At 42.8% G+C, this 72089-nt stretch overlaps 1 protein-coding gene across 1 annotated transcript; it reads right to left on the bottom strand.

The window, feature by feature from the left end:
• Nucleotides 1-20654: 20654 nt before the first annotated feature.
• EFNB2 (ephrin B2) lies at nucleotides 20655-65027 on the bottom strand. The gene is made up of 5 exons (XM_053563820.1): nucleotides 64207-65027; nucleotides 40378-40661; nucleotides 24945-25037; nucleotides 24093-24206; nucleotides 20655-22604 (listed from the first exon to the last, which is right to left on the bottom strand). Exons 1-5 carry the CDS (start codon nucleotides 64326-64328, stop codon nucleotides 22216-22218), a joined length of 1002 nt encoding a protein of 333 aa, XP_053419795.1. The 5' UTR covers nucleotides 64329-65027; the 3' UTR covers nucleotides 20655-22215.
• Between the last annotated feature and the right edge of the window lie 7062 nt (nucleotides 65028-72089).

The raw sequence follows: 72089 nt of genomic DNA, 5'->3' as shown, positions 1-72089 counted from the left end.
ACCACTCTGTCTCTTAAAGAAAGTCAAACATAAAATGTTACCTGGACCCCAACAGAAAATGCAGGTGTTTTACCAACACCTTGTAGTTTTGGCAACACCTTCAAACGCCTTGCCACTCAATACTATTGTCCATACTTCCAAATTACAAGGAGATCTTGTTACTTAATGAGTTAATAAAGAGGCAGACACATCACCGTATCACCATTACTTTAATACTTAGATATTTGCTTTCCTTTGGTTACTATTTCAGTGTAATTGGTTTCCTTGGTGTCCTGCATATTTTATGTTATGAATTTTAAAATATTACTCCTGGAAGGTGTCTGTGGGCACCAGACTCCAAAAGGAGTTCTTGGCACAAAAATGGGTTACAAACTCGTCGACCAGCTCTGTTGCATATAAAAATTATTCCTCTTCAGTCGAGAAGCAATTTTCTTAAAAACTGGCAACTATTATTAGTAACTTCTTCCTTGAGGATAGCTGGCTTCACACAGCTGAGGCGCACCTTGGTGATGGAAGGCGTGGAGGCGTTGGCTGCCTCTCTAATCGGCCTGGTTTCACTCAGGAAGGCAGCCCCACCTGGCTGAGTCAGCCTTGCCCACAGCGGCCGGAACTGACAAGGTGAAGAACACGGCCCCTTCCCAAGCCCAGGCTCTGCTCAGACTCCACAATCCCCACTCATTTTTCCTAATCTCAGTCTGACTCCTCCTTTCCATCTCACCCCCTGGACCTGGAGTTTCAGTGCCCACCTTGACTCATCCTCCTGACGGGTCCCCCCAATCCCTGCAGTGAGCCCGGCCAGGCCTGCTCCTCGGTGTCCTGACCGGCAGGAGGGGGAGGGAGAACAAAGTCCTTCCGGCAAAGGGAGACCTGAGCTGAACAACAGAAGCAGGCGTGCAAGAAAACGCTCAGTCCCAGAGGTCAGTAGAAAGGAAGGTGTAGTTTTTGCTTTTGTTCTCACTTTTGTTTTGGTTTTATTTTAGTTTTTCCTGCCTGCATCCACAGATGCTCCAATAATATCCACAAAACCATCCATGATCCCAGGTTACAAAGCTGGAAAGGCCAGTTGTGAAGATGACTTTCATTTCCTGGGTCTCCCTAATCGGTGGGCAAAACAGGCTGCTGGCTACACTCCTAACTTGGAATTTCCCTAGCAAGTTGACCTTCCTTTTTTTTTTTTTTTTTTTGAGTCTTTAAATTCCCCTTAGTCAGTGTAAAAGTTCTCTGGGAAGGTTCTATGTGTATTCAACAAATTCTACTTAGCTGCAAGGGGGTTGTTGTTTTCCGCCTCTGTCGCTCCAGCCAACCGTGACCCAGCTCCCCATCCTCAAGGAGTGGTCCAGTGTCCCCTGACATTCCCACCCCAGTGAGACTCTGACCCAGGCGGTGCCACTGTGGCTGGTGCCAAGATGTGCCCATGGTGCTGCCACGGCCATCAGCCTCCTGCATGGACAGCTCTCTGACTATGCCAGGCATGGTGAGGGTGAGGGAGACTCCCACATGGTACCTGCCCTGGGGGTGCATGAGAATGTTCTCTGAACTGGACTGAAGCCCTGTCCTCTCACCATGCAAACGAGATTTTAGTAAAATTGCTTTTTAATTTGTACATTGCTCTGATGTCTGCCGCTTACCCAGGACTCCGATGGAAGTGAGTGAGGCCCAGGCCTGTTCTGAGGATGGAGTGACCAGTGAGTTTGCGCTGCTATGTGTCAGGTCCCCTCTCTCTCACCTTGCACTTGGCCATGAATCAACTGATTTTCCAATGATGTTTTCCCAGGAAACTCCTTAGCTCCTCCTGGCAGTCCCAGCCTCACCAGGCTGACACTCTGGACGGCCTGCACTGTCTAGATCTAGATCCTAGTCTGCAGGGGAGGAGGACCAAGAGGCACAGTCCTGCAGTTGAGCCTCCGGCCATCCTCCAAGTTCCACTACACTCGAGGACAGTGTCCTCTCGGACGAGCCTTCGGGAAGGGCTTCATGATGGAAATGGGATTTGTGGTTTCTATAAAATAACAGTTTGTCAATATCCTTTTCATTGGCCTATTGTACTGATAATAAATTACTTGGAAATGTTTTCTATTGCTACTTGGTAAAGATTATTAAGACAGACCCCGTGGGGGCTGCTAATTCACTCGTATGCATTGTGATTGCAATTTTTATTGGCTGCCCTCTCTAGAGAAATAAGAGGACGCTAACACTTTCATCCACCTTTATGATTTAAAAAATAATAATAATTTCAAAAACTGTCTTTTACTATTCACAGACGCTACTGTATGTGTAATAGCAACTAGTCAGCAAACTCACTCCACACAGTTTTAAGCACTGTGTTTTATTGACTCATCTAACCACTGTACCAGCCCCTCAAGGTTGATATTATTAGTTTCCCATTTTACAGATGAGGAAACTGAGCCACGGACTCAGAAACATGAACGTATCACAGGCAAGATTTTAGGAAATATAACACGTGGATACAAGACAGCTTCTCACTTGGTAATGGCTTTCGCGACCTTGACTTCATGCTCTTATTACACTGACCTCTTCAGAATCATGAAACCACCAGTGCTTTCAAACTGTGGTTTTGACCTATACGAAGCTGGGAAAAGTGGCAAAATAAATGAACTAAGACAGATTGCTTTAAAAAAAAAAAATTGGAATGGAACAAAAAAAAATGATAATGGTAAATGATTCATGAAGCTTTTGTCGAAGTTGTTTGGGTGTGTGTGTGTGTGTGTGTCTCATGCTGAGTCACCAGGCAATATATAACTGGGCTGCCATCCAAAGAGTTTCACAGACAGTGTTCCCCGCCTGTGCCTGGCCCTTGGGCATGGCCAGGAGGGTTTGGGCTCTTGCTGAGTTAACCCAGTCCTTAATTGGTTCCTGAACCTTATCTGAGCTAAGGTATCCTATCACTTGCCTTTGGGTCACAATGACAGCTATCTATCAGTTTCTCTCATGGTGAGAACAAAAAACAAGCATATTATCTTCATGGCATGAGATAAACACACCCCAAGAAATGAAGGCCCATGCACCCTTGTGATGATTGACAACATGGTCTCTTGTGATGATTGACAACATGGTCTCTTGTGATGATTGACAACATGGCCTCTTCTCCTCCCTACCTTGATCACCCTTTCTGAAGGGACATGTATGAGCCTTGCTCCTAAGTTAGCAAGTCACCTGGCAACTAGACCGAGGTTGGTGGGTGGAACCCCAGGAGGAGCACCCCTCCTGGAGGCTCTACCTCCCCTTGCCCAGGGGTGACAATTCGGGGCATCCTTTCCTATCTTCTCTGAGATGTGAAACCTCCTGGCAGCTGACTGAGCTACCTTCATCGTCGTATTTTTCCTACTGCTGGCTTAGCAGCCACCATAGTTGTAGCTCATTGCATTTTGTTGAATTTGAAGGGTTTTTGCTTTTGGTGTATGGGAACATTTTGAAACATACTTTGAACTGTCATTAAAAATTGAAATTATTTAACAATTTCTTCAAAGAAATGTATAAAAAGTGACTACCAGACACATAATTTGTTTTGAAACTTGATGTGTTCATAATCAACATGTATCTGTGCTAAGAAATATAAAGCGATCCTTCAGAAGACAGAGTGCTGGGCCTGGTAAGCTGTGCACATTCTGCCTGATGTTGCAATCTGGCCCTTCTACCTTTTTTGTGCACAGAACCTTCTCAGGATGCGCTGGATCCTGCAGAAACAGAGCCTGTCTCTGACCTCCGCCCTTCATGGCAATAGCTTTACTATTCTGTGTTTTTGTTTCTTGTTTATCACAAAATTTGGAAGTAGTAATCATTGGTGGAAAATGTCTAAGGAAATTGCTGGCTGTTGTCTGGAGGGGGGACATGAAAGAGTTATACCCTTGGCCACAGTGCCAACACTCTAAAAATGTAAAGCTGCCACCCAGACAAAGTTAAGGATGGGGCAACATTTTTTATGCATCTTCAATCTTTCCTTCATCACAATAACTGCTTACATTTAATTCGCCAAGGCATCATCCTGCTCGAGACCCGGCTGCAGGTGAGGAGACGTCTTTTATCTTCCTTGTCTCATTTGACTCCGGTAACACCTGGTGAGGTATGTGCCTCTGCTCTCTCCATTACACAGTGAGAAAATTCAGGACTGCAGAGTTTGTAAGATATGCTCAATGTCATAAGCACATTGTGGGTCTGGAATGCAAATCACAATCTGACAGTTCTTAGCCTTTGCTCTCAAGCGCTGCGTCCTCTATTTCACTGCCCACATCCAGGGAGGCACCGGCACTCAGCACCCACAAGCACGTTTGCACTCACTGCCTCCTGCACTCTGCATACCACTTCGTGATTTGAGGATATAGCTCAGGTGTGAATCTGCTCAGATAACATATTACCCAATGTTAAAGGATAATTTGCCAAAAAAAAGAGAACCATGACTCTGTACCAATACAAAAATGAACACACATTCATTTTATTTATTTTAATTATTAATTAATTTACTAATTAACAAAGAAGATGGCAAGATGCAACAACCAGTTTAAAGAATATTACAAGGACAGGCACACTTTTACATCAGGAATATTAAAACAAACATGCAAATGAAAAAATCCATCTTCTTCCACAGTTGGGGAGGAAAGTGAATTGAACATCTGCCTCTACTGAACAGACTATATTTTTATATCTTTGGACATTTTGCATTGCTATCGGCTATCCAGAAATGGTAGAGTTATAAAATAGTTCAAAGGCACTGAAAGCCATGAGCCAGATAACCCAGACTGATGTGCACTAGCCCAGAGGCCTGCAGATCTGGCCCACCACTTGGTCCTATAAATAAAGTTTTATTGGAACACAACCTCCTCTATTTGTTTACTTCTGGCCTATGGCTGCTTCCCTACCACCACAACATCTGAGGACCATATGGCCCACAAAACCTAAAATATTCCGTATCTGGCCCTTTACAGGTGGAATTTGCCAGCTCCTACTCTAAATAATGAATAGTTTTCCACTGAAGCACAGATTTCTCATTACACCAGCTAAAACACATGGTTTTGTATTTTTGTTTGTTTGTTTGTTTTTTAAGAGACAGAGTCTCACTTTATGGCCCTCGGGTAGACTGCCGTGGCCTCACACAGCTCACAGCAACCTCTAACTCCTGGGCTTACGTGATTCTCTTGCCTCAGCCTCCCGAGCAGCTGGGACTACAGGCACCCGCCACAACGCCCGGCTATTTTTTGGTTGCAGTTTGGCCGGGGCTGGGTTTGAACCCGCCACCCTCGGTATATGGGGCCGGCACCCTACCGACTGAGCCACAGGTGCCGCCCTGCAAAGCAGGTGACAAGGATTCTAAGACTTTCAGAGCAATAACTACTTGAGAGAGATATTTAGTATGTGTGTTTGCTACAGTGAACATAAAACAGTGTCACAAACTGAGTAGCTTAAATAAGACACATTTATTTTCTCACAGTCTTGGAGGCCTGAGTCCAAGGTTGGTCTTCTGAAGACTCAGAGAGAGAAACATGTTCCAGGCCTCTGTGGCTCATGGGGGGCCCCCTTCTCCCTGTGTCTCCACGTTGCTTCCTCCTTTTCTGGTGAAGTCTCCAGGCCTATCATGGATCAGGGTCCATTCTTAGGACTTCATTTTAACTTGATCATCTCTGTAAAGACCCTCTCTCCAGACAGGCATGTTCTGAAGTACTGGGGACTCAGGACCTCATCGTACACATTTGCGGGACCCAACTCAGCCCATACATTTGCTCAGAGGGAAATTTGTACACACTGTGAAGATGCTCAGATTCTTTTTCAACCCATGAGAAGGATACCACAGAGACTGTGCCCAGAAGCAACTCCTCCCCACTCTAATTCTTAAACTCAGCAGATGTCTAACTCTGCAGGTCCTGCCCTCACCTGCCTTCTGAGAAGCCCTGCTCTCTGGCAGCCACTAGCAAACGTAGAAAACTGACATTCTGTGTACACATTTGTATTGTTAAAGCTACCATATATTTTGGTTTATCATATAAGCCAGAAAAAGCAAAATCTCATGTCAGGTCTGAGTCAGTAGCATGCTGGTATGAAGTAAATATTGGCATTGCCTTAACTAGCAAAGGCAGAGCAGCCAGGTGGAAACAATGTTTGTTCCTTCCTTACTCTGGAAAAAAGTGTCTCCTTCCTTTAGAGATGTGCAAAGATGCTGTGCAGTTGTCCCTTCTTATACAAGGGGCATCTGTCCAAGACCCCAGTGAAGGGACACAGGGCTCCAAGGTGGGGGACTAGAGATGTCTCCTTGGACCAGTTGCTCTCGGGAAGATTGGGGTGAGGGGACTCTAGCCACCTCTTACTGGATTGTCCAGCCCACGGGCACCACTGCGAGGGCACAGTGAGACAGTGAGGGACACCAGGAGCCTTGGAGGCCACTCCAACACCCACACACAGGGACAAGGAGGCCCAATGAAAGCCTGAAGCCACAGACGGTACCAAGCCCGACATAGCTGTTTTCTCTATACATTCACTCCTGTGATCAGGTTTAATTTATATATTAGGAATGGGAAGAGATTAATGATAACTGCTAATAAAATAGAGCAATCATAACAATATACTGTAATAAACATTACATGAATGTGGTTCTCCCTCAAAACGTCTTATTATATGGTTCTCACACTTCTTGTTGGGATGGGATGGGACGCAGCGAGGTGAATGATGTAGGTACAGTGACATAAAGTAAAGACCTCAGAAATAAACACATCAAATGTTAAAATCATGTGTCCTGCTTAGAGATCTGATGATGTCTCACCTGTCCCACTGCAGCTTGGATTGCCTGGATCGCCACTAATCACCCCTTCCAGTTCTGAGATCCATGGTGGCAATGATGCACACTTGGAGTTCAAGGCATCCTTAGTTTTGGAAGTAACAGCCCCAAATCTCAGAGCAGAGATGTGATATTTTCAGACTTGATTGGTGGTAAGTAACTGAAACTATAGAGGGCAGAACCTCAGGGAAGGGGAGACCCCTGTGTACGAGGACGTGATGTGATGTTGTCAACACTAACATTTGCATGTGGAGAGCAGAGCCTCAGGGAAGGGGAGTCCACTGTGAGGACAGGACATGACGTTGTTAACACTAACGTTTGCATGTCTACCGAAGGAGGTATAGATTTTAAAAATAACAGCAACATGGATTATTTGTCGTCAAGAGTAAGTGTGTCACAAAGCCAAGTGCTGAGGTGAGCTATTTGAAATACAGAAACACGGTCCACAGATCATTACTGAGAAGCTGTTATCACTAGAACCTTTTACGCATGTTACTTCCACTAACCTTCAGGATAGCTGAGTGGAGGACTTCTTATTGATGAAGAAACTGAGATCCCCAAAGGTGAAGTAGCTTTCTCAAGAGCTCACAGCTAACGAGCAGCTGGATGGGGGCTCCCATAGAGTGCACCTGCAATGGAAATGCACTTTCAGCTGTCATGCCCGACGCCATGCTGGGATGGCAGACCTGCCTTCCCTATCAGTTTCTGCTCTGTCTACACTGGACAGGAAGGCTACCCCATGCAGACTCTGCACGGTCTGCAGCTGACGGGGAGGCCGCCACACGCAGACTGTGAGGTCAGCAGTGGACAGGGAGGCTGCCATGCTCAGACTCTGCGCGGTCTGTGGCAGACAGGGAGGCCTCCCCTAACAGACTGTGAGATCAGCAGTGGACAGGAAGGCCCCCACGCACAGACTCTTCATGGTCTGTGGCGAACAGGGAGGCCACCTCTAGCAGACTGTGAGGTCTGCAGCAGACAGGGAGGCTGCCACATGCAGACTCTCCTCCACTTGCAGCGGACAGGGAGGCCCCCATGCACAGACTCTGCATGGTCTGCGGCAGACAGGGAGTCTGCCTTGAGCAGACTCTGCCACGTGCAGACTCTCCTCGGCTTGCAGCGGACAGGGAGGCCGCCATGCACGGACTCTGTACAGTGCAGGATGCAGGAAAAAGGTGTGAGGAGCCACACTGCACTTGTTCACCACCATTGGATTCCTAAAGCAGGGGGAGGTGCCTCGGGTGGACCAAGCCTGATCCCCTTGCAATGTAATCTTTTTCTAATGTGTTTTCACAATGCTCTGTGGAAGCCCCCTGTGGCTCAGGCCCACAGAACGAAAGCCCTATGAGCTATTTCCTTGCATGTGGAAACTGGCAAAAAGCAAGGGAGATAACCCAAAAGACAACAAACAAACTACACTTTCCCTCTTTTTGGTTATCACCACTAGCTATTGATTGCATATGTTTGCTGAAATAATTAAAAGCCTCACCCAGTTTCTCAATTCCTATAAAAAAATTTTGAGAATGTTCATGGTGTGAAAAAACAAAGAAAAACAAATTATGCTTATCCTTGCTATGCTAGGGAGCTACAGCCAAAGCCAGGCCTACATCTGGACAGCGAAGACTTAGTTTGAATGTTGCAGAGAAGTGTTCATTGCCAGAAAAATATTTCTGTATTGACTTGCCATGAGTTGACATTTTATTGGGAAAAAAAACAAGAAAAACAGGGGCATTGTCTTCAGAAGGCCCGAGTTAAATAAGCCATATGTTTCCTGGGCAAGGCCTTCTAACCTTTAGAAGCTGCTGCTCAGATTAGACAGTTGAAATTTGGGAGTGGAGGAACTGTGACACTAAACAGGGAGACTTTGGTGGGCATGGCTGTTCCCCGAGCAAACCCTGAAGGGAGGGAGGCAGCCCTGGGGAGTCCACGAGACTCCTAAGGCCCAGGGCTTGTGGCTGGGTGGTTTGGGAGGAAGAATGAAGCAGATTTCAATTCATTCAAAATCAGCTTCACCACTTTCCTAAGGGCTGATCCTCTGGCAAGTCTCTCTGTTTAAAGTCTCTGATCTATTTTCAAACCATCTGTATTTTGTGCAGGCAGGCGAGGCTCAGGCAGGCACTGGAGAGACAGAGAGAGAGTAGGTGTTTGTCCATAAAAGGAGCTGCCTGAGGATTAGTCAGGTCCCAGACACAGTGGGCCAGCACGCATGTGCTGGGATCCGGGGAGTCTCGGCTCTAAGTTCCGGTCCTAGATCTAAATTATTGTCCAAGAAAAAAATCTGTGAGTGTGCAAACACACCCCTCCTTATCCTTATTCCTCTCTCATAGCTGCTAACTGAAATTATGCTGAAAAGGCTAAGTCCCTTAAATGAAGAGATTTGGCCCTGTTTAAAAAATATATATGCCCCCATGAGAGAGAAAACTTAAAGCTGTTATCAGTCATTTATACCCCAGAGGGAGGAAAAGATTGTTGGGTTGTAACAGCCCTGCAGAATTTGAACCTCTAGGATATAGGAAGCTCTACTTTACAATAAGGCATCAAAGTTTACAGACAATGGCTTACTTTTCTAAAGTTTTTTTTTTTTTTTAAACAAACTTACTTTTGTAAAATGATCATGCTCCTCTTAAAAAACTAAGACCACCGTAGCGGACTGTGAGTGCTGCTTCGATAGCAGCTCCATCCTGCGTCTCCTTGAAGCTTCGAGCACAATTTTGGACAAATAAGGAGGTACTGGGGAGATAGTGAATATTTAGTGAAATCAATAAAACCCATGTCTCTTGATTTTTCTGTATGACTATTATGAGCACAGCTTCTTACCGGTTAGACAGAAAGAAAGAAATTACAAAACCTCCAATTCGGAGGAGAATGACCACCTAAATCTCATCAGAGGAAATTCTGTTAGATCCTCAACTCCCATTGTGTTTGCACTAGCAAGATAACTGACTGTGACTCAGTGGCTTGTACTTAAGCATCTTCTCTCTTAGAAGCAAAAATACAAGTCTCTCTGTATCACGTTCTCAGGTCTGCAGCTGGAGATCACGGGCTGTGGTCACGCTAGCAGACAGACATTTGTAGCCACCAGTGACATGTTAGGAAGCAAAGAGAATGAAAATGTAACAGTGGGAGTTTCAGAATAGTTGACATATGTTTATGTGTTTGACTTACTTCTAATTTCAGAGCTAGCATCGAAGTCATATGTAATGCCTCCAGGTTGTTTCTTAAACAGAGATAGTACCTTGAACACCGTAGCACACAAACAAAAGGCTCCTTTTAATATTAATCTTTTTCATCCTTGCCTCTTGTAGGTTTTAAAGCACAACACAGAATAAAAATGTAAACACACGGAAGAAGGGAGGCAACGGAGGGGAGCACAGTTATATATTTAAGTCAGAAAAGAAAGGCAGGGAACTGGTGGGTGATCTGGCAGAATCCACCACATCTAACAAGGGTGTGTCCTTTCATACAGCCATCAGATGCACCACTGCGATGCAGGTTAAGGCTCTACTTGAGAAAGTCCTGTGAGATTCAGTGTGCGTAAGGACAGGTAGGCTCCCAGAAGCTTCCGGCTTAGCATGCACATTTAATTTCTCACGCACTGGGCTTAGTACCCAGGTTGGCAGGAGGATCTGTTCCACACAGTGACTTGGGGACACAGGGGACCCAGCTTCTGCATCTCTGAGCTGCACCAGGGAGCCCTTGTGATGTCATCAGTCACTGCAGCAGGACAGGAGGGTGCATGAAGCCCCCACACATGGCTGGGCGTGCTGGCTCACACCCCTAATCCCAGCACTGTGGGAAGCCACAGCAGGAGCATCTTTTTTTATTATTATTATTAAATCATAGCTGTGTACATTTATGCAATCATGGGATACCATGCACTGGTTTTATAAACAATTGGAAATATTTTCATCACACTGGTTAACATAGCCTTTCTGGCTTTTTCTTATTTATTGTGTTAAAACATTTATATTCTACATTTAGTAAGTTTCAATGTACCCTTGTAAGATGCACCATAGGTGTGGTCCCACCAATTACCCTCCCTCCACCCATCCTTTCCCCTCCCCTCCCCTCCCTTTCCCCATATTCTTAGGCTATAATTGGGTTATTGTTTTCATATGAAAGCTATAAATTAGTTTCATAGTAGGGCTGAGTACATTGGATACTTTTTCTTCCATTCTTGAGATACTTTACTAAGAAGAATATGTTCCAGCTCCATCCATGTAAACATGAAAGAGGTAAAGTCTCCATCTTTCTTTAAGGCTGCATAATAGTCCATGGTGTACATATATCATAATTTATTAATCCATTCATGGATCAATGGGCACTTGGGCTTCTTCCATGACTTAGAAATTATGAATTGGGCTGCAATAAAAATTCTGGTACAAATGTCTTTGTTATAATATGATTTTTGGTCTTCTGGGTATATACCTAGTAGAGGAGTTATAGAATGGAATGGCAGGTCTATTTTTAGATCTTTAAATGTTCTCAAAACATCTTTCTAAAAGGAATGTGTTAGTTTGCATTCCCACCAGCAGTGTTAAGTGTGCCCTTTTCTTCACATTCACGAGGAGCATCTCTTGAGGCCAAGGGTTTGAGATCAGCCTGGGTAACCTCACAAGACAAAATTATCCAGGTGTGGTGGCACACACTGGTAGTCCCAGCTACTTGGGAGGCTGAGTTGGGAGAATCATTTGAACCTAAGAGTTTGGGGTTGCAGTAAGTGGTGCTCATGCATTGCACTCCAACCTGGGTGACAGAGTAAGACCCTGTCCCTAAAAGTAAGTAACAAAATAGATAAACAAGAAATCAGACCTGCTCTTTTCTGCTTCCCTGAATCATTCCAATTATGGCCCATTGCCCCCAACCTAGGTGCAAATGAAGCTGGAGAAGTAGGCGAGTACTTTGATTATCCAATAAGCCCTCTAACAAAAGATGTTGATGAGATCTTATGTGTAGGGGCTTAAAAACTAAATTTTGACAGTAGATGATGGTTTAAATCAGAGATCATATTATGTGTTTTTTTTATTAAAGAAAGATCTGAATGTCCTCATGAAGAATGATGTTTAAGATGTATTATTTACCAAAAATACGTGGCATAAAGTAGTATGGGTCATGCAGTCTCTATAGCGATCACTTAAAAACTCGTTTAGATGCCAGAATGTGCAGGCAGCAGTTTTCTGAACCAGTGGACAAGAGGGACTGTTTACATGTTTTCTTTGAGGGATGGGAGAGGGGGGAAAGAAACATTATTTTTACCAGATACACATATACAGTGCTATTTTTAATCTAAAAATTAAAAAAAAACCTAAGAAGTTGAATTTAGTAGACTAGATAATAGATTATATTATAAAATACAACATTCTCAAGATTGATATTGGTTTTACAGTTACAGGAAAGGAGTCCATCTTCTGAGATGCTGAGATGTGGGAAGGCAGCATCATGAGGTCTGCTAATGCTTCAGCTGAAGAACCATGTATAGGCCGGGTGCCTTAGCTCATGCCCGTAATGCCAGCACTCTGGGAGGTCAAGGTAGGGGGATTGCGTTAGCTCAGGAGTTTGAGACCAGCCTGAGCAAGACCAAGACCTTGTCTCTAAAAATAACTGGGCACTGTAGCATGAGCCTGTAGTCCCAGCTACTTGGGAGGCTGAGGCAAGAGAATTGATCACTTGTGCCCAAGAGTTTGAGGTTGCTGTGAGCTATGATGTCAGGGCATTCTACCTAGGGTGACAAAGTGAGACTCTGTCTCAAAAAATTAAAAATAAATAAATAAATAATAAAATAAAATTCACCGGTGACCAATCTGCCTGTTGATTTAAAAAAAAAAAAAGAACCATGTATGTATAAAATGTAGATACATCCATATACATGCACACACGTGTCGATGTATGCAGAAACACACGCACCAAGTGTGCACACATGTCAACATGTCACACCAGGGACCACTGAATCTACGTAATTATTACCAGAGGTTATGATGTCTCTCATCTTTTCGGTATATCTGAAAAATTTCAAAGTAAAATGCTAGGAAAAGGAAAAAGAAACAGAAAAAGGCACCCAACCCGAGAACAGAGGGCCTCTCAGATCTCCATTCTCTCTGCTTCAGGGCTGAGTCCAGAGGTGGCCGTGGGTAAATGTGGCAATCAGATCTCGACATCTGAAATCCAGAAACTTCACAGAACATGCTGGTGACAATGGTCTGCCGTAGAAAAGTTCTGTAAAAGGATTTCTGCTTGGTGCTATAAAAAGCTGAGGCAACCTTATAAAGCACCACCAGACTGTTTAAACTGCTTAATCGCTGTCGTAATCACGGTACCAGCTTGGCCGGTGATGCCGGTTAGAGAATTCTACTGCCTGCCATATTTCAAACACTTTTCTGGAATCTGTTCCTAAAGTTAACTTAAATGAGACTCTTAAAAACAATGCACAGAGGATGAAAAGCCACATGTCTTTAATCCATTCTCTTGGGAGTCCTTGAGGTGGTGGTGATTCAAGGAGAAAGTATGCCCCAACCCCAGGCCATTCTTCAGGAGGTGAGGTAGCCTTTCCAGGTGACAGCTGCCTCTCCCTGTGCGGTTAATGATCACAGTGCACAAGGGTCCCCCTCATCGTGTGGTGCACAAACTCTCAAGTAGGAGAAATTTCCCACTTTTCTGGCAATTCTCTGCAGCAAAAATCCCTGTACCCACAGTGCAACATGGGAGCCTCAGAGAACAAACCATCACAGTGCATTTTTCACTGTTCAACAAGGAGCCTCATAGTTTTGGAAACAGGGAACGGTGCCTCTGCCATTTTTTATAGGAGACATTTTTTATAAACCCTGTGTGGGATCGCTACACACAACACAAACGTCTGATACAAATGCCCCTGGAAAATGAGGTGTTTCTTGTTTTTTCCTGACACTCGGCCAACAGTGTGGAGGAATAAACTCGTGTAAGCTAAAGTGTGATTAATGCAGTTGTTATTTTTATCTGAAATATTTAAAGGAGTTGGTAGGAGACCCTTATCTTCTTCCTCCCCTTTAACAAAGAGGGGAGTTAAAATGCAGGGCTCTGGGTTCTGCGGGAGCTGCCCTGTGCTGGCGCGTCTGCAATGCTTACGCTGCACGTAGCCTGCAGGTCACTCTGGCAAACAGCCCAGATGCTCAGACTTCATTTTTTTTCCTACTGTTTTTTAGCTCAGCACTAACTACTGTTAGCAGACATAAAACTCTCTGCGATTCTTTCTTCAGAACTAGCTACAGGAAAACTACCAATTATAGCCAAGAAACGGTCTTTCAAATACACACACACACACACACACACACACGGTAATGTGGGCTAGAAACCAATTGGAAACTTTTTGATTTGCCCTTTAAGGCCAGAGGCAGGCACTGAAGGCAAACTCCTAAGACATTTTTAAAGAACAGAACAGTTATTCTAAATTTAGCATCCTAACCAGCCAATTGGGATATAAGAAGATTTAAAAGGAAGGCAATTCAACCCGTAGTAACAGAAGATAGAGGTAATCTCCAATATTTAGCAACTGCCTGGCATCCAGTAAGTGCTAAATAGATGCCGACCCTACAGGTGAACAAAGTAATGTGTACCTGTGTGCGCACACATGTACATGTTCACTACGTAGAAGCTTCTAGATGTGCAGATTAGCAAGAGTCTGCTTGGGTGAGCTCACTGTTAGTGTGTGGACCAGTCTGACAGGGAGGCCGTAGCTGAGGGGGGCTGGAACCCAGGCTGTCCCTGCCTGCGTGTCACTACTCCCGCCAAGCATACACATTCTCTGCTGGTGAGCAAAAGAGATGCCATTTGTGGGTTTGTTGTTTTGTAAGCCACACTTCAAAATTAGATGCATGTAATTGAGTTAAACCTTAGAAAGTCTCAATGAATATCCAAAAGAATCCACGTCCCAGATGGCTGGCCCAAGTTGGGGAGCAGCTATGCAATTTGCCTTGAAGAGCCAGCAGGTTGTAAGCTTTCTCAGCATGAAAGGGGAACGAGGCTGTGCTGAATTACTCATGTAAAACAACACAACTGGAGTTATGTTTATAGAAACTGCTCTCACATCTTTGTTGGCATCTTGAATAACTTGCAGATAATTCAGTTGATAAAGAACAGAGAGTCCAAATACTTACAGGCTCAGCGGGACCGCAGCCAGCTGGGGGCTCCTCCTGCAGCTTTTTTTTCTCATCCCACTTGATGGAGCCTAGAACTAAACATCAAATTCTACTACTTTTTTTTCTTCTTTTAATGTTGCATTAATGAAGCCATTCCTCAAAAAGGATATACCTGAAGAGGACTCTTGTAGTGTTCAGTTTCAGATTCCAGTCAATTTTAAGTTAATTTGCTTTGATGACATTTATCTCCCCTACTCTTCTTGGACTTCAGATAGAGTCATCATAACTTTAAAGCAACACACACACATATACACACACATAAAACCCTCTATTTATTAGGCATGGATGGTACTTAGTTAAGAAATAATAGCTCCATTATGAACTAAAAGATGTTTTTCAATTACACAGTTCTGTGTCACAGTCTACAGAATTAGAGGCATAAATAATAAAGGAGGGTTGAGGATGTGTTCCAGATACCAGCGCGAAAAAATTAAACAGTAAGTAAATTATTCCCATGTCTACAAGGAAGATGGGGTGAAACTGAGCTAAGTTAACTGATGCAGGACAATGCCCTGGCCACCGTGGTGGGTCCTTGAGAAATACCCAGGTGGGAGAATGTGTGTGCTTTTTGCGGGGGAAGGAGGGTGCTGGGTGTGGTGATCTGAACATGTTTTTTACATAAAGACAAAAGATTCTGCTTAACCATTGGAAGTAAAGGGCTGACAATGCAAGAGAACCGTTCCCAGTTCAGCGTGTATAAGCTGTTAGCCATTACCATGGAGCCTCCAGGATTTTTGATTCTAGGAAAAGGTGCAGAACCCCAGAGCTCTGAGCACCAGCAGCAGGTTCTTGATGGAAATAGAAAAAAGGGGTTGGGGGTTGACCGGGAACCATCTCAGGAGTCTGTGGTACACAGGACACACCCGAGCTTGCATCAAGATATTTTTGTGCAGCTGAACATGGTGACTATGCTGCAAATATCATAAAAAGCCAAAGACAACCATCGATATCTTCCAAACCATCCATCACTCTCACTTTATAGGTAAGACTGCCATGGCACAGGACATAAAAGGATTTGTGGAAACGTTGCAGCGTGAGTCAGTAGGAGAAATAGAGCCAGAAGCCAGGTCTCCCCTTTCATTCATTTAACACACTTAAATGAGTGTTTAACTATCTACAACTGGGTTGAGCTGTTTTAGATAGCTCCCTGGTGCCTGGAGATTTTTGAGTGGTTTGATACTTTTTTAAATATAACCACCTCATATGAAGAATTGTTTTTTAGAGAGTCCATTAATCAATTCATCCAAGTATAAAAATCTCAATCTGGGTTCATATTTAGCTTATAGGGCTCCTTTTAATCAATAAAAAATTCACTCATCTACCTTGTTTGCTATATTACAAGTAAATGTAGTATTTTCATAACCCCCTTTTTATTTTTTATTTTTTTGAGACAGAGGTTCACTCTGTTGTCCCAGGCTAGAAAGCTGTGGCATCATCATAGCTCACAGCAACCTCAGACTCCTTGGCCCAAGAGATCACTTTGCCTCAGCCTCCTGAGTAGCTGGGACTACAGGTGCCCCTCCTCCCCTAGCCCCCCACTATGACACCTGGCTAGTTTTTGTATTTTAAGTAGAGATAGGGCCTCGCCCTTGCTCAGACTGGTCTAGAACTCATGAGCTCAACCAATCCTCCCACCTTGGCCTCCAAAGTGTTTTTTTTTTCTTTAAGAAGCATGAGCCAAAGTTTTGTATGTTCATTTCTTGCTCTTCGATGACGTCCTTGGCCTGAGATTCTTTGCCATGGTCCTCAACTACTACACAACTGCACCCTACCACTTTACAAGGTTTCCCCTGTCAATTTTACAAAGGCCTCCCCCTTGCCCTGGTTTCTCACTGTCATCAACTGTAATTAGGTCAATCTGGTGTTCAGCACAAAGGGCCTCCACCAACTTCACAACACGGGCTTGTCTCAGTTGGATGCAAGCGCACAAAGATGGGCTTGGTGCTTGTCGAAAGTTTGGCAGTTTGGCGGATTCCACGTGCAAGGCCTCTGTGGATGAGGTGGTCTTCACCACCTCTCGTAAAGCAGTTCTAACATCATTACACCTCCAGCAGCAATGCCTTCCTTGGCCACGGCGGTGGGTTGCAGGTGGAGCTGTATCTTGAACTCACCCGAGCCTCCGTCTCCCTGCTACTTGGCCACAGCAGAGAGAGAGAGAGAGAGTCATACCCACTTTAAATCACCAATGAATGCTTCTCTACCTAGCCTGAAGAATAGGGGCAGGAAATACTGTCTCCCATCACAGGAAAGTTTATATTGCCAATATCACACACATAATGTCAAATCCATAGAAATCAAAAACAAAGCACAAGAGCCCCATCAGTATGTTTATTGCTACAGTAGTAATCCTGTTTCCTTCTGAGCCACGGGCCACAAAGGTAGGGCAACTGTCCTTTCTTACGTACATCAGGAAAGTGATTTTTACTGGTCTGGATTTTTCTTTTCTTTTCTTTTTTTTGCTGGTTCTTCTCTGGACTAGGTCCAAAGACTGACAGTAAACTGGTCAGAAGTTACTCCAGCAAAGGATATTTTATTGACTTTTTCTCATTCCATTGCAAACCTTTTATCACAGGGTTTGAATAGGCAACTGTTTTGCCAAAAAGGGATTGATAATAGTGAGGGCTGTCGTGAAGAGGCCGGTCGGCCAGCGAGGAGTGCTCGCCAATGCAGAGTGGTGATGTCTCCGTGGTGGGCTGAGCTTACCTTTCAGACACAACAAAGAACATCTGGTTTATACAACCTCCACAAGAAGCTTCTGTACGTGAGAGTCCCCCTTCCCAGTTGAACAGAGTAACAACTGGACACAACTGATTTCTCTCCCAGCTGAGCCGGGCTTACTCACTTTGGAAAATGTGGTCTCAAAAACAAGATAGAAACTATGGCATTATGTTATTGAGTAATTTAGTAATTTATTGCAATGGAAACCACAAAGTTAAGAGTTGAAAACACAATACTTCACTACTGTCCTATCACCCAGACTACTCAGAAGTAATCTCGGTACATGGAGTCCAGCATTCAAATCAGTAGCTTGGCTGTGAATTATGCTTCCAGGCTGGGTCCACCACCAAGGGTGGTTAAGTGCAGTGAGTGAAAATGCAGGAGTAAACTTCCATTCTACCGTCTACTGCAAGTGCGGGTCTCCTGGAATTTTTGCCATCATTTTTATTGAAGAAAAGCATTTACCTGACAAGCATTTCTTCAGTACACATACTATGCTAAGCTGCAGATTCCTGGTTCCCAAACCAGCCTTTCATCAGAAGCTCCTGGTGAGCCCCTGAAACTGGTTTCTTCCACTTACTGAGGTGTCATCATGGGCCAGGCAGGCCTGGAAACCCTGGCTGGTTTCCCGATGTCAGGGGCCTTCCTGTCCTCCCAACCTAAAGCATTGTACCGCACTCCTTACGGGACAGGGTAACCTGCTGTAAAGTAGACGATGACGTTTTCCAGGAAGGACAATGATGGAAGCAGGCCTGGAACACGCTCCCACCTATAGAGCAGAACACGGAAACCCTCCCCAGGAGGTGGGTACCAGCAGTGATGTCAAACTCACAGCTAGCCCCTGGCTTGCCTTAACCCAGGATTGCAAAATGTGCTTTCATCAAGGTTAAACTTTTATAAAGAATGTTTGACTTTTCCTTCTCCCTGGGATGTGAAGAAAAATGAAGGTGTAGGTAGGAAACGACTTTGCTTAAATGGAAACCACATCAATTTGGAATTAAGTGCAAGAGTACGTTTCACTCTTTCCCTGTCCCACCTAACTCTGTGGGAGACCTGACTATGCAACTCAGGCACAACTAGAGACATTTTCTGTTCAACGTACTTAGGGTTTTATAAAACTTTATTATAAAGTATTATTTGTGAAATGTCAGCTCAGTGGTTTTATAGGGAAACTAAGGGGGTTATGGCCATGGAAAAATTAATATTCATATTACACGCATGTTCTGATGTGAAAACTGAACACGCCGTGTCCAAGGGCAGAAGTCTCTGCACAACTTTGGAGAAACTGAGCAAAAGGAGGCAACTTAAAATAAGAAACAAAACTGAAAGAAAAACGAAAACAAAAAAAAAGAAGAAGAAAAGAAAAATACTTTGAAGGCGCTTTTTCCATAGGAAAAAAATATTTTATTTTTTTAAGAACAAATTCAGTTCGAAACAGACGTGGAATGTGACTTCACGGATTTCATCTTCTGGGGCTAACTGCAATGTGGAACTAAAGCAGATTTAAAACCTATGACAGGCTATTAAAATAAAACAAAGAAAGAAAAAATTATTTATAACTCAAGCATAATACTGTGTTACTTACAAATTGGACAACGAAATTTTAAATAAATATTCATGGTACATAATTACGGCACAAATATGCAGCAATTTGGCAACCTTTTATACCATTTTTTCCTCATTACAGTGCAAAGGGGAATGACACTGCCGTTAAACAAGCTGTAGCTAAATACATTGCAAAATTCAGATTTTATACAAAACATCTTGCTTAGACTCTATAAAAAACCAACATTGCTCTATGTACACAACCTGGGTAAGAAAAGCCATTTCTGTTTTGTTTTCATGTGTATTTTTATTAAAAAGGTGAATAAGGCTACTGTAACACCCCAAATCCATATACAGTAAAATCTGAATCTATTTACAGCATCTTCACTTAAACATGATGGTGCAAATTCCAAAGTCAGGTGACCAGGGATGATAATTGATACAAGCAAGGCAATTACAGTAACTTTCAAAAGCTGAACCAACTTCAAATAAAGGGACAGCTGGTAGATTGTCATATTCTGCACCAGACACAAAACAGACGCAACAGAACACTTCAACTGGTTGTAGGTAACTCTTTATGGATTCATCTGATTTTTCACAGTTTCGCATAGAACCAAAATGTAGCCAACTGATGATATAGACATTTGATTTCATTAAAATCAGACTATTTCCCATTTTTCCCCTTCTTGCCCCTCTCCCCCCTTCTAAAAAGTAACTTTTGATGGCTTACAAGGAAATCTCATCTGAATGCACAGAAAGGAGAGGTTGGGGTGATGGAAAGAATTACATATGTACTGTGACTAGTCGCCATGGCAACCCTCCACAGAAATATGATATAGATATATATAATATATATTGTAGATATATATTATACATATATGTACACATGTATGCCACACACCCACTCATCCGTACACACACGCACTTTGGACCAACATCATAGTTCAGGTTTAGGAAATAGGGAATAATAATTTCTGTGACAACTTCATCTCTGCAGGTACTCACTGGAGGTCTGAGAACTCCAAATGCTGTCGCTACATTTTTTTTCTTCCAATTCAGAAAGCAAAGTGTTACCATAGTAACGGGACTATGTTAAAGATGTCTATTTTGCATAGCACATAAAAAGTAGGTTTCCTGTTTTCTCTTCTTTTTTTCCCAGAAGGGAAGGGGTGGGGGGGAAGGAGAGGAGGGAGCCAAAGTCAACTCGCCAGTGAAACCCCCTCACTGAGACCCGCTGGATGCTGGAGGACACTTCAGCCCATAAGGCAAGGGAGACCCCGACACGGAGAAGAGATGCTGGGCCGCCTGTCACTGTCACAGATGGGACACAGTGACACCCCTCTCCTGGCATCTGGGGCTTGTATCTCCTAGTCTGCAGTTGGGCAAGATGCCTTCAGAGGACTCTGTTATATTTGTATTTGTTCTCATTATTGTTATTTTTTGAGTGGTGGTGTTTTTCCCAGAAGGAGTTGTCCAATTTGTTGTTGTTTTTAAGCACTGAGCCTTGGGGCCACTTAATTGCCACAAATGAATTTCACATCTTCTGGTGTGTACTGTGTGCAATCTTCAAATATATATTAGTAAAAATCTTTCATCTTATATCGCTTGTGTTCTATATAGCTATTATAAATACGTCCTATCTTCCTTCTCCCCCTCGACATCATAATTTATTTCCGTCTTAAGGACCCTAGCAGGTCTTCCGCGTGTGCCTCACTGTGACACAGGGCTTGGTGCCCAGGCCTCCTCCAGTACCCACGCTGCAGCCCTGCACAGGGCGCAAGACAGCACTGTCACCAAAGTGTCGTGAGGCTCAACCGGGGAGGGGGGCTTCAGAGGAAGGGGGATCTGACCTATTTTTTATAGATGAGAATTCCTTAATAACGTCAATGGTGATGGAATTACAGCCTGTTTGACCTTTGGCTTTTAAACGTCTAGGTCAGGTTTGGCTCTTCGCTATTCTCCTAAATGCTTTCCCTGTGTTTCATAAAAATGTGAAAAGTATAGCAGCCGAGTCTGCTTAACACATCAGCCGAAGCAGATGGACTCTCCTACAGCTGGGGAGCTGTGTATCTTATTGCCAGTACCACGACAGCCCTGCCCGGAGATACCTCCAGCGGCCCACCTCTCCCTTCCCTCCACGCCAGGCCCTTTCCCAACAGGACCCCTCTTTGTTCCGTGGACAGAGGGCCTTTCCTCCCCTGCTATAAGGTTGCTGTTTGATAACGATGAATTCCTCCCAATGCACTGCCATCCACTGTGTGTTAGTGTGGCTCCTATTTGCCTCTTAAATCCTACCAAAACCAAAGTGCTACCTAATTTTTTTTTTTCTTTCCAACTTTCTATTTCAGAGGCAGCAGCAGCCTCGCGCCAGCCCCTTCCCAGCCCCACCCGCCCGGTTCCACGAACTCCCGAGTCTTCCTAGGCTGACGGCCTGGCAGCCGGCTAAGGGCACCTTACAGGCGAACATCCTTCCTCTAGACGGGTAACCCATCCGACTGACGCTGCTGCCGCGCACAGCTGGGGCAGGGGACGCCAGCACAGCGGGTTCCCCGGGTAAAGCCGTGCATGGAGTGGAGGAGATCTTGGGGGAGGTGCTGAAGGGCCCTGGATGACGGGAGGAGTGAGACAGTGAGGACTAAACGCTAGACATCTTTGAAAACTTCCATTAGCCCGAGGTCCGCGTGACAAGTCCAGTCCACGCCCGGGCGGAGGCGCCCCCAGCCCAGGCCGCCTTCCCAGGCGCGCGCCCAGGGCGCAGCCCGCGGCTTCGGTCCGCGTGGGAGCCTCCTCCGCGGCTCCAGCTTCCAGTGCGTGTGTCCGTGTCCACCGAGGCCGAAACTACAGACTAGGTAAGCTGTCCAGCTGCCCGGGGCTGTCGAGGAGGCGCGGCGCCCTCGCCCCGCGCCGTGCGGCCGTCAGTTCGCCAGCTGGGGGTTTGAGGACCCTCCGCGGGCCGCCGGGGTCGGGGGTCTCCTCCTCCGGGAGCAGGTACCGCCAGGGTGGCCCTCAAACCTTGTAGTAAATGTTCGCGGGGCTCTGAGGAGGCATCTCCTGGACTATGTACACCGGGTGCCCGTAATCCCCGCTGACCTTCTCGTAGTGGGGGCAGAAGACGCTGTCCGCAGTCCTCAAGGGGATGATAATGTCACTGGGTTCTGAGCCGTTGTTGTTGCCACCGCGCTTGGGCGTGGCCAGCGTGCTCAGCGACAGCGTGGTCGTGTGCTGCGGAGAGTGCTTGCGGTGTCTCCGGCGGTACTTGAGCAGCAGGACCACCAGCGTGACAATGATGACCAGGAAGATGATGCACCCTGAAGCTATTCCTGCGAATAAGGCCACTTCGGAACCGAGGATGTTGTTCCCCGAATGTCCGGCGCTGTTGCCGTCCGTGCTGGAACCTGCGAGCGCCAGGAGAGAAAAGAAAGACCGAGATAGTCATCACTGTCCCTGAGCCCATGGGCTGCCTCTGTGCCCCTTCAACACGTGGAAAATAAGCAGGGCCAGAGAGCTAAGTGTCTCTCCGCGAGCCACCAACAAGCCACGTCACCTCCTCTGTGGCTAAATGCAAAAGGCGGGTGCACGGTTAGTGTGAACGGGGACAGTTAGTGTGAACGGGGACGTGTCCCCGGCCCGGCTTTCAGGCCACCCCCAGCCACGCCGCCTCCTCATCCACCAAGAGCCATCCACCTGCGCCAGCCAGCCCTTGATCCCGCTTTATCTTTTAACTGAGGTCGCCTGCCTGGGGCAGCAGCAGGCAGGGAAAAAAGAAGTGGCCAATCCTGCAGGTCAGTGCCTCCCCCCAGTGGGCCTGCTCGCCCTCTTCCTCTTAGAAAGGGAGTTTGATGTGCGTCTTCAAACAGCCTGCCTTCTGAGGAAGAGTCCCCTGCCTAGGGCACAGCAGCTCAGAGCAGGAAAGGAGGGAGGAGGTGGGAAAATGTTCAACTCTAACTCGTTTGTATTATTTGATTTACACTTAAAATATATTTGGAAGGCAGCAGAAACTCTCACACTGAACAGACTGCCAACCCAAATGTTAAGCACTAAAAAATTGCCTGGCATCATTATATTATCCATTTATCAGTTTGTCACAAGAATTTGACAGATCTTGTCATTGAAAGTTAGAAATAACAACCTCCCTCCCTGACTCTTGGAAAGAGACGGAAGTTTGCCACAGATGCTCCAGTCACACAGCTACCGGCCAGCCAGCCAGGCTCCCTGATCCCTACACAACACTGCTGAGTCTGCTCTCCAGCTCCTGGGTAAGAAATTCATTAGCATGGCAACAAAAACATAGCTGTTTGTTCCAAGACCCCTGGAGAAAATAAAAGTTCCATGACGGCCAATTTTATCTGGTATTCCACACTTTTGTCAACGATCTGTTTAATATTTTGTTTTACATGGAAAAATGTGAAAAAAAAAAAAAACCTAACAATAACCACTTAAAAACATGCTATTATGCAATATTTAAAAATGTTACCATCTAAAATTTAGAAGAGGATCAATTAGGCTCTTTGTGGATTAGATATAATTAGATGAGGGATTAGCACATTAATTATATATACATTAACATCAGCTTTAAGCTGGTGTTGACAACCAGCTTGATAAAGTGTCAGCCAATGAAAACTTGGGTCTGACAGAGAAGTACTAATAATCGGCCCTCACGTCTGATGAATACTACTCTTTTGAATGGAAGACTTTCATGGGAATGAATTATTTTCTTCTTACGGAGTATAATTAATGATTCACAGACAGCAAAGGTTACTAACGTCTGTAACTACTAGCTATTTCTACTGGGGGAGAAGTGCTTTGGGTCCGTTGGACCTTTTGAGACACTACCGGGAGTGTGGCACCCACAGCCCTGCAACACACAGATGATGCTGCTATACCTGGATTGGGTTTTACAAAGGGACTGGTTGTGGAACTTCTTCCATTTGTACCAGCTTCTAGTTCTGGACGTCTGGTTGGATCATTATTCCTGGTTGATCCAGCAGAACTCGCATCTATGTGAAAAACAAATGATTAATTACGGCACAGACATCTGACAATATCTAGCTTTGGGAGCTGCATACTTATCTCAAGAGGCACGAATAGCAATGAACATAAGATTCTTTATGCAAAGTACTGTGAAATACAAGAATATCATTTTTCTTTTAAAACAAAATGGTTATACTAGTTATTTCAGAGGTTTAGATTGTGCGGCCATCTGTGGAAACTGTAGGGATTCTTGCACTTGGCAGGCAAAGCATTGCAGATGACATTTCAATTTAACTGAGCAAGTTGATCGACTACTATACCAACTTCTAATTAGAAGAATAATTCTTTCTTTCTGCACAATAGGTTTATCTATGTAAGAAAAGGCACAATGAACAAAACTCTTCTATAGTCAAGATTCATACATGAGCAAAACTGTAGAAATGTTTAGTTTTCATTCTAGATATTCTGATTTTTGAACCAAAGAGGTATTTTGCTTTTTAAAAAGAAATATATATCTCTATATACATAGCAAGCAATAGACATTCTACCTGGCTGACCTTAAGTCTTAGAGAGATCTCCAAGAAAGAAGCTTAGTGCACTGAATGGAGGGAATCTGTCAGTGGCTCAAGGTGCAGAGAAGGGTTTGCTTTCAACACTACAGAGAAGCATGAATGAAGGTGAGTGTCATCAACATTGGTGCCACACTAGCTGGGGGGGGCTAAACCAGATCACAGTGGCTTCACGAAGCAGCAGATGGTCTTTACCTTGTCCAACTTTCATGAGGATCTTCATGGCTCTTGTCTGGCACACCCCTCCCTCCTGGTTATCCAGGCCCTCCAAAGACCCATTTGATGTAGCTGATTAAAAATAAGATGGACAAAACAAAAAAATAAAGAAAAATCAGGAAATCAATAAGCCAAGTTTACATGAACATGAAATGTCTGAAAACAATTTGAAAAATAAGAATTCACTCTTAGTCACAAGTTTTCTGAAAGTATGGGATGCTGAAAGCCAAAAAGAAAAAGAAAAAGAAATAAAGAAAGATGGATACTGGAAACACTGCTGCCTGTATTGCGGTCTGGTTCCAAATTTACTGAGGCACTTCCTCCTTCCTTCACAAATGACTCATTGAGTATTGGTCTATAGGTGAAAGGGATAGCATATTCCAAAAAACCCAATGACACTTTGGGGGCCAAATTCAAAGGAGCAAAAGAGTTAACACGGGCATTTCAAAACGCAGTTATCATAACGGGACACCTGCTTCCTCCACTGCAGATTTCCTGCTTCAAGAACAATTAGCTTGATGCTCTGTTTGTCAAGCATCCAAGTTCGGTAAACACTAGACAAGGAGCCTCCCACAGCCCTTTTCTTCTCTTTCCAGCCTTATCCATGCTTAAGAAGCATCCTAGGATTCAGGACTTTAAAAATCTGTCTTTTTTCCTTCTATGATTTTGTAAAACCCCTAAAGAATGTGTTATTCTTGCCAATATCAACCTCAGTCAACCTCTTCAACCAAGCTACCTGTTGTAGGAAAATTCTAGCTCACTAGAGGGTTGCACACACACCCACCACTTAGCCCTCACCCTGTCTGGGTTTTATGGCACCCCAGACAGATTGGGTGGGGAGACGGTTTAGCAACCATTTGCCTGTTTACCAACGTGACTCCCTTTCCATCTCAGCAGTGAGGGGCAGGGCAAAGGACACTAGCATTCTACCCTTCTCAGTATTTTTTTCCTTTTAAACAGCTTTAAACACATTCTTTTCTGTCTCTTTAGACCTGTGAGTCCTCTGAACAGCTCTGTAACTAAAGCTGTAAAGAGAGAGGGTGCCAGGTACTTTAATGAGGAACAGGATTTAAATTACAGTTCAAGTTCCAGAAGAGAAAAGAAGGTGGAAAATGCTAGACTTTTTCATTCCCCTCAAGTTCAAGGGGCAAGAAACAGAAGTGTTTCATATAAGTTTCTGGAATTTAAATCAACTTTCTACTTTGGTTATCAAAGTCTTCTCCACTAACATTGTACTTTGAAAGAGACTCAAAAGGAATACCCCCGGTAAACGTAAATGCCAAAGACAGTCTTTTAACTGGGTCATTTACCTTCCAAATAGTACAGCAGCACAACAGCAAACAAGTTCTACATGTGTTTATAGCAGAAATGGGCATCCCATGGATAAATGGATAAGTGGAAAAATAAGGCGCTTATATTTGTTGTCTTGCATTAACTTTTACTTTCACTGTTGTCCTTAAAACAAAGACTGTCTCTTCTAGGTATAAATGTTCCTCTGCTTCTTTGAGTGGTGATTTTAAACTTCACTGTCTCACTATTACACCTTCTTCTGCTATTGCTGACAGGAACTTTTTTTCCTGGGAAACCAGGTAATAAATGCCATAATAATAAATTTTTTTGGGGGGGTAGTGGTTAAGAAGTACACAGTATCTGTTTTAGACAGTTGAGAAAATGTTTGGCAGATAAGAAATCTCAAATACCTAAAAACTTTGTATGCTTCTGTGAATCAAAAGAAAAAAATGTGTTTTTCAATTCTGCCTCCTTCCTTCTTTTCTTTTCCCTCCCTGGAACATCTGCCTACATTTCCAAGTATCCTTTCCTCCTCAAAGCTTGAAACAGTCTGGATTTCTGTGAGCAGATTCTATTTCCGGATGGTTTCAGAACAGTGCTAAAATCCTCAACTAATTGTTTAGAGTTGTTTCATTTGATTTTTCTTAACAATTAGATTATGTCTTCAGATAGAATAAAGCGGAAAACTTATGTCTCTTTTGAGCTATTAGCTTGAAATGTTTTAATTTAATTCAAGTGGAATCCCAGCGTTTTAAAATTCACATGCATGTAAATGCCATCTACATTCACAAGTGCACCCAAACTCAACATTCAATGACCAGCTTCCTCTTGTAAAAGTTTCAACACAAAACCAAAAACAAAAAAGAAAGGGAGAAATATGGATTTGTTCACTTTAATCTTAGGTGATAATCAGAGACTCAGATTCCAAAGAAAAACCACTAAATAAATACCAGAAGGGCTACCTAGGACAAGCATGGTACAGCAGGCTCCCCCCTAACTATAATTCACAACTGCATTTGCACAAGGACAAACCACCAACAATTCTTATTTTGTCAAACTGGAAGCACAGGAGACGCATCTAATCTGAGTGACTTCTTTTTCTTTTAATTTGTAGATCAGTGCCTTTTCTGCATATCAACGCCTTTGTGCAGCACTCCCCAGGTTGACCCAAAATGATGTCTGAACAACTTCCAAATATAAAAAAAAAAAAAAAGCTCTCAAAATGATAAAATTAAATCTATAATTTAACGATCTATAATTTAATATCCACAGACCGTAAGACGGTAGAAGGAAATCTGTGTTGCATAAGCATGAGACTGCTTTGCTCCTTTACAAATGGAAACTGCTTTACTTCTTGGTTAACCACACACACACACACACACACACACACACACACACACACACACACACACACACACAAAAGCTTTCAAGTCTTAGAATTGGAATAAAAGAAAATCTATAGCTGGTGCCTCTGAAGGTTCCTCTGAAGCCGGGGCCATTGCTTGTTTGGGGGAGGTGCAGGTGAAGTGGGGGAAGGTGAGTAACAGACTGGAATATTCTGAGTGAGGAGAGTTTTCCTGCCACATTGGAGAATGCTGCTTTTCCTTTTAAGTCAACTTGCAAAGCTTACTGGAAGATATTGAAAAAATCCATTACTAATGTTAAAATAGCCCCCCAACTGCGTGGCTGTTTAAAAAAGGCTAAACTTTAAAATGCTGTTACATGTTTTACCATGATAGGTTTTTTTTGCCATGACTTAGGAATAATCTAGTCACCAAAAACCCTGTTTTAAGACATTAGTGCCATGGGAGACGTCAGAAGGTAAACTTTAAAGCAAGTATAATTCAGGATGACTTCAATCCATTTCACGTTTGATGTTAATATAATTTCCCATAGTGAAAATTAACTCCCCTCTTTCCTCCTATGTCCTGGTCAGGGAGTATAATTCTAAGTTTGGAGGTCCCCGCCCTGCCTTGAACAATGACACAGCCTAGAGTGAACTCTGAGATAAAACCACGAGATTCATGTTCTGATTTCTCTTGCAACAGTCAGTCATCAAGAAGCTTTAAAAGCCTTAGTGGCTGATTTTAAAAAAATAACAAGAAATTGTGAATACTTGGAAATAAAATCTATTTCCATTTTAGGAGACAATTTTGAAATTATTTTTATTGTTCATTTGAATTTATTGGAACTTCTTAACTTAGAGAAAGACCAAAACTAAATTGTTAATCGTCAGACTTAGTTTTTCTTTGTGTCTCGCTACTGGTATTATCTAATGCAGCCACAATCACAGTATCACTAAATGGATGAAATTATATTTAGTCATTGAGAGACAGAAAAAAAAAAAAACCCAGCATTTATTATACTTCCGCTTTTAGCACCCAGTTATTTTTTTTCCTCCTTGGTTCAATGAAAAAAAAAAAAATAGATTTTATAAATTTAAAAATCACTAGAAACCTTTTCTATCCAGTTGGAAAATAGGCTTAATAAAGATCCACGCTCATTGTACAACTTGCTTTTAAAAGCTTTCGCTTCAGGGCTCTAATTGCCAGCAGTGAGTATACAGAAGTCAGTGGATTTCCCCCCAGGCAGGGCCGACTTTCCAGTGCGTGGAGATGGCTGCTTAGCAATAAAGTTCCCTGAGTTCACATTGTCTCAGTGTTCTGCAGAACATCTGAAAGTACACAGCAAAGTCTGTGGCTACTCATTTATTTGCACCGATACTTATCTGCAGTTCTCAGTTACCAGGAAGATGACACTGGTTATGTGGGTAGGAAAAGAGAGAGAAGAGAAAGAGAGAACAAACCAGTCAGCAGTAAAATGGGCTGAAAGGGCAGGAATATTCCTGGCTGTGTTTTTTAGACCAACCTCACAGAGAGGAAATAGCACCGCATTTACCAGGTCTCCACTGGATTGTACTGCTCTGCTCCCAAGAGGTGAAGCTGAGCTGTGTTTAGTCCAGCATCCTGGTAAGAATGTGCTAATCAGATGGAGAATCAAACTTCTGGATTTGTGTTGATACACGTAGGTCATTAAAAAAGCTTTGAGATGCACAAAAATCAAGAAATATAAAATCCACGTGGATGGGAACAAATGCAGCCCTCCCAGCTACACCAATAAGCCAAAAAAGTAGAAATGTGCACGGGTGAATCAGAAAGAGCTCTGAGGGCTGTGTCTCTTGCAAGTGAATAATGGACCACAACACAGTCTGTCTCAAAACTTTCATAGTGACCCATGCAGGGGTCTCATTCATGAAGGGATTAGGAATGGAGGAAGGACAATACATCTTGGGAAAAATGGCATTATGAAGGGCAAGGTGTAGGTTCTTATGGAAAGAAGCAAACATCAAGAAATACTAATAATATGGAGGCTATTTCAAACTGTTTTAAAATACAGCTTATTGACGTGAGGCCAGGATGGGATGGAAGACTGATGGACACTTGGAAACTAACATTTATATCAACTTTATCAAAGAAGTCCCCCAGAGAGATAGCTAATAAACAGCCAGTGTCAGGGGCCCCCAGAGCGGTAAGAGTGAGAACCTTAACACCAGGATCTACGGGAGGCTGTGCACGGGGCAGTTCGTGCTCACATGGTCAGAAACAAGCAGCATTTCATGAAGTTCCTCCTGCTTCCCTTTTCGGCCGTGTCATGACACACTAGCCCTGCTCATGCTGAGTCCTGAGGCTGGATTCCTACTCTTTGGTCTGCTTAAGCTCAACACAGACCTGGGGAGACTAGAAGCCTGTTCACTAGCAAAGTTTTGAAGAGTCAAGAAAAGAACAATCCTATAACAACCCAGGAAGCAAAGCTGTGACTTTAAAATAAACATAACACACACGAAACTAATTACTGTTCTCTCATAAATCTGAGTATCCCTTCCTCCAAAAAAAATTGATAAACAAGGAAACCAAGAAAAATATAATGACTTCAAGTGAACACACAACTCAGGAAGCTAAGATATACCTATTTATCATCCTGACATCATATCAAATGCAAAATGTGTGATGCAAATTCAAAACGTACTAGAGAAACAGGGATTCAGTTTCTAGAAGTCAAATGAATGTAGCTTAATGCCTTGAGTTTCACACTTCTCCTTTAAGATACTAACTTAGAAGATAAGTTCTAAATATGGAAATGATAATGTTCCCCGAATGCTAAACAGGAAACTCTATTTCTATAAAGTTAATTAATAAAAACTTCTGAAACAGAAACATCTTTATAATGTGCCAAAAGGAAGAAGAAAAATTTACACCTTTCTTTGATCCTTTTTTCCCCTGTGTTTTTTTGCTGTGGCTTTACAATGAAAGAAAGGAGGAGTATGCTACCATGACTTTCCAAAAGCATCATGATTCTTGTTTGGCTTAATATCCAAAAACGTCAAGCCTTATTTCAAATCACACAGCATTTCATCCATTAATACCAAATTTGCCTAATCTTAAAGCAAATTTTTTTTTTTTTTTGTGGTTTTTTTTTTTTTTTTTTGGCCAGGGCTGGGTTCGAACCCGCCACCTCCGGCATATGGGACCGGCGCCCTACTCCTTGAGCCACAGGCGCCGCCCTTAGAGCAAAATTTTTCTGGTGTCCTTCTTTAAATGACCTCAATTCAAGAAAGAAAAACACAAAGAAAAATATTTTTTAAAAGAAACATGTTCACCAAAGTTAAATAGAAAAACAAAAGCCTCTATTTGATGAGATAGTTCTCAGGGACATTTGATTAACTCTTATTTGCAGATGGGAAACTATTCTCAGCTAGAAAACTGTGTAAACTTTCAGTGACTTCGGAGGTGTGAGTTTCTCTCCCCCAAAACCATAGTTCTAGTGTGACAGCAAGAATCCCTTGAAGACACTATACTGCTATGGTTGTGTTTTGAAAATGTAAAGGTTGTGTTTTGAAAATGTAAAGCGGTTAAATCATGAATTCATAAGTATCATAATAACTGGCAAAGACTCCGTGACCTTTTTGTACAACAAAGTTTATTAGTTTCTCCACCAAACACCATGATTTGGAAAAAGTGAATTCTAAAATGGAGTCACAATTTTTAGACCTTCCCTTTTGTTTTTCTACCATTAACTAAAGATACCAGGTATCGAGTACAATGGATGCTTTTGAATAAATTTTATTTCTTTCATTTCAAATACTTATCATGAACAATACTGGGACATCCTATTGACAGCTCAGAAATAAGAGAAGTTTTCAAAAATGTTAACAACCTTGAAACAGCTTGGTAAGCTGTTTTTGTTTGTATGTGCACTTAAAAGATTTCAGTGACATCTCTCACTTAGCCACTTTTATTCGGGAAGAGAGGATGCCAGGGGACTTTGCAGGCCGAGTCTGCAGATGGTATCATGGTATCTGAGGCCCGACCCTGGGCAAGACCAGTGTGTCGACTGCAGAGTCACAATATGAAGAAATAAACACCTCGTCCAGAGCCCAAGGAATCCTGTCACCGCTTAGTCAGAAAGCCTTCTAATTGTTAAAAACTGTCTGAAGATGCTAAAAGCCATGGTTATCTTCGACAAGATGGGCCTGAAAAGTTACTGGCTACACACACACAGTGTGAAAAAGAAGAGGGAAAAAAGCAGTGAAGGCATGTTGACACGTGTGCATGTGTGTGCAGGCATGTGGGCACACAGAGGGTAGACCACAAGGAAGAAATCCCTCCTGGCTCCACCCAGCTCACTGCCACTGAAGATAAAACGGTACAGGCAACAGACTACTCCCCCCGCCCCCGGGCCAGCATGCTTCTTTTTTGCTGGAGACGTGTTTAGGTACCTGAGATTATTTATGGAGTGGTTTACTTTATTTCCCTCAAAATATTGCTTGCAATACCTTGGTTTCCTGATTTTTAATGAATTCTGTTCAACGAAAACATCTCTTTCTAAGTCTAAAACTTTATTGTTAAAAGTTATGATGATTTATGCAGGGAGAATCTCTCATCTGGGTAAAAAAATTCAACATGGTTTCATTTTTTAAAAAAAGCTTTTAATGTAGAATACTTTAAAGGAGTATTTCTTTTTACCACAGCGATTCGGACAAAGTTAATATAGTGAGAACATGATAGTCAGTGGTAAAACAATAAATAACTTCCCATAGAAAAGTCAAGTTTAATATGAGCCAAAGCCTATTAAAGAAAGAGGAATTGTGTTTTAAAAATAGGTGGCCAGATGAACACTTCAATAGTAATGACTAAGCTCACATTTTTTCTTAAAAAGAATAATGTAAGAGTTCTAAAGATAAAACATAATTACCTATTGTCTATATTGGCTTTGCTTAAGAACTTAAGATTTTTAAAAGTGAAAGTTCCCAGGCAAGAGATAGTGATAATATCAAATAAAAATACTCTGAACCATTAAAGAAGCATGTGTTTGAGTGAATTATTTCCAGCACATAATCCCTTGCCTGCTCTCCAGTTTTTCATGGTCTTACTCATTAAAATATCCTTGCAGAGACATGGAAATGTCGAGCTAGGAAAGGGTCAGAGTAGAAAGTTCACGGTGGGGAGGGGGCCGTCCCACAAGCCTGGCGCTCATTCGGCTGTCACTAATAGCATGCAATGATATTAATGACCCAGTAATTGGAAGATGAGAAGCACTGAAGTGGAAACATCCATCTGAGGCCGAGTTCATATCTAGGTGGTAGGACGTCACCAGTGACTGACTTAATATCTGCTGACAGTTCAGAATCTAACACTGCAAACGAGAAAATGTGCCACTCCTGCTGTAATAGTTTAGACAGACATGATGTTATTTGCTTTGACCACTTGGAGACCAGCAATAACCCCAAGAAAGTGCCCCTATCTACATTTGCCCTACATGTGAACCTTACTCCGTGCAGGGGACATGTTCTATACTCTAAGAATCCAGAGCAATTTTCCACATGTTTGCTTCAAGAAAAGAATACCTACATCTCCTGCTCAGCATCAGGAACAGCGAAGCTGGACCACTTCACTAATGCAAAAAGCCACTTACGAAGCAGAAACGTCTCCCAGCAACATGCAGCCCTGCTCTTCTGTAATGGGATCAATTGCGGCCCTGCCCCAGGTTTTGCCAGCCCACCTGTCCATCTGTCCACCTCTCCATCCATCTAGCCATCCAACAAAACTGTAGCACTTGTACTTGGCCAAGGACATTTGAAGTCTCTCATTGCCTCTGTTTGAGAAATTTTTATTTTGAATAACTTTACTATTTAGCAGCTTTCTACTGAGTGACTCAAAGTACTTGCTGATGGTATAGAAACACAGAATAGTACAGACCTATTGCAGCAATGGAATCGATGAATAGAAGAACTAAAAAGAAAAAGTTAGAAGTTTAAAAAAATTGCTATTATAACCACCTTTTAGCAGTGGTCCCTCCTCCTTCCCTACTATGCTGAAGGATTTTCCTAGTTCAACTTTGGGAGCGTATATGATGACAAACTAGTTGTATGTCACACAAGACATGGCCAGGCATCAATACCAACAAGTATGACAAGCACGGACTCCATCATTTATAGTTCATGAACTTCCTTGCTATTGCTATGAGTGTAATATGCGTGTACTATGCTCTATTTACCGTCCCCCCACACACACGTGTGTGTGTGGTATACTACCCTCACGGTTGCTGTGTATGCACTCTCTGAACGATCTCTATATAAGCACTGTGTGGCATCCTAGCTTCCCTATTGCTATATAAATAATGTGTGTGTACTCTCTGCACCATGTGTATTCTTTACTCTTGGTAGGGATGCATTTAAGTGTTTAGTGACCCAGGAAGCATAAGGGTACATTGGCAAAACACTGGCCTAAGCATCTGACAGCCCTGGGTTTAGTTTTGTTTCTGACATTTCATGGCCATGTGAACTGTGCTAAGCTACTCCTCCTGTCTAAATTTGTGTTCTCACAGTGATAAAAACTGCTCCATCACCGTGTTTCAAGACTCCACAGTGAAGTCAGAGTCTGTGAAGGCCACAACACTTCCCTAAGTGATGAGACACCCAGTCTGAGATTTTAAAAACTTCAGGAACAAATGTGTAACTCTTGAAAACTATATAAATAAAGTTGCTCAAAGTACTGTTTCTTTTGTCTGTCAGTGCCTCTGGGCTGTTTTGTAAAGTGTTTTATTTTGCTCTAAATTTTGATCTTCTTGATGAATATTTAAAGGATATTAGGAATGAAACTTGTCCTCTTTTCTGCTCCAGCATTGTTCAATTATTTATAATGCTAAGTGAATCTTTAAAAAGTCATAAATATAGGTGCTAGAGATAGCAAGATATATGCTATGAAATAATAAAGGCAGTTTTATTCTGACCACTTCCCAAGTAAGTCTTTTTTCTAAGTAATAGTTTTCTCTCTGATCTGCTCAAACACCTATTTTGCACATAGAATTTTCAGTCTCTCCCCCTCCTCCAATAACCCCTCATGGTTTTAAGAATCACAGTTGTCTTATTCTCTCCATGGTTATTTTGGGAATAAGGAATGGTGCTCACAGGGCCATCTCTGTCCACATTTAAATGAGATAAGCTGTCCCAGCTGCCTACATTGACACCATTTAATGGGAACAGAGTGTCTCCATGTACACAGCCTTATCCTATTACACACTCTGAGCAAACTGGGACAAATATTCCACTGGTCCCAACTCCATCAGATCCAAGAGGTAGAAATTTCTCAGCACAATCTCAAGTTAAGCAAAAGCTGAGATTTTATTCCCTATGTGTAGAGAACTTAGCTTTATTCCTATTAAATTCAACAAAGAGCCTTAATGATACACACCAGAACAGCCAGAGAAGGACTTCATATTATGTTAGGAAACGAGAGAAACAACACTTCTAATTATCAGATCATGGACTGATCTACCTTCCCAGGCTGTCGCAGGGATAAGGCAACTCTGACACACATTCTTTTCTGGAGGATTATTTATACTACAGTAGGATGCTGCTAATATTACCAATAAAAACACAGTATTTTCTTTGTGTACTAGGGAACTAAGGAAAAAATCCTGGCAATGCTGGTGAAATGGAAATTGGGGAAATGATTACACGTATCTGAGACTCCTCCCTGTCTGTCTCTTTTGGGTCTTACAAAGGATCTGCTAACAAGCTTGGGCAATTCCAGAACAAAAAGATACATAAATGCATGTTTCTTGGTGAGAGAAAGCCCAAGGACAAAAGAACTTTTATAACATTCAAAGAAGACAAAGAGGAAAAATCTTATAATTAAGTTATGCCGCATTACTGAAACTTGTAAACTCTCTGGAGTTTCATTCTTAGCCTGGACTTCAAATCAATGAAAATTTCTTTTTAAGTCCATTTTCCCCAGACCCTCTCCGGTTCCCAGCAAAGCACAGGTTTGCCTCAGTCTTACACCTCACACTTTGTCCTCTGCTCCAAAGTTAACTGTTAGTTGTACTGATTTGGTGCCGCACAAAAGTAAGCACTTCATGTATCTCACCCCACTTAAACCTCCATGAACTCTGAAGGGGATAGTGTCATTATTCCCATTTTACAGACAAAGAGACTGAGGCGGAGATGGTTAAATTACTTGTCAAAGTGTACTGGAGGGCCCAGGTCTGCCGGACACAAACTCTTCACTACTGTGTTAATCTGTTTCTCAATGGGGTGTGTGTACTTATCCTCACAAGCCTTGAAATGTACAGTCTCTAGCAAGATTCTGATGAACACCCTGTTATAAAGATAATAGTAATAGCTTAAAAATAAAAACAAAAATGTGTTTAAATGCTTGAACTTAGCAATTATGTGCAAGGTATCAAACATAAATCCTTACCCCTCAAAGGACCTAAGTGACAGGCTGATGTTGTATCACTAAACTGGATGACACTTAACAATGGAAAGGTGACTTTTGATATATTTCTCATATATAAATAATTCATCAAAGAAGGCATACAATCACTTCATTGAGCCTACATGTTATTACATATTCTAAAAGAGATCTATATGTTAAAGGATATTTGAAAGCTCCCGTTAAGTATTTTGCTGGGGAAAGAGATTATGGAACATTCGGTATATTTCAGTCCTACTGCCAAACCTATTTCACAGAAGGAAATCAAAAACAGAAAAAAAAAACCCAAACCCATATATATATATATATATGCTTAACAAAAATAAGGAGAATCTACAGCACAGTTCTTCTGTTTTGATAATTTAAGAATACTGTATTGTTATAGTTGGACAAACATTTTGCTATGTTTTGTGATTTTTGCTTAGAAGCAGAGCACATGCCTGAGAAAACAGCAGGGCCGTTTATGGAGCCTTCCAATTTTACATGCTCGTATTAAAACAAAAACATGCTTTAGGCAACTCTACCAATGAGGGGCCTAAGAAATGGTGACTTCTCCAGACTCATTCAGTGATTCTCAAGGAAGACTTTGCTAAGGCACGGAAGCTGACAGAGCCTCCAAGGAGGACCACCATGACACACCACAGGGCCATGTTATAGAACAACCTGTAGTGAAACGATCTTTGGAAATGTTAGGAATCCTAGAAGATCTCACAAGACCATGCCTTAGCTACAGATTTGTAGCAAAATAATGCAAAAGTCATACAATTTAATTTGGGAAGTGCTCTGCTAAGATGGTTTCCTTTGTCCACCAGCTCCACTGTGGCTGCTGTTCACTGAATGTTCACAATGGCTTCATTTTTCACTCACCTCTGACTCACATGATTTTGTTAGTGTGATGAAAATCTCTTTGTAGGTATTTTGCAAGGTTTTATGCTAAGGTTGGATAACCCGCCCGCAGAACCTTCACAAGGACAGTGTTCAGAGTGTTGCAAAAGGCCAACACTCCAAACTTGCTGACTCATTCAGCTCTGGGATGTCACCTCTAAAAAGGAACTGTAAACTGAGCACAGAAAGTGCCGCAAAGAAAACTTTGTGGGATAAAGGCTGGGAGCATAGGAATGCTTTCCCAATATTAATTGGAATGTTGACTGTGTCTAAGACAGAGCTTCCCTTGAAAATGGACAATCTCAGAACATATCATTATTTTACAAACATCTAAAAACTTTTATGACTTAATAAAAATAATGATAGGTTATGTAAAATACTACATTTTTAATGCAGTATTTAGGATATGAAAATGAGAAAGAACAGGGGGCTCTTCCCACCAAATAGTCATCAGATCCCCATCCTTGGATCATTCAAAGATTAGGAGATGCTATTATGCAAATTAGGCCTGAAGCTAATCACTAAGATATGTCACTTGACAAAGTCAAACCTCAACAAGAACAAAAGCCATATACGAAAGCTTTTCAACTTACTAGGAACTATGTCCCAATAATTCATTCTTAGTCAAAAATACCATTAAGCTGAAAATGCATTTAATACCCTCATAAACCCACTAGAAAGCTAAGAATCACTAAGGTGAACCACGGTAAATCCAGACCATCTGTGTATCCTTTTGCCAAAGGTCAAAAGCAAATAAATCATCTGTGAGAAGAATAAATGAAGATGCGAAATATTTTGCCATGTCACTTCCTATGGGATTTTAGTGGGTACTTCCTCCATGGGTTTAATTGAAAACTACAGTTTCAATTAAAAATTAGTGTTTACATTTAAAATGCACAGCTGTGATGACTATATTTTAAATTAAGTGACATTACAAATCAAATTAAATTTTGTTTTTTAAGAATTTGCAGCAGATCACGTCCCTTTTAATTGGAGAAGCACATTAACAGCGACCCTACGTTGGATCCGTGCCTTCTGCCATATAGGGGCTCAGAACTGGAGGGCACCTCTGTCATTGCAGGACAACAGCAACACTACAGGTATTTTCTGGAGAAAGAAATTAAAGTTCAAAGAAATAAAGTAATGTTCTCATTATGCTCAGGTGGTGGGACTGGAACCGAGGACTCCAGGCTCTTGGCCTAATTGTGAAATGCTGTTCCTTCAAGATGCCCCCCTACACCTTGTCACTGCATTTGGACTATGCCCCCGCAGGGTAAATCAAACACTGCTCCAGAGTATCAAATCTTAATCTACTTTCCTTCCCATGGAAAGAAACCAGCTGACAATAATGATGATAATAATAACCCCGCCGTTGTGAAGGACCTGAGCAGATGGACACTAAGCCTGGGGTTAAACATGACAAGTATACACACATATTGTAGCCACTCAAATACCAAAATTATTTACTATGTCAAGTGATTCAGTGATTTCAAGTATTAAAAATGCACTCGCTAATTTGAGTACTTTCCATCACACTACCTAATGCTGTTTTGTGAATGTACTGATATAAAAATTACCACCTTCAAACATTTTCTTTCTTCTCAAAAGAGACGGTGTTAGAGCACGACTCTGTGTATATTTGTTTGATATGGAAAGCAGTGACTTTTTAAATTCCCTTAATTGTTTTGGTGCCTCAGAATTCTTGAAGAAGCCACGCAAAGTCAATCTTGATGTTCACAACTGCGTAAAAATTTGTTTTTCGAATTTCCCATTTCCTTTCCAAGGAAAGCTGTCTATCAGTGAGCTCTGCTAGACGGGGATGAGAACTTGGCTCCTACATTTTCCCAAGTGTCTGAACCACCTTCTGAAAACCTCCCTGGACTTCTGGAACATTTCTGAGCCCAGGGTCCTTTACCCAGGCCTGTGATAGTCTCCCATCCAGCAGCACTCAGACATCCCTTCACTGTTTCAAACTTGAACTCCTCAACTCTAATTGAGGAAGACTCTTAATCCCAGGTGACCACACACTTCTGCAGCAGAAAGGTTAATCATATGGAGAGTTCTGGAGGTCAGAGCAGCTCAGCTCACTGTGATGAACCTGTGAATTTGGTATGGAGAGTTTTCAAATAAAGAAAAATACTTGCTTTTATTTTCCTTTTCTGATAACACTTCCATTAAATATATAATTTACCACTTTTTCTTTGTTACTTATTCCTGGTAAGCTTCTCTACATATCATGTTGACTTTTCATGTCTCTGTGGCAATTCAGGTTCACAACCACAGACACGAAGATAATTAGGTGTCTATGACCGTTTCTGTCTTAATTACTCATGTTTTAAAAAACACATATTATCGAGCACTAGATAAGTATTCGGCAGACTATTGATTTTGTGCTTCAAAGTGCAGCTTGTAGGTTGAGAAGCCAGAGTTTCAACCCAGTCACCAAGAGGTGGGAGCCCAGCCACAGACTGCGGTCCCCTCCTGAACTGAAGTCCAGGCCAAACCTGAACAGGGAATTCAACCTGGCTGTCGGTATAATTTTAAAGCAAAGAAATTAAGAAAAATGATTTTGTTGCTGAATGATATGAACAGCTGTCTCAGTCACCCAGACTCTGATAAAACTTAGGGCCGTGGAATGGCCCCCAGCTTGTGCTCACAGGTAATTTGTGCCTAGTGGACATGTGCTCAGGTGGCCGAGCTGCACAGGGGGCTTCACAGCCTCACGAGGGACTTCAGATATGACCCAAAGGATACATAAAACCTACTCCTGAAACAATGTGTAAATTATTTTATATATACACACACACACACACACACACACATGCACACCCATAAGTGCACACTCATATATATATATACAAAAGAGTAATTCACTCAGCAAACCAACTTTTCATCTTATTCTTCCAAATCTGGTTTTAATATGACCACTGTGCTCTGCCTGTAAGGCCCAGCCTTCCAGTTTACAAGCTGTACCTTCTCTGGAACGGTTAACTTCATGAGGAAAGCTACTATCTTAGATCATAGCACTTTGTTCCCTGTTGAATTTCTAGCACCTACGCACAGTCTCTGACGTAGAATAAATACTAAATGAATGAGTGGATGGGTGGATGAATGGATGAAGAGAAAAGGCATTGCACAAGATTTACCTATCAAAATCTCACCAATGGTCCTTAAAAACGGTTTTGTCAGTAGAGATGCTAAATATATTAATTTAATACATTTGTTCAATGCTATAAGAGTTCTAGGAAGTTTTTATTTTTTTTCTTTTTGGGTAGTTAAGGAATACTGTTAGCACAGGGTCCCAAATTCAATTAGAGCTTCTTTGAAAAAAAGCGGATAATTGTTCAGGAAAGATTCTCACCAAATTGTCTGCCACAACAATGTTAAGGAAACAAAAATCGATACAAACCTATGTAGCTTATACTAATTTCTATAAAATAAATGAGTAGAATTGTACTTACATATAATGTAATAATCTTTGTTCTTCTGAAATTCTAGACCCCAGAGGTTAGGGCTGAATTCTTGAAACTTGATAGTGAATTTAACATCTTGGTCTGGTCTGGCACAGTTGAGAAGAGGGGTATTTTCCTTCTTAATAGTGCATCTGTCTGCTTGGTCTTTATCAACCATATAAACTTTATAATATTCATACTGGCCAACAGTTTTAGAGTCCACTTTGGGGCAAATAATATCCAATTTGTCTCCTATCTGTGGGTATAGTACCAGGCCTTGTCCAGGTAGAAATCTAAAAACATAAAAAAAAAAAAAGAAAATAGCCGATGAGTTGATACAAGTTAACAGTATTAATTATACTTCCCAAATAGCCAGACAAGGACCGTGACCCCCAACTAATTTCAGATCCACACTGCTATTTATCCAAAGGCTCTTAGTTCAGATCAACATGGGGAGAAAATATTTTGGAATTAAGCTTTAAAGGAAAAAATAAAGAAAGAAAGAAAATCCTCTGTTTACTCTAAGCCACAGGATCTGCAACCTGCTAGCAATTTTTCACCACCTCTTGACTTGTAATATTCCAGCACTCCTTTGTGTAACTCTGCAACAACTTTTCCTCCACGGTGAGTCAGAACTTCCCACATGTTTGTTATTTTTTAACCATTGGCAGTGGTAGTTTATTGGGCATGCCTCAGAAAGATCTCATTGATTCCAGGGAACAGTGAATCCACTAATATATTGTTGTCTTGCTAGTTTCCATTTGCTGTTGATGTTAATTAACAGACAAGTTTCATCAAGAATGTTTCAAATTACTTATCATAATTAGTCAGTCACTGATCAAACAATGGGTTTTTTATTACACTGAACAAAAGAAATGTCTTACAAACCCATAAAAGATAACCAGAAATAATTAGTTGTAGTATTGATTCAGCTGCAGAGTGAGAGTCCTCTGCTTGCAAGGGCAACAGCTAGCATCCTTGCTCCGGGAAGCTTTTCTTTCCCTCCCTTGAGATGTATTTGCTCCAATTAATTCTTAGAAGCAAATCTTTAGAACTGAGACTACTGATACAATATCCCCTTAGTGCTCACAGCTAAAAGCTTCCCTCCTTCCTGCCTCTGTCATACTAGTCCTGCTGCTGAAAGATCTTTCTTAATGGGGAGTTTCTCTGAAAAACTGAGAGGCAAGCCTCTTAATGAACATCCCTCCACAAGTGCTAACACTACAACACACTTGGACATCCCAGCTCCTTCGAAGCAGCCAAGCCTGCAGGTTCATTAAAATATTAAAGCCTGAGAACAAAGCATTGCCTCTGATCCTTCCAGGCCACCCCCTCTCCGACCAGAGACACGCGGGCCACGGGACTACGGGGTCATAATTCACCCCCAGAGAAGGGAGGCCAAGGGCTACCCCCAATTTCAATCCACACTGAGGTAACTGTTTATGATTCATGCTCATGAATGGCATTCATTTTCTGAAACGTGCAGGAGAGCAGTTATGAAACAGCAGCACACATAACATAAATTATATTATAGATTCAGATTGAAAACAAATACTCTTTATGGCAGGAGAAATGCATGTTGTCCACGGCAGTTTGTTCCCTCTTCTTGGGAATGTGTTATTGTACAATTCCCAAGGTGGGAGGGTGCTCCTTTATTTTTATTTTATTTTACTTTTTTGCTTTTTTAACTGAGCTCCTTTAGCAAAGGCATATGACATTCATTCAAAAAAAAAGAAGTGAACGAGAATAATTTAACATAAAATCTTTCTGTGAAGCAGAACTTAAAATGAATTTTTTATAACAAAGATAAATTTAAAACCACCATGTGTGCACTGTTGAAGAATTGTCTAGAACTCGTGACAAATGTAGATCGCACTTGCTTAGTGAGAGCCTGCAAACTTTTTGCCCATTTCTACAGTTTTCTGGAGAGATACCTGTAAAATTCAATGCCAGGGGACTGAATAGCTTCCCCTAGGCATCCACTCAACCTCTTGAATGCCGATGTATTCTCTCCAGACAATTTCATCTTCCTTGGGGCTAAAACACAACTCAGTTTCTACAGAAATAGATTGTGTTTTGTTGTTATTGTTGTTGCTTTAAGACAGAGTCTCACTCTATTACCCAGGCTAAAGTGCTATGGCCTCAGCCAATGTCAGAGCAGCCTCAAACTCCTGGGCTCAAACAATCCTCCTGCCTCAGTCTCCCAAGTAGCTAGGACTAAAGGTGCCCACCACAATGCCTAGTTTTTTTGGGTTTTTTTTCTGTTTATATTAACAATGGGTTGCTTTTGCTCAGGCTGGCCTCAAACTCCTGAGGTCAAGGGATCCTCCCACCTTGGCCTCCGAGAGTGCTGTGATGACAGGTGTGAGCCACGGTGCCTGGCCTACAGGATGGAATGAATCAGAACGTGTATGAATGAGGCTAATTTCTGTGCCTCCCCACCTCTCCTTGGTGTTTCTGTTGTGTTGCTGTGGTTAAGAGCCAGTGGCAAGATGCCTGGGAGGGCACAAGATAAATTCCAGGAGTGGCACGTTGCTCATCTCTCTGACACTTCCTTTTTTATGTCTTATTCTGTGACCTTTTTAGGAATTCTTTAAGATATACTAAAAGAAGAGGCTAATTTCAGCCTGGGGTTTCCCTTCCCACTCCAAACATTTTCCATCCTGCTCTGTTCCTTTCGTAGCTGGCCCAGAGCAGCACCACAGAGGGTTACTGGATGTTAGGAGAAGCTTCCTAAGAACAAACCATGGGGCCTCCCAGGAGTCAGGGAGCAGGACCCGCACCAGCCACATGTACCCATTTCTTGGTCCACCCACTCAGTTCTCTTAAGAAAACGCATCACACCCCTCCCAAACCGTACATCTCTGTACATCCTAGAACTCCCCACATCACATCATACTCCCAACATATGCCTCATTGCGCTCTTTCTTCATTCAAAATGTTCCCAAGATCCTCTTTCCTTCATGACTTTTTTTTTTCCTGCTTAACTAAAGACTCGTGGGGCTGTGCGGTGGCTCCCATCTGTAATCCTAGGGCTCTGTGAGAACAAGGTGAATGGATCACTTGAGCTCAGGAGTTTGAGACAAGCCTGAGGAAGAGTCTATCTCTGATAGAAAAACTAGCCAAGGATTGTACTGGGCACCTGAACCCAAGAGTTTGAGGTCGCTGTGAGCTATGATAGCACAGCACTCTAGCCCAAGTGACAGACAAAGACTGTCGCAAAAATAAAGACTCCTGGGACGTTTCCCCCCTGCTAGCCAAGTCGCTCCTCATGATTGTCCCATGATTCACTGAATCACAGCTCCAGACGGTGTCGTGAGGTTAAGAACACAAGACACGGGCCGGTGTGGCTTCAGGGGTCTCTCTTTTAGACCATGTTTTCAGAAAGCACAAATCACTCACGTCATTGAGCAAGTCTTTTAAACTCATTTCCCAAATAAGCTAGCCTTCCTTGACGTGAAGTTTTCATTCAGTGTGTGCAATCCAACTCTGTTAAAAATATATACTGGTCAGCGCCCAAGGAGGACAGCAGCACAGGGGAAGTCTGTCAAAATGGCAGGGCAGGCTGAGCACAGTGGCTCAAGCCCTCAATCCTAGCACTCTGGGAGGCCAAGGTGGGAGGACCCTTTCACATTAGGAGTTTGACACCAGTCTAAATAAGAGCAAGGCTCCTTTTCTACTAAAAATAGAAAAACCTAGCCGGGCATTGTTACGGGTGCCTGTAGTCCCAGCTACTCAGGAGACTGGGGCAAGAGGATTGCTTGAGCCTAGGAGTTTGAGGCTACTGTGAACTAGGCTGAGGCCACGGTACTCTACCCAGGGTGACAGAGTGAGACTCTGTCTCAAAAAACAAAACAAAACAAAATCTCTTACTATTCCTAATGCTTCAAAAAGTGTCAATTCCGCTTTCAGAATACACTGTGACAAAAAGTGAGGCAAGAGTTTGATCCTTTGCTCTTCAAAAAGCAATTGTTTCAAGAGTTCATTAAAACAATTACTGCTTCGTTAATTAAATCAATACAAAAGGACCCAATACTTGAGTGCTTCAGTGATTTTTAAAAAAGATATGTGTGTGTGTATGTGAACAGACAGCACACCAGTGCCTTTCATTGATGAGAACATGGTTTCTCAGTAGACAAAAGAGCAACTGGAGCCGAGAGGCCCTGGGCAGACCTCCTGGCCGCATCACCGCTCAGGGCAGTCTTCACGCTGACCATAGCTGAGCCACACAAGGGCTCTGCCTCCCAACAGCCCTCACTCAACACTGTGGCAAACCAGAGTGCTGTGATGAGAACTAACACCACCCATTCTGGGCCACAGTGTCACTTCTCCGAGTGACAGAGAAGCAGAGGACCATTGCTCATCAGGAATTCATCATCTTGCTCCCTGAGGGCAGGCAGGGCCCGAGTATGTCTGATTCAATAGGAAATGCCCAAGGGGACTGACAGATGGCAGCTGCTCAATAAATAGTGAATTAGTGGAAAAAATATGAATGAACAAATGGAAGCTAACATTTACACAAATTTAAGTCAAATTAAGTGCCACAGACTATCTGCAGATCACAGGCATGATTGGGATTCTCAAGGCAACCCCTGAAACTCTGAGCAGGGCAGGCTGAGAGGAGGGATGGGGTTTCCAGAAGACGTCACCCCTCATCCCTCACACCATGGTGCTTCTGGAGAAGAAGGAGCTGTGCAGATGGAGTTTCTGACTCGTTTTTTTTTTTTTTTTTTTTTCTGGAAACATTCATAAGTCTCAGCAGTCCTCAATAATCTCTGTTTAAAATGCGAAACAGCCAACTACATCCAGAACCCTTAACATCAGAAACCACTGCTGCCCTGGAGCCCTGCTCTCTGCTGGCCGGTCCACCTCACCTCCCACACATCCGCCTCAAGTGCCCAACAGGTGGAGATGCCCCAGTGCTCAACAGGACACGACAGGAAATGCCCCTCTTTCTGAATTCTTTTTTCAGTTCTCACAGCAGCTCATTAAATTATAAATTTGGTTTGGTTAAACACATTTTTTCCTGAATCAAGCTTTTCATAGATAGATAAGCCATGAGGTTAGGGAAAATTGAGAGAAAAGCCAAGACACACACAGGCCTGGGAGGGTGGCATGGAAAGCCCCGGGGATCCCGCATAGCCACGCACATACACTAGCTGAAACCAAAGAAAAGAGGCTGCTTCTGCCGCAGTCATCTGGGGCGACCGGTCATGGAGGTGTGTGCCGGCCCAGAGCCCAAAGGTGGGAAGAAACAGACCACCACAGGGGGGCTGTGTTTTGAATGTAACACTACAGACAGATTTCAAAGTGTGCCACTAGCAAAATGTACATGAAAAGAAAACAGGGTGAGTTTCCTGATACTGCCAATTTGTAATGGAAAACAATGAATCTCATATATTATAATCAAGTCAGTAAAGGTAGAGTTCTATTTTAGAAGGCGGGGGGTTTAGATGAGAATTTTGTTATTTTCAAATGGATTACAGGCCAGGCACTGTGGCTCACACCAGTAACCCTATCACTCTGAGAGGCCGAGGGGGGAGAATCCCTTGAGCTCAGGAATTTGAGACCAGTCTGATCAAGAGAGAAACCCTATCTCTACTAAAAACAGAAAAAATTAGCTGGGCATCATGGCAGGCGCCTGTAGTCCCGGTTTCTTGGGAGGGTAAGGCAGGAGGATCACTTAGGCCCAAGAGTTTGAGGTTGCTGTGAGGTAGGCTGATGCCACAAACTTTAGCCTGTGTGACAGAGAGTCTGTCTCAAAAGAAAAAAAGAAAGACATGGTTTGCAGACATGAATAAGTTGGACTACACAGCACATCTCTGCCCTGAATATTATGTAATATTCAATAATACGCTTAGCCTATATTAACTTTGAAAATGTTAAAAAAAATTATGGTGATGACAACCAGCTAATTTTAAATTACTAAACTGACTACTGAATTACTGAACTGATGAGCCCTACTGGATGTAAGATGCGGACTTCTTTTCACGTGCTGAGATAACATTCACCTTCTAACCAAAAACGGCAGAAGAAAACCTCCACAGTTACAATGATACCACACAAGGGAGATGAGTCTTGTTAAACCTTGCCCAGACAAAAAGTGGTTAGAGACATATTATTTAATGAAATATGCAGATTTTTTTAATCCAAAATAAAAAACAAAGACAATAAATACAGATTCACGTCCAAATGGGAAGGAAAAAGAGCTAGGCCGGTTCCTGTCTGAGCTATCTTCCTAGACTGGGGGGGAAAATGAATCCTGCTCCCCACCAGGAGAACCTCCAGACCTCCAGACTCAGGACGGCTTTTTGGGCAACCGTGCTGTGGCTCCATACATTCTCACTGGAAAGCTTCTCTGGGAGTCAAGGGAAAATATTATATAAGAGTTGGGAATACTGGGTTTTTCCCAATGAATCATTCCCAGGATAATAGATGCCCTGCCTGAGAATCAGATACAGAGGTAATATAATGTGGAAAAAAATGGAAGCCCTCAAGTAGGGTTTCCAAAGTTAACATGCCTGAAGTGAAATGATTTAACATTGGAATCTCTTTTTACTCTCAGATTACCAACTAAACTTAATCTAAGTTCTTAAAAGTTACTCACCAAAGTGGACTCAAATACTTCTACATGAAACACTTTGGGTAAATCTAATAATCTCAGTGAGACATTAGTATTTAGTAATCAAATTAGAACTCTAATAACTTAAATTAGATGTTTCAACTTCAGAGTCATAATTGCAGAAGCTTTTTTCCCCCAGTGATTAGGCAACACAATACTCTTTAATGTTAATAGACTAGAACACAGCCACAGTGAATGGAAGAGAGCAGAAAGTTTTAATCTGCACTGTACATACGCGCTGGTTTAAGACACTGGCAAAATGCATTAAAGCATGAACCAGCCACCTAGAGTTCAGAGGTCACCACATGGGATTTTCATCTGCAGACCAGATCACGCACTTCAGGATGCCATGTCTGGGTTTTTCTGCTGGTTAGTACGGCATTATCAGGTGCCTGGGGCAGTCAGACAGAGGCAGTGGTGGCCAGATGGATTTCTGCACTTAGCTTTGGAGTGGACCCAGAATTGCAATCCCCACCTCCACTCCCCACCATAGACACCATCTTCCCCACTTCTCTTTCCTCCCTGTTTATTCCACAAGCACAAAAGTCTCATGACATTACACGTGTTTCTTCAAAGGTGGCCAAAGCCTGTGGGATAACTGAGAAGAATACCCGAATTGCTCGTGGCCGCTGAGGCTGGTGCAGTCTGTGAAAATGTATGTGAGAAACACACGACCGGGTGGTTCTCCCGAGGGAAGGAACAGATCCCTGGAGTGAAGGATGGAGAGGCCCTCCAAAGTCACCCCACAGACAAGGATGAGTTAGCATGTTAGTAATAGCATGCAAAAGTATTAAGCTGACACAGAATAAAGTGCTCAGAGCAAAAGGCTTCTGTGCCCAAAGAAACAGCTGGACCAGGTAGACCCCCATCCTCCAGACAGACACGATGACGGTGCTTCTTGGAAATGTTGTGCGAAAGGTGCAATTTAAAAAGTGTCGGATCAGATCCAGAACCACTTCTATCTAATGTTATGCACATACACATCTATTTAAGTAAAATATTTAGTATAACTGCATCATTATGGCAAGTATTGCGTACTTGAGTAATAGGGCCATGATACTCACGTAACAAGACAAAGCTAATCCTGCCATACGTGTTGGTGTGCGAGCGAATGGAAGGGGGTGAGGAGACAGCAGACCCGCACAGAGATAGCTCATCCCCCAAGAAAACCGCCCAGCAACGCAAGGCTCACGGGTGAATGTACTCAACTTTTCTACAAAGAACGAATTTATTTTCCCTTTCGTTTTGAGATTATAGTAGAGTATATGTTCAGTATAAGTAGATAGCTAATTTCGGTTGAAAATATATACATAATATGCGTGGTATTCTGTTCATTTTGCTGACTGCACAAACACAGCAGCGCACAGATCTTGTTCCTGGCACTATCTTGGGCTACTACATGGTGGACTCAGAGTGCTTTTTAGCTTTCTGTGTTTTTCAAAGTTCTCTGCAATAAACAATGTTTTTGAAACCAAATTAAAACACTTTTTAGTGTATAGTTTTAAAAAATGGTACTATCTTTCATAACTTTTAAAAATAAATATTTAAAAAAAAAATATATATATATTCTATTGTTGGGGATTCATTGAGGGTACAATAAGCCAGGTTACACTGATAAATATTTAAAATATTTAACGGCTGTAGACTTTTGAACTGTTTGATGCAATTCCTTAGAAAGCAAATAAGTAAAATTATCACAAAAATGTCCTAATGCTATAATTGGGTAAATGAGATGAAAGCTATGCTGATTAGTATGGTGTAAGCACTTCAATTTGTACAAATCATCAACACACTGAAATGGGCATAAATGTATTTATGGTCTATGTACAGAAGACTTAATTAAAAAAATAAAATAAAAATAAAAAAGTTTCAAATAAGTGCAAAATATGGAATACGTACAATTTATGCTTAATCACCGTCATGTACACACACATTTTAAAGATTCTGAATCTCAACTTCAGAAAAAGGAACAGCCTAGTAGTGAGCAAACCAAAGTTCATATAACAGGTTTATTCCCCAGCCAGTGCTCTACATTAAGTATACTTTATGTTTACCCCGTTTTGGAAAACATGCACTTCTTCCATGAAATGCTTTCATTTTTATTTTAATTAAATGGCAAAGGCTACAGTGAAGAAGATAAATCAGTGTATAAACTGGTTAGTCTGAAATCTGAGTGAGGACCAGCATTCTGAAATTTTTCTGTAATGGGTCAGTGTTGCCGGTCATCGGTTGACAAAAGGACACAGGCTGCTCTGGACAGCCCGAGCCCTGGAGGCCCTTCACCCTGCTGTACACTCTGGGCTCTCCATGCCCATACGGAGGTGGGGCAGCAGGAACACTGAGGACCAAGATTCTCTTCCAAAGTGTCCAGTGCACTTAGCAATACAGATACTCTCAAAAGTGACTCTGCATCACAGCCACGGGAATGGGATGGCACATTTCAAAAACTAAGCAGGATGGCCAGTCCTGCATTATTTCCAGTTAATGCTAGATTGTTGCTGCAGTGTCCTAAGAGATTCTTGCGATGCCCCAAACTGAAGAGTTCTGTTATAAAATGAATAAAGAAAAGCAGGGCCCAAGAAAGAACATAGGCAATAACAAGAAATACTTAGGGAAAAATGTTTTCCTTTTTGTGTGGATAGCACTTTACTGCCCCCTTTTGCACTTTAACTTCAGAACGAGTTTCTATGCAGACATTCTGGGCAAGTTTTTACGTAGCCAGAGAAAGAGCTGGGGGTCCACAGACGGTCAGAGGTTACCAGATATTACTGCTCAGAGTAACAAGTAATTACCTTAAAATTTCCAGCAAATGCACCACTATCTTCTCAGGGGCTTTACACCTCCAAGAAATAAGGTAGTAATTGGAGGCTTTAATTGACATTTTCTGCTATAATTTGAATGTGTTTGTGTGTTGGAACAATTGCCTATTTTCACAGGTGCCTCTTTTTTCACACTTTCCTAAAACAAATATGTGCAACATGAACCTGCTTTATTCAAGGAAAAGAAAAGGGACTAAAAGCAGGCTATACAATTTGAGCTATTAAAGTGCTATAAGCAAAGAGTATGTGTATGTGGGAGGGAGGGAGGGCATTTCAAACGCCACACCAGTGACAAGCAAACTCTTTTCAAGAAAAGGAAAGATGAGAAGCACAGAAATTCAAATGCACGGTGAGCTGATAGGCATACAAACCGGTTTAGCAACTCTTCAAGTTAGGCATATCGGTGCCTCTTTATCTACCTTTGGAAAAAGGCAATTAAACTGTAGTCTAAAGGAAAGTTTTATTTATCTACTTCTAATCTGCAATGACAGGGCTAGAGGGCCCAGTCCCTGGCCCAAAGGACCTCCACTTGCATTCCATAGGGTCTGTTTGTGTGCTGATGTGTATACTTTTATTTAAACGTAATCCATTTTCCTCTGTCATTCTACAATTACCGTATGAGTCAAAATAATATTAAGTTTCACAGCCTATGGCTGCACAATTGAATGAAAACTGACTCCTTTTGATGTTAATCTTGTTGTTTATTTGTGATATAAACCTTAAAACATGGGTGGCTAAAGGAAATTTTATTTTAAAATGTTCAAACATCATTTTCTAATAGTTCAAACATATTTTTCAGAAAATTGACACAAGTATTTCATTTCTTTTTTTTTTTTTTTGTGGTTTTTGGCCGGGGCTGGGTTTGAACCCGCCACCTCCGGCATATGGGACCAGCACCCTACCCCTTTGAGCCACAGGCGCTGCCCAAGTATTTCATTTTTATCTGTGCCATTATTTTTGCTGCGATAAAACTCTACAATTCACAGAAGGGCAAGCCTCTCACAGACTGAGGTTCAAAAAAATATATTCTCTATTTATTTATTAATAACCTATAAAGTCAAATTATACAGTGTGATATACAGATATCATTGTTTTCTTTTCATGAGTTAACAGAGACTAATTAAAAACAAAAATCAACCACCTACCTCAAAACAAAGTCTTTATTTATGAAACTGATCTAACCCCCCAAACAACCATTATCATAACTTTCCAAAAACAAAAACAAAAAACAAAAATCACCCTATTAATTGTGTAGGTAGATAAAGCAAAATTTGGGGTTTTAAAGAGTAAGGCTGGGATGCCATGAGGTACAGTGGGAAAGTAAGAAGACTAGTGATCTCACAAACGCCAAACTTTGTTCTGCTGGCTCGGCCACTCCGGCTCCATTATTGAAACAAGGATTTCATAACTCTCAGAGACAAGAGACACTGCAGGCCTCTTTCCCAACTGTAATTTGTTTGCGCCTGTACAGTCTTGTTCCAAACCATGCTTTTAGCAGAGTCTATAAAGGAAGGTGGAACTCTTGTTATTTATAGGTGAGACACTAGAAAGAAAAATGGCTTCATAGAGAAAGAAATTCAAAGGGCATATCCAGCTGGTTCCCTTGTTGTTTTAGATATAAGTGTTCAGATCCATTTGCTCATTTACCTGAGTGGGAAAAATCACAGAGATGAAAGGCATGTGTACGCCATCCAGGGAATGGCTTGGCATTTAAAACACTCAAAAAAAAAAAAGTGGAATTAAGATAGGGCACAGTGCAGAACGATACCACAGTCTGGAGCAAGGGTGTGTGTATTGTTTATAACAACCCTTCTCATCTCTTTTATTCCTGTCACATATTTCTTTTTAACTCCAAAGAATTCTGTCTATTTAGAAGTGTGATTCATCCATGTTTTATTGAAATGAAACCTCTCCCTTCTGGTGGGGAAAACGGCCAAAGGGGCCGCCATTCCCACTCTTCCAGGGCCAGCCCCCAGCCCCCTGCTCGCCCTCCCTAGACTGCAGGCTCCACGGATGCGCTGCAATGAAAGAATGAAGAAATGAGCAAGTGAGGCAGAAGGGGAGATGGAACTCTTAGTCCTGTCTTGGTGTAAGAAGAGAGCCTCCTTGCCAGTCAAGCGTAAGCAGCCAGCAACATGATTTATGAGGCCACTTTACAAGCAACTACACAGCTGCCTCCCGGGCACTTGCTCCTTCCTGGGCTCCAGAGGCGTGGGGACGGGTCTGTTGTGGGCGTGTGACAGGAGACACCTTCCTGCAGGTCTTATGGCTTTGCCAAGGAAGGAGAGAGGGCAGAGAAACAAAGTCGCCAGTCTGCACTGCTCACAGCAACATGGAACAAACCCAGGCGGGGTCACTGACCTCTGTACAGATCCCCCCCACCAACTGTGCACCTTACAGAGCCGTGAACCCCGCTCCTCTGTGCCTCTGTGGACAGAGGATTTACTTCCTGCTCTGCATCACCACTTGCAGCCTGGAATTATGTTAACCAATACCCCAAAATACCCGAGACATTAACACAACAAGCAGCTCCTGGGAGCTAAGTGGAATTGAACCGGATGGGGAGGAGGTGAAAAGAGGTGCTGGGCCCCTGAGTTCTGAAAGGAACGAAACTCAGGTTGTCAGAGGCCTCTGGCCAGCAGCGCTGGTCTGCAGGTACGCAGATGATGAGCCTTGTGAAAATGCAAACCAAGAGGCGGCCCTCTGGGGTCCAGAGAACCCCAGGCCCACCAATATTCACCGCCTGGCTTCCTAAAACAAACTGCTCCAAACTTGCAGAACATCAAAAGCCAGATGGGCTGTGCTGAATGAACCACAGGCGAGAAGCCAGAATCCCAGTTTGCTGCAGAAATAGGCCTGGACTTGATTTGAGTCTTCTCAGCTCCGACAAGCTGGAAGCTGGCACAGATCCCAAAATCCAAAATAAAATGGCATTTAATTGTGACTAGACTCTAAAAAAGATGTCATACTACCTCCTTAGCTTGACACACACTCAGCATCTAATCAAACGCATCTCTCGAAAATACGACCTCTTTTTCCTCCCTGTTAGAAATGAGCCTCCCTTTAAACTTTGAAAAGCAAAATTTTAATAGCCAAAAGAATAATACTCAATAAATGCATTAATATTATATACTGTAATAACCGCCTAGTCATCTTTTAAATGAGCTGATCATTATTCTTGTTTCCATTGGGTATAACCTTGTGATATCAAAGATTCAAGAAATCCAGTTAAAATTGCATGTCCATCATAAGGAGTTGACCATGAATCCAAATGGGCAATGAAAAAATTACACCCCAAACTTTCCATACACCTTGTCTGCACTGCCTTGAGCAAACGTACTCTGAATTTAGTTACATGATAGCTAATTAACTCTATGCAGCACCATAAAAAGGAGAGATGGAGAATTAAGAAGAGGGATCCTGGGCACCGGAGCCCCTGGGTTCAAATCCACTTATAAGCCACATATGACTTTGGCTAAGTTTATTGACCAGAGTGGCTTCGGTCCCTCCACTGGTATTTTGGGGATAACAGAAGTTCTTCTCTGGCATGGTCACTGTGAAGGTTTCATAAGTATTTACCAAGCAATTATAAGAGCAGCTGGCGCATACTATGTGCTATATGCAACTGCTGTTATACAAAATAAACAATGTCCACCAGGTGAGTTGTTTTCTAAATAAGAAATATCATGTAAGAGCAATGCAAAAAAGGCCACATTGCCCATCCCTCCAGGTTGAATTCATGCATTCATTAGCATGCTAATATATTACGGTGCCCTTTAGTGGATTATACAAAATGGATTCAGCCAAAGTCTACTCCGAGGCCATGACTGCATAGTTGAATGAGAAGGTCCAGGGTTACAAATGTTACAAGAAAGCACCAACGGCAGAAAGCAGAGGAGAAAGAATCTAATTTCGTAGCAGAAAGAAAATAAAAAGTTGCTTCGTACAGCAGGAAGTCTTAAAGAATGAGTAAAGTCAGGCAGATAAACAAAACAAAACACAACTTCAGAGAGTTAAAAGGGGTTATAGTCCTTACTCATAGAATATTTTCATTTGTTCTTCTTTGTCTCTAAAGGCAAATTGACCCCAAAGCCAGGCATGGAGTAGATATTCAGTTCATTAATAATAACTGACGTTAGTTCATTTTGGCCAAGCACAGAGCTGAGCTGTTGGAACACATTTAATCGTGACCACAACTTTGTTTCTCTTTTATCCAGCACTATTATATTGTTGTCCCTACTTTTGACCTGGGACAACTGAGAAAGGTCAAGGATACTGCACCCAGAATTACACAGCCAATAAACGGCCACCCTGGGATTAGGCTCAAACACCCGATTTCCAAATCACACACTCCTACCTAAGCTAAAATGGCAATTGCCCAGCTGTCTCTGCTAAATTGGATTGCTTAACCTACCCATTTTCATAGTCATTTTGAAAAGCAATAGATACTGATAATTCTCACCTTAAAAAGGTAGCTGTGGTCAGCTGTCCCACAGGGCCTATTTGTGCCACATGTGGGATCTTTTAGCCACAGCTGATGCATGAAATAACAGAGCACATTCTTAGGTGGACACACGAGAGACACAGGCTGCCCTTAGCTGAAATATTCCTGCTGTGATTTGCTCATTGTTTTTTGTATCTACTTGACTGTGCTTATAGGTAGATGCCCACATCTTCAAGACTCAAGCAGGTCCTCCCAGGGCTCGTTCTGATCCCAGGATGAACATCATTCCCTTCCTCCCACACCCCCCACTACACCCCAGACCAGGCGCCCTCACATGCCATGTGGCTGCCTCCACCTGGGCTTCTCTCTCCTGGCCTTGGGATTTACATCTGCGGTAGAGGTCATTCTGCTCTGTAACGCTTTAGCTCCCTCAGGGCCCCCCAAAGCAGGAATGGGACAGAAGCTGCAAGGTGAAGACCACGCATTTCTTCAGAGATCTCAAAACAGCTTTTAAGTCTGATGACCTAATGTTGAGCTGTTTTCCCCAAAAGGTCAGATCAGGCAGGGTAACAGTTCTCCAAGTGTGGCGGGGGAACTATAGCACCATCTTCCCTTGGGAACTTGTTAAAATGTAAATTTTGAGCCTCACCCTAGACCTCAGGAATCAGGAACTCTGAGGGTGGAGGGTTTTCCCAAACCTCCAAGTGATGCTGGTTCCCTAACAGTTGAGAGCCTCTGGTGTCCAGCAGCAGTCTCGGCCACTCCACCTCTGGAGGCAGACAGGTGATAGGCGTCCTCAAACTTTTTAAACAGGGGGCCAATTCACTGTCCCTCAGACCATAGGAGGGCCGGACTATAGTTTAAAAAAAAACCAAACTATGAACAAATGCCTATGCACACTTCACATAATCTTATTTTGAAGTAAAAAAACAAAATGGGAACAAATACAATCACACCGCCTCATGTGGCCCGCGGGCCGCAGTTTGAGGAACCCTGGAAGACAAGGGTGGCTCACACCTATAATCCCAGCACTCTGGGAGGTGGGAGGCAGATGGGTCCCTTGAGCTCAGGAGTTCAAGACCTGCCTGAGCTAGAGCAAGACCTTGTCTCTATTAGAAATAGAAATATTAGGTGGGCAGTGTATGGTGCCCCATGATCGCATTAATGTACACAGCTATGATTTAATAATAAACATAAATAAATACAAAATAAAATAAAATAAAATAAATATTAGGTGGGCATTGCAGGGGGCAACTGCTTGAGCCAAGGAGTTTGAGGTCCTTGTCTGTGACCTAAGCTAATGCCAGGTACCCCAGCTGGGGTGAGAATGAGACTCTGCCTCCATACACACACACAAAAAGACAACATCAGCAGCCACAAACACAAATCTGGGCTGTCTGTCCACGTGACGGACACTTATCGACACCAGTCCTGGCCAGCAGTGGGCAGAGACTGACGAAGTGAAGCTACATCTGTCCTTATCTTCCAGAATAGGAGGGTGGTGGAGGCCGGCATGACCTCCCGTGAACATTCCTCTTTCTACGTGTGACACATTTAACTATGAAATGCGAGATGACAGGGAAAAGATTCACAGAGATTGTGTTGTATCCGAGTCATACGGAAAGAGAGAAGGAACACATCTAGGAGAAATCATGACCTTCATGCCCAGTCCCTTATAATCACAACCAGTTTCCCGCACAAAAGGAGAAGGGGGACTCAAGGCCTCAAATGGTTCTTATCTAAAATGTACCCAAAATAGAGTTCTGGTAGTTAAGCAAAAAACATTTCTAACGACTTCTGCGCTTAGATACATGTCTGCCCTGCCCCACTCACTCAGGAGGCAATTCTGATTCAGGGCATTGTTTTCAGGACAGTGAACCAGCTGCAGTGGTGGAAAGACAAGGGCTGAAATTCCGAAGCATTTTTTTCAGTCAGCATAACCACGCTGGGCCTCAGCTTCATCCGCTATAATGTGAGAGGCCAGAAGAGATCATTAGAAAGGCATTTCTGAATTTGAAGGCCAGAAGTTCTACAACAGGTGCACAGGTCAGGTGCCCTGCAGGGAGGGTAGACTGGGAAAAACAGCAGAGAGGACTGAACGCAGGGCCTATACCCCCCAGTGAAGCCCAGCAAGCAAGAGCCCCAGGACTACCTATAATCACTCCTTTTCCCCCAGCACAAAAGCACTGACCTTCCTGGTTTACAACATCTGGACAGCACCCATGATTATGCTGGGGCAACCCAGGAGTGGTGTACCTACATGAGAATGACAAACACAGCCTTCTGCCTCAGTGGTGATGGGGACCTGAGTAGCAAGGATTAGAAGAGCAACACAAATACTGTAATTAAAACTAGATGCAACCGAATTTAAATGAAGAAAATAACCGGGATTGTTTAATTGCCACGTACAGAAAACACGAAGCACCCACAGTACTGAAGAAAACTGTTTTCCAGGCGTGGCACAACACCAGTGTGTGCCCACAACCGAGTACTTTGAACCTTTCACTATTCATGCTTCTGAGAATGGAAAGAGCAAACTATTAATACTTCGCTACTGCCAACTTTCTCTTCATATTTTGTTTAGAGAATTACTATGGGCAGAAAGAACTTGTTTTTATTTAACAGACCTATCCCCTACTATGTTTTCTTATTTGAAATCAGCAAGTATGCACTTACCAGCCACACAATGCTTTGGACTAGAATTACATATTTGAATTTATACATGAAAAGAAAAATATTTTAATAGCTTAGAGCCACTGCTGACTCTCTGCTGGACAAACAGAAATAGGTTCACCTGGCATTCAGTGTGAACTGAATGGAAAAACATCTCATACTTGGTTACCCACTCTTTTCATCGCTGGTTTGCTAGATCCACCATCCTCATCTCCAGCACTTCTGAAATAGCTCCATGCAGGTAGAACGCAGAGCTACTAGGTGGATAAGGGTTAGTAAACAAATGGCAGGGCTTTCCAGAACGATTTCTTTAATCACTTTAACCCTGTTGTTAATAGAAAGCTGGAGGCCAGGGCAATTCAGCTTCATCTTTTGTCATTTGCCTGCCATAAATATGCACCAGTCTGCATTTGAAAAGCTGAAGGGGGCTGCAAGCTTGCTGGACATTTATCATGCTCTGTTCCCTGTTAACAAGCAAATACTTTAGTTGAATGGGCCATTAGCAATCATTGTCAGATGCAGAATGCAAGGTGCTTGGATGTGATCAGCTTGTAAATTAGGGGGTGTCCCTCTCTTTGATGAAGCTAGATGAATGAAATCAATCTATTGATATAAAATTGCTGAATGAAGTTAGAAAGGAAGGTAAAGCAGCAGGCCCGGGGGGAACCAAGTCCATGTGAAATGTTTTTTCTTTTTGTTTTTTTTTTCCTTTAACATTTTTAGTATATGAATGCTACAAAATAATGCCTATAGCAAGTCTCACAGTAATGAGCAAAACAGGCAACCATGTAATCTATAAAATCATGTGGTCAAGTCAGCTGAGAATAAAATCAATGAAGTGGGTCTAAAACAGAATATTTAAGATCTAATGGAAATCTCTGTTAGACACTCAGGGAACACAGAAGTCTAAAGAGACCATATGTTGCTGTTAAAAAAACAACAAAAACAACAACACTAAATTCTCCTTTGTAAAACAACACACCCAAGTTCCAAGTTCCACTCCATCAAGAAAGACATTTAGGGTGTTTGCAGTTTTCAGGATTTTGAATGTCTTAAGAGTTTAGACGCTCCCAAAGAAGGGCTGAGACTTTTCTGCATTGCCAAATACGAGGCAATAAAGCATCCCCCCCCCCCAACTTGGCTCAACCCATTTGTGGATGTCACTATGCATGTAACCCAATCACCGTTTCAATGGCTGATTTTGTTTAATGACTAAAATGGAAACGTGTAGAAGGCAAAAACAAAAGTCCAGCTTATTTACAGGGTTGTTCAGAAGAGAGGGCAATAAAATCCAACAGCATGGAGATATTTTGGTTTTGACTTCAAGGTATGGCAGCACTAACAATTTTTATAAACCTATAATTTATACTAAGGGAGCCCATCCCATTCAACTCAAAGGTTAAGACTCACATTTAAGAGCCCATTGGTTTTGGCATATTGGATTACTACTCTTTTGAATTAAAACTAACCTCCCTCCTTTTTAATTTTTTAATATTTTTCTCCTTCCCACCCCCCACCCATCCCTCATCCCCCCAGACTGGGAAAGACAAAACTCACAGAAGAACTCTGTGGCTCAGGGAGAGGGACAATGTGTCCTGTTTACCTTTGCAACTCCCATGCATCCTGAGAGGGAGCTGGGTCTGAAAAGATGCCTGAAATCAAAAGGCCTGTGTTTTCTTTTCAGATAACCCCCGGCCCTACCTATCCTCTCTAGTCTCTGTGCCTTCCCAGCATGTCCCTCCCTGAAGCCCAAATAGATTAAGGCAACAACTGGGAAATGCAGTTAATCCTACAGGACGGCTGCTGCTGTTAGGGCAGGAGTTAAAAAGGAAAATCTCCCAGACCCTAACGACTGCAGTGATCTGAAGTTCTAATCAGGCCCCATCTCAATCTATAAAAAAAGGCAGTCAATGAAACCTACCTTTGCCATATTATCCACCACCAATAAGCAAGAACTGAGCAGCCTTTCTTTGCGGCCTTAGCCAGCCCGGACCACAAGTGGAGCTTTCATACTTTCTAATCCTAGTTTCCAAGTCTGTGAGGTTCTCAAATAATACCCAACAGCCTGGAGCAAGGGCCCTCATCTCTGCTCCCTTTTCAGAGACGTGTCATTTCTAACATCAAGCTAATCTATATGTTGCCATGGCTTCACCCTTTATCTGCCTTTACATCTTATGAACTGCATGGATTTACCACATTATTTTTATCTGAAAGACAGAAAATGGTGGTTTTATTGCCATACAATCAGATTACCGCTGCTGGTTTCTCTATGCCTTTTTACCATACTTCAATCAAAAGGGATCAGTTTCTTTATACTCTGCCCTTGGTGTACATCACATCTGTAAAGACCCAGTCTGGGTTGTAATCCCCTTATTAACTATGACCAGGGTTGATTTGCCTAAAAATAAAAGCAAATTGTGTCAGACCCTTTCACTTTGTTTTTGATTCGGAACTACAAAATGGATTACTAAAGAAACCTTCAGAGTTCACACGGCTAGTATAGTGCTGAATTTAAAATGAGAATTAAACAGGTTAAACAGGGGAGGCATGTCAATGGTTTACATCTTCCATCATGGGAGAAGGGCTGAATTGCTTATGTCTTTGTGTTCTTTGGCTTTGCAGACACAATGAAGCCACAGGGGTTTTTTCCAAGCTGTTCCGAACATGTCCCATTTGCCATCCTTCCTTCTTTGCTGTTCTTATATTCCTCCCCCTTCCCCATTCCAATTTCCCCCTTAAAAACAGAGGGGGGAGCTCTCCCCTGAAAGAGCTAATTCCTGACTAGAAGCTTATAGTTCTATGGGTCTGCATATTTTACTCAAAATATTTTAAACAGTTGAACACTCCTCTTTAAGGCTCTGCTCTCCAACACAAAGGGTGAGCTCGTAGGCAAAGCCATGAAGATGTGTAATAAATGACCTGAAAAACAGGTTCTTTATGTCAGCAGCCAAGGAAGGCAGACTCTAGGCAGATATGAGGACCATTTTCATCATTTTTCTTAAAAGAGCAAGTCTTTTTTGTCTAATTTACAGTGAAGTATTTGAAGAATTGCATTTTCATGAAACCTTAAATGAAATCTTTCTTAATTTTTTTTTTTTTTATTAGGGCCTACAATCTGTATTTCCTCTTCCCTGCCACTCCCATTTCTATGACGCATCGCTGCGGTCTTGCTGGGACCTCAAAGAGTTTCCCACTAGGTAAACGCACTCTGAAACGTCTCTCCGAGTTAGGTGTCACGCGAAGCTCCTGGGAGCTACCTGAAAGATGCACGATGGAAAGCTCTGCCCCAGAAGACAAGGGAGTAAGACTTAGTTGCTCCGGTTGCAACGTCCGTCTGAAGGCAATTATCTCGCTGATCCACCAAAAGGATTCACTTCACTAAGTTTACAGATAAGAGGCTTTATGAGAATTAATATAAATGCCCCAATTGTTCTTCAGTTGACTCTCTGTATGGAAAAACCATTCCCACTTGTACTTTTTAGCTGGTCTGGGCCAATGGCTAATTCACCTGTCCACATACCACAGCTTAAAAGTCAGAAACATTTAGAAACGTTAGGAGTCATTTGCATTTCTTTGTATCCGTAGGACAAGTGTCAACAGCTATGCTTTGTGAAAGATTTAGAACCAAGTGCTTTACAAATCATCTTAACCTTCCGCTTCTGTTTCTGGGGCTCTAAGTTGTAATTGTTGGGGTTAAGAAGTACAGTCTCTAGATCCCCAAATCAATTCTCATCTGAAAAGAAGATGACCAAACACACTGTGTGCTATGGCTTTAGTCCTGTCTTTGTGCTCTGTCTGGCTCAGTTGTCCTGTAGAACAACGACAGTCCATTACCTACAGTTTATCATCCTGACAAAATGTGAGGAATGTGGATGTGAAAGCACTGACAATTCCACCCCTGGTGCTGTGAGCTTTTTTCTCTCTATATTAAACCGACAAGATTAACCCAAACGCAAACTGTGGAGCATAGTTCAAGGGGCTATTCAATCAGTGCTGAATGTGCATTTGTTTACCTACAAAAATAAGAATTTCAGACACAATGGAAGGCAGGCTGGCTTATATATGTTATTGAATGGACTGTTTAAACAGCACTATCCATTGTAGTTTATTTTATCAATCTTTGACAGGTCTGTATTTATTCAGGGCCTGACTGTGGTAAAGCCCATGTATTATACTCTATCTGGATACTATCCAGCCATTCTTTTGTATCAAGTCAATCAATATCAGGAATTCAGTATTATGTAGGGGAAAACATTACATGAGAAAAGCAAAATGCTTTGTAACTAACTGGTATGTGACGATGTCTAGCAACCCTGGACATAAAAAATTAATCCTTGATTAAAATTTTCAACAAAGTCAGTGTAATTCATTCCATAATGTCATACCAACACATTTGCTCACTCTAAAATACAATTAGTATTTTTTTTTAAGAGCCAATTATTTTATTTTGGCAAAATGTCACACTTGGAAAAAGAATGCTCTAATGAAATGTTAATTAAAAATGGAAGCAAGGCGTTGCAGTTCTCTGCTGGATGTAAAAAAAAAAATCATAAACAACCAAAATGGCTACAACTGACCCAACTCTACCCGAAGCTAAGGATGCGGTGAAATGAGTGAGCTGACTGGCAGTGGCTGAGGTTTCAGTACACAGAAACTTCTTCAGACTATCACATACACTCTCCAGGATGGGAGCAGCAGACAATGTGATTAAAGTAGTTATGGAGACACTGAATTCACAAAAGACTCTCTGGACCCTGTATGCAAACAGCTGCTGCATGTTCTCTATGTAGACCACCTGCTAAAAAAGCTGACCTCCGATGAAACAAATCTAATTACCAAATGGCTGCTTCATCACCAACGGATCACTCCACAGTTCCCAGGAGCTGATGGGAAACTTCAATGCATTTGATTACCTTTCTGCCTCATCATGTTTACTGACTGAAACTTTTCCCTGGAAAATAAATATGCAACTTCCCCAAATAAAGCAACTGCTTGGAACCAGGGGTTTTTCTTTATTTATTCTCAAACTTAGAAAAGGCTCTTTCATATCATTCCTCGGGGAAGAAATCTTTGGATGTCTCAGGCTAGCTTTTAGCTGCATGGTTTGGCCAAGCAGATTTTTTTCCAGGGACACATCTTCCAGTCCTCGGGCAAACCATTATCATGAGAATTTTAAAAGAAATTCTACTGCCGAGGACAGCGAGGGCGCAGTGCAGGGAGGCAGGCTTCTCAAAAAACGCAGGCCCCAGCAGGTCTCTAACGCTGGCCGCCCCTTGGAAAAACAGACTAATCTTATCACCGCAATGGTGAGTAAAGAGCAGTCACCTCCCCCACCCGGACTCATTATAAAAAGAAGATATTAATGTCCAAGCCTCAAGATGAAATAATTATTGCTCTACCTTCCTCCCCCCAAGTTGCTGTTTCTAATCCTCCTCCTGGGTACACACAGACTAACAGTTAATAATAAGGCAAAGATACATATACTGAGCTGAAAGCGGAAGAAGTTAATGGGAATGTCTTTCAACGAGATTTAAATATAAATGTTAAATCTTCATAGGAACAAAAAAAAAAAAAATCACCCTCAAAGAGAACCGGTCAGTGAAAGTGCGAAGCGGGGCTGACAGGCCGCCCGGGGGAGGGGCGCGGCAGCCGGCGCGCATTCGGCAGGGAACAGTGACCTCTGGAGGCGCAGCGCGGGCAGCGGCCGCGGCCACCCCTGCCCGCTGGCCGCCGGCCTCGCCAGGCTCCCAGGGCCGGCTCTGGGGCGCAAGTCCCTGCTCCGCGCTCGCCTGCACCACCTAGGGCCTCAGGGTTCGGCATCGGTGTGAAAGATGCGCCCTCCAGTACTTTATCTGCAAATCCAATCTTACATTAAAAATTTAATCCATACCAGATCAGATTCCATGGAAGGAGGCGGCATTAAAGTAACTTTTAAAAATGAGCAGTGTGTGTAAAAGTGCCTTCTAGCGAAATCTGTTTGAACGATTTATAACTGTTTCGTCTTTGCTCTTGTAATGACGGATGTCTTGGTGAGCATGCTGGTGGATTCGAAATGCTCCACGCCTAAGAAAGTGGACACATCTAGTGAAGGTGTGATTTCTAAATCGATGCCTCACTCCTCGCTCCCAAATCCATGCCCTACTTGCTCAACTTCGATTAGGCCACTGATCCTGCTTCTGGTCTCAAACGTTTACCCCAAAAGAGAGCTAATGTCTCCGTACTTTTCCCCCAGTTTCCCAAGAATAAAATTCCATAATTCTGTAAAGTATTTTTTGGCTGTGATTCCAAATGAGGTGATATGCAATGCTGAATGCCCACATGACTTAGGAGTTATGGCCATATACATTTAGGACGGATTGCATTTTCTGAATTCTGAATGTACTGCTATAGCCCAGATGAAAGTAACTCTTCACAAGGCCGGGCTCTCCCGCCTATACTGTTGAATAAAAGCAAATCTGAGGCAAAGGATCCCATTCCTGACCAGGGGCTACAAGGGCAAAGACTTCAGGAGAGTCTGCTGGGAAGGGCCCTAAGCTTTGGCAGAAGCTGTCCTAAAGATCAGACTGCACAGAGTTCGGGGCCATTGGTTTATAGACCAAGGAAGAGGCACACTTGAAGAGGGCCCTTCCGGAGAAGCCGAAGGCTGGTCTCCAGGCGGGAAGGAGAGGGCTAGACTCCCGAATTCTCCGGCGGGCCAGGAGAGCTCCCCGCGCACCTTCGGTTTGGCGGCACGGTGCCTAGAGCAGCCGGTTCGGGGCGCAACGGGTAACGTAGCTACCCAAGGTCCCCTCTCCGAGAGTGCGCTCCTCTGCCCCGGTCCCTCCACACCCGTCGCCCGCCCGCCAGCCCGCGGGGCCCCGGACTGCGCCGCCTGCGCTCCGCGAGTGCAACATCTCCAGTTCTTTCCAGAGACCGCCGATCCCTGCGCGCCGGCCAGCCCTGTTAATGGCCTTGTCCTCCGTCTTCGAAAAAGAGAGACTCAAGTATCGCTATCTGACACCTTCCCGGACGTGACACCCGACCGTCCAGGGGCTTTTAGCGCCGGGCCGCGCTTGCGGGAAGAAAGGCCGGGAGGCCGCCCCTGCGAGCCGACGCGCGGGCTGGAAAATCGAGCGGAGAGTCCCCACCTAGTGAAATGTGGAGGGGAGCGGGAGAGGACAGGGGACCGAAGTTCCAGAAGCAGAGCCGAGGTTCCGCGGGCCGACCCTTCCCCCCCGCCCGCCAGGACCGCACGGCGGACCCCGGGTCGAGGACCTAGCAATACCGCGGATGCCACTTACTTGGAGTTCGAGGAATTCCAATAGATAGGCTCTAAAACTATCGATCTGGAAATCGCAGTTCTGCATAAAACCATCAAAACTCCCCAGCAGTACTTCCACACGGAGTCCCTCCTCACGGCCATGGCTAAGCCACTCCCAGCTCCGCGCACTCCGGGCCGCGGAGGGACAGGACGCGGGCAGGGAGCCGCAATCCTCCGAAGCAGACTAGGGGGGAAGACCGCAGGCACCCGCAGACAGCTTCAGGCTGCGCCGCGCAGCTCCAGCGACCGCCGAGGCCAGGTGCGCTCGCCCTCCGGGGCCCTCAGGGCGCAGGGCGGGAACGCACGCGCGGGGCGCAGCGGCGCGGCGGACTCGGGGCTCCGGGGCGCCGCGCCGGACGCAGCTCGGACGACCGACTCCCGTGCGGCTCCAGGGTGCCGGGCCAGCCGCGGCGGGCGGGAGCGGGGCTACGGGGAGGGCGCGGAGCCGGGACACAAAGGCCCGAAGAGGAGAGACGACTGGGCGCAGGGCGGTGGGGGCTGCGCCCCGAGAGTGGTCGCCTGTGACTATAGATCCAGTGGAGCGGGCAGCGGCCCGAGTGCGCGGGCGCCGCGTCGGCGCGGTTCCATGTCCCGGAGCGCGGAGCGAAGAAGGGCGCCTCCGGGCGCGCAGGAGCCTCCTCAGTCCTCGCAGCTCCCGGCCGGCGGAGCAAGCAGGAGGGAGCTCGGTCCCTGCCGCGGGCGCCGGATGCTCGCGGGCCTTTGTGTACGGGGAGGGCTCCGGGACCGAATCTGTGCGCTGCCCTCGCCTCTCGCAGGCTCCGCTGTCCCCGCCGAGGAGAGTCCGCGCGGCCGGCCCGCTGTCAGAGCGCTATAAACGTGGGGCTCCGCCCCGCAACGCGAAGCCCATTGGCCCATCGCGCGGCAGCCGCGCATTGATTGGGCGGCCGGCCCGTCCGTCTGTCGCCCCCGCCCGGCCCTGGACGCCGGCAGGCGGGGCTCCGGCTGACAGGTGAGCCCCGCCCCGACCCCCAGGGCTTCTCCGCTGAGCAGCACAGGGAAGAAGCGACTCTGAGCCTTGCACACGGGCGCCCCCGGTGAGGCGGAAGGCCTCCCGGAGGCCCCGGAGACGTTGATATAGGCACAGCCAAGTGTGGAGAGGAGGACCAGGGGTGGCCACCTGTGTCCCCGCCCGCCCACGCGTGTCGCCGCGCCCGGCCGTGCCTTCATCGCGGGCAAATGTCCGAACTTGAAAAGATAATCCAGACTCGCTCTGAGTCGAGGCAATGGGTTTCCTTTGAGTTTCCCTCTGTATAGGACTAACTTACACATAGCACACACACCCTCCGAGTCCCGGTTCCCTTCGCTGTTTCCCAACATGCCTCCGAGTGAAAGGTTTCTGACTTCATTTGGGCCCCAGTCAGCTCGTCCGGCCCAGTCAATATGGCTGGGAAATGCAAAGAGACTCCAGGGCCCATGGCGCCGCAATCTGCAGCCGGTCACAGGGGCGTCAGCGTCTTCGCTCTCCACTCCTCACTTTCTTCGCGAGACTCTCTTCCGCCCTTCACTGCCCGGGAAAGCAGCGCCTCCCAATCCTGCGCAAACGTTGCCGGCGCACACATGCCGGTGGGGACGACTTTCTTACTAATCGGCCTCCCGGAGACACTGACGCTTCCCAAGGTGACCGAGAATCTAGGAGGTTGCGAGGACATACATCCGCGTGTGATGTAAAGGTCGGTGCGTGTGCTTCTTATTCAGCGTCTACAGACCCAAATGCAGAGGTGGCAGGAATCACCTTCTCCGCTAAGCGCTTGACCAAAGCACGAGCTCAAGCAACCGCGTCAAGGACTTCCACGGACCCACAGCGCCCACTAGCGACCAGTTTTACTTCTCCACATCTCGAGATCACAACGGTCAACCCTACTGGGATCCAGAATCCTGCAGAATCTAATCAAGTCAGAAAGTCTTTTAAAATGCTGGACGGCAGGGAGAACATGGTAGAAACAAGGCAGAGTACAAATGTAGCTCAGTTTTAAAAATAAACAGAATAAAATATGTTGTACGCCCATTTTTTTTAATGCTGTCCACACCAGGATTTGTTTCAAACAGAGAACTAGAGAGAGTTTTGTAGAAACTACAAAAATTCTATTTTTAAACCAGATTATGCACTAGATTTAAAAGAGGAACACCTAGTTTATACACTTGTTTTTATTTCACTCTTCATTCTTCTTTGTAACAATTTGTGAGGACTTTGATGGTGCTTTAAGTTTTTGGAAATAACTGTTTATCAACCAGGATGTGAAAAAAATGGTAAAGACTAGTGTGTTAAGGCAGAAAACATTAAGGCATTCCATGTACTAAATAAATAATTCCAGATAGATCTTTAAGAGAGCATAAAACTTCATTTTTTGTCATTACTAGTTTTAAATAAGCCTTTAACTTGATTATTTTAATGGCTCAAACACGGCATATCGACTTAGAAGATTCCTAGAAAAAACTAAAAGGGACATGCATGATGACTTGTAACTTCACAAGGGTAAAAAAGGATTGGTTTTTAATATGCTTAAAGAAATCACTTAAGGAATTCATTCAAATTAAAGAGCTTAAAAGAACTGAGTGTATATATGCATGGTTCATGTTTAGCAAACTTGAATTGTGACCTTTTAGCTCACTACATCCTCTTCTCCAAGTAAACTAGAGGAAACACAGGAAATTTGCATTGTCTGAAAATAACTCAGCTTCCAAAAATAACATTTCCAGTGTATCAGATATTCTCACATCCAAAGCATTTTACTTTAACAAAAATAATGTGCATACACAGCAAAAAATCTGACACAAACATTTCCACAGTATAGCTTTAAAGTGGGGAATATACAACTTATTTTCAGTATAAATTTGATGTACAGACTATGTGAAAACCAAAAGCAATAGCAAACAACTTCAAGATGTCAATGTTCTACTACTGTTTAGATAGTAATCATTAAATAAAAGCATCACCTCAAGTCACTTGTATCTACTAGATGCATCATGCCAGACAAAAAGTCATTCATATTGGCATTACAAAAGACAAAGCAAAAATGCTGAAACACCCAAACCAAAAGCCAATCACATCAATATAATACCTCTTTGTAGTTGGACTTAATTTTGCAATTAAATTCTTAAAAAAAAAACAGAAAGTATTTAATCCCACATCAAAAAGTGAGTAATTTAAAGAGGAATTTTCTAAAAATCAAATTAATGAAGATTTGGCAATTTCAAAGATACACTGTAGTCAATTATAAAAATTAGTTAAGTTGAATAAATGAGGAATGAGGATGGCAAATATAAAAGTGAAGTAATTCCAGCTTAAGAGTAAAATCAATGTTGCCTCCCCAACATGTATCTTACTAACAGTCATGCTCTTGCCCCTTTAAATTCCTAGTCATGTTTTGGTCTTTAGACCTTTTGATTGTTTTTTATACAGTAGTCCATCAATTCTAAGGGAAGTAACTTCTGGCCAGCACCCCTGGCTCAGTGGCTAGGGCACCAGCCACACACACTGGAGGTGGCGGGTTTCCAACCCCGCCTGGGCCTGCCAAACAATGACAACTACAACACCAAAATAGCCAGGCATTGTGGCAGGTGCCTGTAGTCCCAGCTACTTGGGAGCCTGAGGCAAGAGAATCACTTAAACCAAGTGTTTGAGGTTGCTGTGAGGTGTGATGCCACAGCACTCTACCAAGTGAGATTGTCTCAAGAAAAAAGAAAAAGAAAGAAAAAAGAAAAGAAAAAAAGAAGACAAGTAACTTCTAAAATACAAATTGTATCTAAATGTTAACTTTACGGAAAAAACATCTCTGAAATGTAATACTATGTTAAGTGTTGCCCAAGCCATGAACTTTCTATGAGCTGTAAGCTTCTGAACTCGGATACCTTTTGTTTCCTGGCATTGTTTGCTGTTTTTATTTCATACAAGTCTCTCAAGTTTTTAGAACTCTTCAACAAATCACATTTGCCCAATGTATCCCTGAGGATACAACTTTCTTAAAATCAACTTTACCATACATTCCTACTCCACCTATCTGCTTTGAAAATTTGGATTACTATACACAGAAGCATTTTATGCTACAGCTTTATTTGTTTGGCAGCAAAAGTATTACATCTGGCCCTTGGTCAAAAGAAACATTTCTCCCTTTGTGACGCTTGGTAACGACTCATGCTTTATAAACTCTAAAAACATATTCCTCCCAAAGCAAAGTACCCTATTTCCCACTAGCAGTCATTTAAATGTCCAGCTCATCCTATCACTTCTTCTTCAGTATTAGTGCAAAAACAGCACCCATGGGAATACAGGAATAGCTCCAATGAGCATGGGTACCTGGCATGAAACCTCATTTCCTTGTTTAGAAACCAAGAGGTTCTGAAGGACCAAACTCCAGGTATCATTCCAAGGTGAGTTACATAGTTGGTGGAGATGAAGGAGCAGGTAACAGCTAGCTGGGCACTGTTCTGACTGTATCACTCATTCTAACACTTTAACCTCTCCCAGCAAGATGCCCCTTTTATGGACTGATCTGAAAGAGATGTACGCATGTGAACATTAATAAATTAAAAATAAATTAAAAATTTTATTGTTATAAATAAAGAAAAATTACTGATGACAGTGATAAAGTAGATGAACAGATCTACTCTGGGTCTAACAAAGCCATTTTTGCCCCCCTCATTGTACCACTTGACAATAAAAGGTTCAGTAGCACTTAAAAACCAACTGCATTTATGTAATCCTTTTAACTTTTTACTCTACTTGTCATTTATTTAATACATTGTGAAAACCTAGAAAATAAAAAATTGCAGTTTACAAACTCATTTTATTCTAACCCTAACACACACAGGTCTGGTAATTAAATTGTGCCAACCTTAGAAAATAGAGTGGCGCCTGTGGCTCAGTGGGTAGGGTCCTGGCCCCATATGCTGAGGGTGGTGGGTTCAAACCCAGCCCCAGCCAAACTGCAACAACAACAAAAATAGCCAGGCATTGTGGTGGGTGCCTGTAGTCTCAGCTACTCAGGAGGCTGAAGCAAGAGAATCACCTAAGCCCAGGAGTTGGAGGTTGCTGTGAGCTATGTGATGCCACGGCACTTTACCGAGGGCGATAAAGTGAGACTCTGTGTCTACAAAAAAAAATAAATAAACTGACACTATTAGGTAAGTACACACTTTAGTTGATGGTGAAACTGCTGGATCACTGAAGATACTACCTAATAAAAGACATAGATTTTTTTTTTTTAAATATAAAAAATACAACTGTCCAACATCCTCTGGTTAACCACTGGAGCCTCAGGAACTTTAACAGTAATCTTTAAATACAGCTTCCAGTGAAATGTCAAAAAATTTATAAACCCAAGAATGACTGAAGTATAAAAGCACTCTTTCACTAAATTTGCCCGGGCACATAAAAAGGTGTCAAAATAAGCATTCTGATTTGTACTTTGTAAAACCAAAGTTCCAAAGAAGTACCTTGTAAGAGGAAGCTAATACACAAACACAGAAGACCCTAAGTTTATCTCAAGTCTTTTGCATTCCCCCTTCAAAGGGGAATTCAGTACCAAATCAATTACTCCAGTAGTTATAAACACACAAAATACATTAGAAACTGTTAAGTTTATCACCCAAGGATCTCAACATAATGGGAATGGGCCACATAAGGAACCAGACCTACTGTACTGAAACGTACATGTGATGCATGTCCTATGTATGAAAATTAGGCCAAACTAAGGAGGCGGTCGGGGTATGGAGGCAGTCAGCTGTGGAGGTTCTACCGTATATAATTATCTTAAGCAATGGCGAATCTGCTACAAGATGTATAGTGCAGTGTATTAGCAAATGGAGATCTTCTAGATTAACTGCACCATTACCTCCTCCATCATCATGGACAGATGAACGTCCCACTACTGGAATAAATTAAAAACAAAAAATTACCAATAATATACTCAATAGTGAAGGAATGAAGACCACTGTTAAGCGGCAATTCACAGATGAGAAAGTGGGGCCTACTGTTTGTACTTCAACACCCATCCTAGATTCCTAGACTGTTTCACCTTCAGTAGTCCTCTCAGGTCTTTTCACTAGTAACACTCTAGTATTTCAGGGTTCATAAGACTGTCCCGGAGGAGGGAGGTAAATGGTCTGTCTTAGCATTTAGCATTTCTCATGGCCAGTAACACAAAAACAGATGAAAGGTTCTAGGTGTAAAGCAGTAGAAATCCAGGCAACTGAAATCAGACACTCTAGCTAACAGTGATAGCTTAGGAGCAATGGCAGTTAAGTGACAAACTGAGATTTTTTTTTTTTTTGCAGTTTTTGGCCGGGATGGGTTAGAACTCACCACATTCGGTATATGGGGCCGGCGCCCTATTCCTTTGAGCCACAGGCGCCACCCCAAACTGAGGCTTCTTAACATAAAAATGAAGCATTAGAAATGATACATAGAATTCAACAACCTAACATTCTGTGATTCAGAAAATTAAAAAAATACAGACCACTGAAAATCCTTTTAAGATACTGCTCATCTAGGAAAGGGAATCATACAAAAAAAGCTATGAACACACACTAGCACAAATAAATGACTAAGATGATAACTGAGAGCAGAAACAACCTAATTTGCTACATTTTCATAAGGGAAATGTGGTAAATCTCAACACGAAACCCCTCCCCCTCTTTGAAGCATTAAAGAGTACTCACACCAAGCTAATTTAAAGGTTTAGTTTGTATTATACAATTGGTAATTCTTCAAACTTGACAATATAAATGGCAATAACTACATATTTTAAATACTGTCATAAAAATGAACAGTCATTAGTTAATTCTATAATGCATTAATAACCTAAAAAACAAACTAAGAATAAAGGCATATTTAATAAATTAGGGAACATTTTAATTGCTAATAAATTGGGAGAAAATTTTAACTTTTGTAATATATACAGAAAGGCAGTGGAAACAAAGAAAACAAATTACTACATTGTTGCACCACAGAAAAGGCTGGGGTGTATGATATTAACAATTACATCCTCTTTTCTGTAGCCTGGCAGACTAATAATTACCAAGTACAGGAACAATTTTAATATGTTGAGTCTCTAAGAGCAAGCATATACTGTAATGTCATTAAGCAACTTACTGTGACTTCATACCGTGTGTGGCAGTAAGAAATTTTTTTAAAATTAAAAGGCACGCATAAGCTGATTTCAAATATTTGAAGTCCAGGTTTACTCTTTAGCTACAATGTTTAGAACACTTGTTTTGCAAAACAATTTTAAAATAAACATTTCCAAAAACTTGAATACAGAATTTACGAACAATGAATCTGTACCAAAAAAAAAATAAATAAATAACATTAGAAAAAAAGTATAAGCATCATAAAATAATTAGAGCTAACCTAAATTTAGAAGTAAAAAAAGATTTGGTAGGCAACTTATATTCTTTAATAAAATGAATGATTTTAGAGTAATAGGTGTGTTTAGTTTTCACTACAGTTCATGCCTATTTAAAATTCTATCTTTAAAGATATTTAAACTGATTTTATTATTCCTTACCACAATTACTCTTTGAAGAGCTCAAAACTTGAAAAGCAACAGCATTTTTTTTAGCATGCACACACAAAATAATCTACCATTTAGTCATTTCATTAACTTATATTTTTCAATACTAAATGATCAAATTGTTTCAAAAATCTTGGGAAACATCATCTCTACTTGATGACTTGTTTATGCATGTCAGGTAGCAATTTAAAACAAACATATGGAAGGATAAATGAGGCAGATTCTAGTGTATAAAACCATAGTCATCCAGAAAAATTCCACATGCAAAAAACTTATAAAAATTTGAATGTTTGTCCCAAAACTAAACATGCAAGTACACTACACTGAAGAT

Source organism: Nycticebus coucang, chromosome 15 (genome assembly GCF_027406575.1).
Source record: "Nycticebus coucang isolate mNycCou1 chromosome 15, mNycCou1.pri, whole genome shotgun sequence".
NCBI classification, from domain to species: domain Eukaryota; kingdom Metazoa; phylum Chordata; class Mammalia; order Primates; family Lorisidae; genus Nycticebus; species Nycticebus coucang.
The sequence above is the reverse complement of the archived record's forward strand: the minus strand, read 5'-3'. Positions and strand labels throughout refer to the sequence as shown.

Coding starts and splice junctions, on each gene's coding strand:
- EFNB2 (XM_053563820.1), bottom strand. CDS start 64,328: ATGGCCGTGAGGAGGGACTCCGTGTGGAAGTACTGCTGGGGAGTTTTG. Junction 40,662..64,206: donor TGGAATTCCTCGAACTCCAA/GTAAGTGGCATC, acceptor TTATGTTTTTAG/ATTTCTACCTGGACAAGGCC. Junction 24,207..24,944: donor CCTCATGAAAGTTGGACAAG/GTAAAGACCATC, acceptor TTTTTCACATAG/ATGCGAGTTCTGCTGGATCA.